Source organism: Tenrec ecaudatus, chromosome 5, assembly GCF_050624435.1.
Source record: "Tenrec ecaudatus isolate mTenEca1 chromosome 5, mTenEca1.hap1, whole genome shotgun sequence".
Classification (NCBI taxonomy): domain Eukaryota; kingdom Metazoa; phylum Chordata; class Mammalia; order Afrosoricida; family Tenrecidae; genus Tenrec; species Tenrec ecaudatus.
Window position 1 is genome coordinate 45,105,572 of NC_134534.1, and position 72,089 is coordinate 45,177,660.

Below are 72,089 nucleotides of genomic sequence, written 5' to 3' on the forward strand. Positions count from 1 at the left end.
AAGCACTAAAGGACAAGTATACCTTGAGTCTGCTGAGGTAAGTTTATACACACACACACACACACACACATATGTAAATGCACAAGGGGAATAGGGAAAAAGCTACTGTATATAAACACACACACATATGTGAGAACAGAAAGGTAAATGCAAAATGGAAACAGGGAAAAAGCTACTCTATACAAACACTCCAGGGGTGAGGTCCAGGTAGTATGGCAGGGGCCAAACCAAATCCAGGGGTACATATGGTAGCCAAATAAAATGAGAGTGGAGGGAGGAAAGGGGAAAAAAAAGATGTGTGATGAAGGAATAAGTCACTGACCCACCCAAAGGGAAGGTATAGTTTGTGTCTCCACAGGGAAATAGGGACCAGATATAAAGCCAGTGTCAGATGAATGCAGTGTGCTGGCAAGGAGTGGGGAGCCAGTGGAGGGGCCTGAGGGCTCGGCTACTGTACCTGCTACATGGACAACTGCCCTTCACCCAAGAAGAATTTACTTGAGAGGACAGCACTGAAGCTACAGCTAGGGGACAGGGGCATGTTTGATCAGAGCAAATGGGAGCAAATGAAGAGGGAGGAAGAGAGAGTGGAGCACAATCTGGCCCATCAGGCCTGGAGGACAATATCCCCGCTCTGAACAGCCAATGGACAGAGCGGACAATATGGCTGATCCCTCTAGGAGACATACCATCCCTTGGTGGCCCAGGTCCTAAGGGGGACAACAGTGAAGTCTCAGGGTCGGGACTGGCCCAGACTGATCCTCTGACTCTGAGGCAAACCACTAAAAGCATGTGGCAGAGCAACCATGTAAGCATAGCAGGGAGCCTCCCAGGGAGTATAAAGGACAGACTCTGGGGCCAAAGCATGGCACCCCATTGGACCTGACTGAAGGACATGCCTAGAGATCAAAAATCAGACCTTGATCTATTTACAGGATTTTCTTTCTTTTAAATTTTTTTCTTTTAATTAATTTATTCTTCTATGGGTAATTGGTTTCCTTTTTTATTGTCATTGCTGTGTTTTCATTCATTGCCTATCTTGCTATGACTTGATTTTTGGTGCATATTATTATCTCTAGAGATCTATCTAGATAAGACAGACTGGAGAATAGTATGGAAGAGAAAACAACAGGACCAATGGTTCCAGGAGGACACGGGAGAAGGGGAGACTGGGGTAAGGAGGTGGTGCTGACCCACCCAGGGACAGGGGAGCAACAAGTGATCCAAAATCAGTAGCAAGGAGGGTGTAAGAGGCCTGGTAGGGATTCAACAAGGGCAAGATAACCGAGAGAAATTACTGAAACCAAAATGAAAGTTGAGTATGGTAGTGGGACAAGAGGGAAGTAAAAGGAAATAAAGGAGAGAACTAGGTGACAAAGGGTATTTATAGAGGTCTAAAGACTGGAATGCACGTATGTAAATATATTTATATAAGAGTGTGGGGAAACAGATCTATGTACATATATTTATAGGTTTAGTATTAAGGCAGCAGATGGACATTGGGCCGCCACTCAAGCATTTCCTCAGTGCAAGAACACGTTGTCCTATTGAATTGGCACCCCATGATGCACACCTTCCCTACACGATTGCTGAAGAAAAATGTGTGCATAAGCAAATGTAGTGAAGAAAGCTGACGGTGCCCAGCTATCAAAAGATATAGCATCTGGGTTATTAAAGGCTTGAAGATAAACAAGTGGCCATCTAGCTCAGAAGCATCAAAGCCCACATGGAAGAAGCACACCAGCCCGTCTGACCATAAGGTGCGGAAGGGACCAGTTATCAGACATGAAAGAACTGAAAATCATATCAATGGGTCCCCACCTCCCTGATACGATCAATGAAGAAAACATGTGCATAAGCAAATGTGGTGAAGAAAGGTGATGGTGCCCAGTTATCAAAAGATATAGCGTCTGGGGTCTTAAAAGCTTGAAGATAAACAAGTGGCCATCTAGTTCAGAAGCAACAAAGCCCACATGGAAGAAACACACCAGCCTGAGTGACCACGAGCTGTTGAAGGGATCAGGTATCAAGCATCAAGGAACAAAAAAAATCATATCATGGTAAATGTGGGTGACTGCAGAGTGGAGACTTAAAGCCCATCTGTAAGTAACTGGACACCCCTTTACTGAAGAGTTGTGGGGAGGAGATGTGCCAGTCAGGGTGCAGGGTAGCAACGATGAAACATATAACTTTCCTCTAGTTCTTAAATGCTTCCCCTCCCCCCCCCACTATCATGATCTCAATTCTAACAATCTGGCTAGACCAAAGGATGTACATAGGTACAGATAGCAACTGGAAACACAGGGAATCCAGGATAGGTGACTCCTTCTGGACCAGTCGTGAGAGTGGGATGCCTGCAGGGTGGAGAGAATGCGGAGGGGGGGCGGGGTGCGGCTAGAAAGGGGGAACTGATTACAAGAATCTACGTATAGCCTCCTCTCTGGGGTATGGACAGCAGAGAATAATTCGTGGAGAGACCTCAGACAGTGTAACATATGACAAAATAATAATAATTTATGAATGATGAAGGGTTCATGGAAGGAGATTGGGGGGATGGGGAAAATGAGCAGCAGATATTAAGGGCTCAAGGAGGAATAAAGCAGATGTTTTGAGAATGATGATGGCAACAAATGTACATGTGCTCTTGACACAATGGATGTATGTATGGATTGTGATATGAATTGTACAGAGTGCCAATAAAATGATTTTTAAAAGCCCAAAATTATAGAACAAATCACTGGTATCACATGCAAGTAAAACTTTGCTGAAGGTCATCCAACAATGGCTGTTGTAATACATTGACAGGGGCATGCCAGAGGTTTAGAATGGATTCAAAACAGAACATGGAACAAGGTTTATCATTGCTGATTTCAGATGTAACTTTGCTCAAAGTAGAGAATACCAGAAAGGTGTTTCCTTGTATTTTATTGACCTTGAAGTTATTCAACTCTGTGAGTCATAACACACTCTGGAATAAGAATGGGAATTCCAGAACATTTCTTTGTGCTCATGAGGAATTTGTGCATGGATCAAGAAGCTGACATACTTTGTATAAGCAGAGTCCAATCCCTGGAGAAGGACATCATGCTTGGTAACGTGGAGAAACAGCAAAAAGAGTATGATCCTTGACAAGATGTCTTGCTAGTGTAGCTGCAACAATGGCTCAAACATAAGAGCATTCGTGAGGATGGCACAGGACCAGCAGGGTTTAGTTCTATTGTACACATGGTTGCTGTGTGTTGGAATGGATTTGATGGCACCTAACAACAACAAAATATGAATCAGGATTGACTCAATGGAAGTGGGTTTTCATCTTTATGGAACAGATCCACTAGCCTTTCTCCCTTGAAGTCCATAGGTGTGTTGGAACATACTAACATTTTAGTTAGCAGTCAAGTGCTGAACCACTGGGCCACTGGGGCTCTTTATCAAGGCTGACCGTATGAGTCTTGGAGAATTTTAACATGGAAATGAAATGATAACATTACCCTACTAGAAAGATCCTATTATCTGCCCTGTAGAAAATTGACAGAGAATGGGAAAACTTAGTCAAAGTCACTTACTACAGGATACACATCCATCATTTGGGGTCTGAACTAAGAAGTAACTGTTGAAGTTGTCCGTTTTATAAATTCCTACTACCCACTTTAATGCCAGGAAACGAAGTAGAAAAAAATTAAAGATATCTTGCAGATAGAGGAGAAATATCTGTTTATATTTCATTGAGTCACTCTTATTGCCCCCTCCCGCCCCCCCAGCCGCTCGCTTTCTCTCTCTCACTCTCTCACTCTGTCTCTTTTCTTCTGTCTTTGGCACCTTTTTTACTTTCATTCCTCCCCACTCCACTCCTCACTCTTTGAGCAAATCTTTGGGTTTATTATGGGTGTTTTCACTATATCTTTTACTTGCTCTATACTTCCGGTTATACCTTGACTGACATTTGATTCATGAGTCTTCTTATCCTCCTTCATTTCTTTCCATTATTATCACTCTTTCTTGCTCTGGTATCTCCTGTCTCATTTACTCAACAGCTTCAGTGAAATGTATGACCTTCGTCAATTCCATCTAGTCACTTTTAGGCAGGCATTATGCTTAAATATTTAACCTCCATTTGTTTTCACTTGCACGTCACAGTTTAGTTAAGGTGGAGTTCCTTTATAGCTTTAAATTTTCCATTTCTTTTCTCTTTCTGGGCTTCTATGCATATAGATACCTGAGAAATTTCCCTAGAGTGACTTTCTAAGCTCTGCCATATTTTCTCTCTCTTAGGCTGTAGGCTTTCTGTGTCCCTACTTCATAATTTTTCATCTCCTTCTACCTAAATTAACTCTCATGCTTCTCTTTCTCTTTCACTAATTCTTGAATCTGGCTGCCGATCCTTTCAATAGTCTTCTGAATTAAGGAACCTGATGAAATAGTGCACATAGATTACCCCCCTCCCTGCTTCTCTGATACATTGTGGTGGGATTGAAGATAAAGGTGAAATCTCGTGAAGTAAATAGTAAATGAAGAGCCTATGATAAGTTAGTGAAACTAACTGGAACAAAGCAAATGTTATTCTTAGATGCCGAACTTTGGGCTGGAGATGATTAAGGAGTAATGATACATGCTGGTATCTCTGGATTTTTGGAAGGTAGGGTGCAAAAGTTTCTTGAAACTCAAAGTGTGGCCTATGGACTAGAGGCATAGTCAACATTTCGCTATTTGTTAAAAAATATGGAATATTTGGTCCTACCTTAAACCCCACTTTCTGAATCTGCATCTTAATGCAATGCACACACACACACACACACACACACACGTAAGTTTACAAGGTCTGGGGTAGAGAAGAGCATCCTCAGAACTCAGACCAAGATCAGTTTTAGCACTCCTTGGGGAAGCTTTGAGCAAGTTACTAAAACGTTTTCAAATCTCTGTTTGCTCCTCATGAAATAGGAAAGGTGATTCCTAAGCTTTACCTTATACTAGAGAAGGATTTTAAAAAATGCGCATTAATGGATTTGCTCTGGTTGTGCATTTTTAAAAAGAATAGAGAAGCGAGGAGATTTTGGTTCACGTGGCTTCATCTTAAATCTGGGGTCATGATTATTGCTAGGGGAGTCCAGATAGTGCAGATTTTAGGTACTTGGCTGCTCATGGAAAGGTTGATGGTTTGAACCTGCATGGCAATTGGTTCTTCTAAGGTTTACAGCCTTGAAAACCCATGGAACTGTTCTCCTCGGTCTTATGTGGCTGCTAGTAGTCAGTACTGACTTAGCGACAGTTTTTTTTTTGAGATTATTGTGACTTAATTCTCAGAAAAACTGAAGCATAGAGAGCTAAGATACTTGCTCAAGGGTATTCATCCAGCAAGTGGCAGACACAAGATACAACACACCCATGTCTTTAATTAGTATATAAATCCTTGGGTGCTGTTAACATTTCATGGGTTTGATTGCTCTCTGAAAGGCTGGAGGTTCGAGTTTACCTCAAGATACCTCTGGGAGGAAAAAAAAGTCCGTGATGTACTTCCAAAATTTTAACCACTGAAAACCCTACTGTGCATAGTTTTACTCTGACACACCATCATGAAGGCAACTTGCCATAACTGGAAGGGAAGCGGTTTGGGGTTTAACACATAGAAGATGCTACCGAGCCCCAATTCACCACCATCGAGTCAATTTAAATCTATAGCAATCCTATATGGCTCTATGCAGCATAGAGTTCCTTAGGCTTTAGGAAACTGCAAATCTTTAAGGGAGCCTACCGCTTCCTCTTTATCTTGAACTCTTTGGTAAGTGTGTATAAAAATTAGCTAGTGGGATCATGCAGAAAGGCAGAACCAAGATGTAGGTGATTGGATTGAAGACTCCCCTGTCTGTGGGGCTCCTTGTTTTGCATCTTTCATGAGAAATACCTTCTTTTTACTCCGTGCTGTTTCCCTTGTACAGATGCCTCCCAGCTGGAGCTGGGACTGACGTGTCACCTGTCGAAGGTGGAGCCTCACTGTTCTGCCATCCCAGAAGAGAAAAACAAAACACTACTGTGGTTGAATGTCACTCGCCTGTTAACTCTCCTGCAGCCATTTGGTCTCGGCAATTTCTCTTTTTGCGAACGAATTTATTTTTATGAGTTATTTCCCCTTTAAATTTTAAGGACATGGATGTTCACAAAAAGAACAAAGGAAGAAAAAGAACTTGTAAATTATCACATGAAAAACCCCTGCTAAAAGCAGTAAGTTTGCTGACAGATGGCAGAATCAGTTGAAAATCAAGTACCATATTTACTGAGTCTAACCCATTTGGTAAGCCAAAAAAAGTGTTATCTAATTCTATCCCCTGTGTAAGTGTGTGTTTTGGAATAAACAGACGCCTAATGAGGACGGTGTCTAGTGCAGCTCGGGAGGAACCGGGACAAACCTAGGTTCTGATTCCGGGTACGGTTTTGGTAAATTTCAAAGTACACAAAGTTGAGGCTCTGGTAAATAATATTGTCAGAGTAAAAAGAGCATTAAAATGCTGTCAAAGCAGCAACATTACTTTTAAAAAACACTCTAGCATTATTGTGCCACATAAATTTGCTTTTCAGAATCTATTATTTATAAACTTACATAACCAGAACAAAGTGCTGAACAGGAGGCCCCATGCCCTGCCATCCTGAGCAAACTTGGAAATTTGCCCTGCCAGTTCACACACTGGGGTATTATTCATCTTGCTGTGAACCAATATGAGATGAAATAGAAAGAGCTCCTTAGGATATATATCTCTTTATACTGTGTAGATACAACCTGCCCATTTTCATTGCCTTCCTCCAAAGTCCCAGTTTTCTAGGGGGGAAAAAATCAATCTTAATCCTACTGCTGTCTGACTTTGAAGACTGAATTTTGAGACTCTATTCAGATCAAGATGTATCATGGAGATTTAAGCCATGGAGACTAAATAAAATCTGGGATATTGTATACACAAAAGGAATTTAAGGATAGACTTAAATTCTAAGCATGTACATGTACCAGAGTTTCTCGACAGTAGATTTGTTTGATTATTACTTAATGACTTTGAGTTCCTTCAAGTAAAGCATTGGCACCAGTGATATATGTGGGGTCAGCATGGGCAGAAAAGTTCTTTGCCAGTGCACAGCGAGAAAAGAGCCCTGCTTTCCCTTTGTGCGTTCTTTCCCTTTATTTCTAAAATAAAAAGCAAAGTGCATGGCTTGTCTGCTCTCCCAGACCAGACAGGAATGAGACCTGTGTCTGCAGATGCGGGCCATGGGCATGGCCAGAACTAACAGTTCAGCTTACCCGAGAAAAGAGGAAGCTGGCTTGAGTGCCCACTCACTTGCATTCCTATATCTTTGGGGATACATTATAGTAACACAGGGCATCATTGTTAAAACGTTTGCTACTTGTTATTGAAACAATGATGCACTACAGTAGAGGGACAGAAATGCCCTTGATTTAATGTTCTAGCACCTTCTTCCATGCAAAGTTTCCACCAGGGTTGGATTACTTTCCTAAAGCAGGCAGAGTGAGTTCCTATAAAGGAGTTACTTGCATACATTTTCCTAGGCACTAGGTAGTGATTTCTCCTCTCCTTTGTCCTGAAAATACAAAGTGCAGCAAGTTCTAGTTCATGTAAAGAATCCAGAATGACTTCTGAGTAGGTTCAACCAGGAGTCAATACACAACTTCCTCTTTTTTTTTCTTTCTTTCCAGTAATGTGCTGAGCTGAGCTGTGCTGTGCTGCTTGGCAAGCTACTTAACCTTTCTGAACCTGAATTTAGAAAACTCCAAAATACTTGACACATTCCTCCCAAGGCGCCAGTGGAATTAGCAAATGATTCCGCAAATGTGTTTTATGATTCCTGGAAAAGTAAGCTCATATTTTTTTATAAGCACTGGGCAATGTAAAATAAGTCTTATCAAACACTTTGCCCATCTGTCCTAATGCACTGTTTTAAATGAGCACTTCAGGTTTTTTCTTTGTTATTCATGTGCTGGCTTTATCAGGCCTTGCTTCTTTCTAGAAAGCCAACCAGCATAACCTTCATTTGATGGAACAAAGGCTTGAAAAGCTAAGCCTTGAGCAATGTGCATTAGGTCTTTCTGTATTAGTTCTATTTTTGTATTTATCTGACTGCAAAGTTAAGATTAAATTAAAAACTTTCCACTATGACACAAATATATGACTTAGACAGGAGTTTAGCAAACATTATTTAAATAAAAGCCCAGATAGGAAATACTGTCAAACTTGCAGACCATATATGGTCTCTCTTGCAGCCACAAGGCTTGACTTTGCTGTTGTAGCACAAAAATAACCATGGACAATGAATGGTTGTGCCCCTGTTTCAATAAAGCTTTATTTGCTAAAATAGGCATCAGGATGGATTTAATGCGTGGGCTGTAGTTTGCCAAGTTATGATTTAGATGATGAAAACGACCTATTTTACCTCGTCTCATGCACATGCGCATGCATGCACGTCGTCACACACGGAGACTTAAGAAAGGTAATGGAAAATTAAAAGATAAACATCAAAATATATAAACATTATTTCTCAACAACAGCTCTACTAAGGTCAAGACACTTTTGTAAGAGATCAGAGAAGCTGTTTAGTCCATCCCTAAGTAACTGAGGGTCCTGAGTGTTAATAAGGTGTTTTTTTCTCACATTTTAATTGAATAAAGATGAGTGCCCTTCTGAGAGCTGCTAAATTAAGAAACAAACAAAAAGGTCACAAGGAGTGAAATTGGGATTGTTACGTGGATACCTAAGGATTCCCCACCAAAGCGAACACAGCACCCTTGTCTGATGAGCAGAACGACCTGCCACTGTTGTGGTAGAAAAGGGAAGCTTTCTGGTGGAGCTTTCCCCGGTATGTTTGTGTTAAAGTGTCAGCGAACTATCTCAAAATGAGCAGATGCAGATGTTATCTTTCTGTGATTCCAGAAAGCCAACACAAAATGCCCTGAGCATCTCCAAACACTGTTTCTTTGGTCTTTGCTCTTGACCAGCCTAGTTTTGCTTTGACTGGACCAGCCGCCCTCCCTACCACCACCTCATGGTAGTCATGTCTTTGATTGTACTTTGTTTTGAGGACCATACTGGTGAAGCCTCATTTAATTTCCTATTGTAATTCCTGATTAGAGTGCTTCTAGATCTTGAATTCATTTGTTTAAAATTTCCATCGAAAGCACTGCTCTTATCTGCAGCTGATTGATTCCATGATTTTGGTATCCATCTAACAGAAAGTTTGTTCAACTTTAATTTTTCAGTCAGAATTGTGTAAGTGGAACCAACTGAGACGTCTATTGTGTTGGCTATTGTTTCTGATCCATCATGCAAAACTTCAAACTTCTTTGTAATTTTTATCAAGTACTTTCTGTGATTTTATAGCAAAAAGGATAAAGGTGTTATGTTTTCAAGTGATTTAATTATTTCTTCTGTGTATTTATGCTGTAAATTTCATTACAAATTATGTTCACTTGTTTTTGGTTTTATTCAATTTTAAGAGTAAGTTTCTTTAAACCTGTGACTTGATTCTTTTAGTTCCAAAAATATTTGCAGGTTTCAAAATAAAAATAATACTGAAAGCATACTCAGAGACATCTTCTTCCTGTAACTGCTCCCTGCACCCCACCTGAACTACTTTTATGGGTTATTAGTGCTATCTAGTTTTGGTTCTTTACTTTGCAAAATTAGCAACAGTCACTCCCAATATACATCTTCATTTCACAAAAAGTGGTATCCTATGTCTACTCATGTCTGTAATTATGAGACTGATAGAGGACTGGACAATATTTTTTCCTGTGTGCCTGGAGTCAGGGACCAACTCAAACATGACAACAATTTTTGTCTAGATTTTTTTCTTCCTTTCTTAGAAAAGAACATAGCTGTGTTAGCAAGGGTAAAAAGGAACCAGTGCGATGGAATACATGAGTGGTCAAGTCCTGAAGAGAGGGACTGGATTCTTGAAACTGAAGGAGGAGAAGTTGCAAGATTGAATAGTTGGTGTAGTCTTGTGCCCAGTTCTCACATAATGTCCTGCAAGATGTACTTAATCGTGCAAGAGAGACTAATGGGGATTTGGGAAAGGAACTGTGAGCACCCAGTTTCTGGTAATTGAGTTGGGCTTTAAAAGAGTGGATTCTGGGAGAAGAGATTCACCCATTTTACAAAATACCACATAGGTTTGGGAAAGGTTCATCTCATTGATGCTTTGTTGTTGTTACAAAAATATATATAACACAACCTTTGTCAAGTCAATATTTGTTAATTTACAATGTAAAGGCATTGATTTTGTTCTGCAACTATCTTCCAGAATTATTGCCTTGATAGAAGCAAAGGCAGAGCTGATTACCAAAGTTGCACCACTTTTTTCTTTTGTCCACAGAAATATTATGTAAATGTAGGAAAGAAGAGAAAAACTTAAAATATTGCTGAGGTTGAACTTTTCAGATGGGAGAGATAGGAAAATAAGATTTTTGCCCCAACTTTTCTGAAATAAATTCCCTCTTTGCTTCACAAAATGATATATTATGCATACATGTATATGCAGAGATTTTAAAGCATCCATGAAAATGATGCAATCTTTTCATTCCAGTTTAAGTCCCCTCTTACTTATTTACTGAAATGCTATGGTGTTCTGAATATTTACTAAATGATAGAGTAGTCTCCTTTATTAATCACCTTTTCCCCCTAACAGAATTTATTGAACAGCTTCTGGTTACTTTAACATGTGCATACTACTGGACTATCTGGGCGTATGCTGCTTTGTTCTTATAAGGTGCTGTCAGAATGAATAATTACTAAGATATCTACAGAGTACTATCTAGAGCTTTATAGATGCATAAAATCCACAGCCAATTATCCTGCTGTAGGAAAGTTTTAGCTCTAAGAAAGTTTGCATTCATGTTTTTAATAAGGGGAATAATTGCAGTGTTTTTCATATTTCCCAACATTGACAGATGGTAAGTGAACAGCCTGGGAGGAGGAGAAGTGACCTAACTTGCTTCAGCAGCATTAGGAAAGCTACCAAAGGGAAAGACAGACACTCCCAGCGCCAAAGACTTTGTTCTCTTTATCGCTCATCCCATTCAAACCACTCACAAATCCTCACTGCAGTCTATTCTGCCACTCCAGAATAAAAAAAAACTTTTTTTTAACCTTCCCATTGAAGAAGTGTTTTAGGCTATGATAAGACAATTTTCTCTGTTCACCTGAGATTGAGAGCAATAGGTAATGCAGATTGTTCAGAAATCTGTCGTCATCACAATAGCAATACATAGAACATAGAGCATATCAACTTACCACTCATTATGAAAAGACCAAAGGAAACTTTCCAGTGACTGTTGTCCCGTGTACTGCAGAAAAAACACACAAGCAGGATTTAGCACCATCTCTCCGTGATTTCACACAAAATGCATACTAGAATTACAGTACATTGTGCAGTCTCTGACTGGATTTACCAGTTTATAGAACGCAAATATTGAGAATATTATGGCAAATGACAAATTTTTGTCCATTTTCTTTCTTCTTCAGCATATTGAAAACCATTTCTTAGAATTTCCAAAATGAAAATTCCAGATCCAGTTTGCAAATACTCTTTAAAATAATGAGATTTGTTTTTCTCAAGCAGAGTTGAATTACATCTAAATTTTGTATTGTTTATGAGGTTGTGGGTGCCCATGGAGTAAGATGTGTGGTAAATTGTTTATGTCCTTAATTTCTCCCCTCAATTACCCCAGATATAAAAAATTAGAATGGACAATAAGCAGAGCTTTTTTCTAAAGGTACCACAAGAAATAAAAGAAAAGGCAGAACATTTGAATCTGAGTTCCAGAGTTCGGGTCGCTGACTGGGTTGGGAATTGGGCTGCCCACAGCAAGCTCGGCAGTTTGAACTCCAGTTGTTGAGAGCGAGCAAGATGACGCTAGCTGTCTGTGAGATTACAGACTCCCAGACTCTGAGTGAGAGTCCACGTGATGGCAATGAGTTTTGTCTTGTTTCTGTTAGCTATGTCATTGTGTGCAAGCCACTTTGACTACTACTATCTGACACAAAAAAAGAATCATTGGATTATATGATCGAGGTTCCAAGAAGTCGTCTGCTGCAGTAACCTTTTCTTTTCTTTCCTTCTTTTTAACTCAAAGTCAAACCCCATAAAGCAGCTGTCCCCAGTAGTTCCCTTTACAAATCCTTTTAAAATCTACTCTTTCCCACTCCAATCACTATTCCAACAGGGGAGTTGGCATGAACTACAATGGACTTAGCGCCACTGGGGCCTATGCCATCCTACTTTAGCCTCTGAGTTGACTTGTTCCCATCCCCCTTTCCAGTGTCATGTCTTGCCGTACTCCTCTCACTGTCTGTCTTCAGACACGCCAGCTCACACTTCCTCCAAGGTAGTACACCATGAGAGCAGAAGGGGCATTCTTTCCTATGCCTGAATTGCTCTTGCTTCCCTCTAGCAAAACCACTTTCTAACATCACGCCCCAGTGGTCATTTCCTCAGCAAATATTACAGTTCCTGCCTGATGTCATCATGTCCACGGTGTGGTGGTTCGATCTGTTATGAACAGCGTGTCTGTGAGTCGCAACTGACTTGAGCCTACCTAACAACAACATCACCATTTTGCAGTCATGATATCAAGCACCTCTTTGGCAGAGTGCTTAGAACTTTCCCCGGTTTCCATTATTGATGCGATGGCTTTCGCATGTTTACCTCCTCCACTAGACTACAGAAGCACCAGCAGGCGACATCTTCAGAACTCAATAGCAACAATAACACATGTCGAGACAGCTATTGAGTAAATAGCTACTGTTATAACCACAGAGTTCACACGAAAGAACAAAGCATATATGTACATTATACTCTGGTAAAGAAGACCTTTATAGATGTGATTTTTTTAATAGAGCGTCTTTTGTTTTCACCTTGTAAAGTTGTTGAATTTCAGATCAGTGAGATGCTTACTTACATCTCCTATGCAACCATTTAATTTTCTCTTCCTTTTAGAAAAAGAAACGGAGGAAAGTGGACGCTGTGGTCTGCATTCAATGAGGGACTACCATGGGAATTAAGGATTCATGCATGGCTCAATGACCGTATTCCACATTCATGAAGTCAATAGTCCATAGCGTATCCAATATTGTAATTTCAGACACATTCACAATCAATATTGATCATTACAGTCTAGTCAATTGTTCAGTGAACCACACTGGTTATGATGACAGCTGACATTAATTGATTGTGTATGTCCTACATGGGCACAGTTGCCTTTGGAAAAGCACTTTTTAGGAAGAAAGATTAGGGTGAGGCCAATTTGTAAGAAAAGCAATTTAAAATAAAACATAAAAACCGACTCTGTCAATTGCCATGTAAAACCCTAGTTGGTCCTATGCCCTCAGAGGATTCCTTCAGTTCCTACACGTTTTGAAGATGCTCCCGTCTCTCCCCAAATCTGCTTTCAGAAATTTAGCTATTATATACAGTTTAATACAATCCTCATTCTAGTTCTAGAAGCATAAGAATTCTAAGCAGCTGCTCTTCATATGCTGAAGGAATATTGTGGGATTTGGTATAGGAATTATAAACCTAAGCACCTTCCAAAATAAAACCTATTAAGAGCCACAAATAAAGAAAAAGAGGGGAAAAAGGCATGAGATTCACTCTGCAGGAAGGGATAATGTACATTAGTAATTCCACATTCATGTTCACAACATCCCAAACAGACCCAAAGCAATTCTCATTGTGTTGATTCTGACTATAGAGACCCTCTAGACCAGAACAACTCCCTGTGGTTTCGGTGATGGCAACACTTTACAGGAACACACAGCCTCAGTTTCCCCTGAAGAGCAGCAGGTGGGTTTGAGCAGCTGACTATGGCCAGTAGCCTAACGTCGAACCTGCAGCACCACCAAAACGCCTTCTAACTGGTACAGAGTCGGCTTTTCATAAGTTCGTGATTGAAATTCCTAGATTATTCCTCTTTACGACTGAGTCATATCCAAACCATGTTGTCAAACTTGGTATAGACCATTTGACAAAGTAAAAGAGGGAAGAAAGGGAGAGAGAAGTCCAGATGAATTCTCAGTCACGCCCCCCACCCCCACATGCACAGTTCATGACTTCTGCTCATGTGCGCACACACAAGCAGACCCAGCATAGGGACACACACTGTCATCTCCCGTTGTGTCAGCCATCATCTCAGGTCTCGACTCACAAATGAGGACAATTCATCAGAGATTGATAGGAGAGAGACTACGGCTGTTTATGAAAAGCTATCATAGCAAATAGACACTGTCAAGAATGTCTAGAAATGGAAATTTTAATTGAGAAAATATAATTTCAATGTAATTTCCTCTATATTTTATAAATTTTATCATATTCTTAGATGACCATGAGATAGTCCCTCACATTTAAATTCATTACCTTTCATCATTTATGTGTAGGAAAGACTATAATAAATGACACAGAATCCCTGTAAAGTTAAAATATTTGTTATAAAGAAAAGGAGAAAATATGCTTGACTTCACGAAAGTTAGCAGTGACTAGAATTCAATACAAAGAAAAGTTCAAAGGTCCAATAAGACCATAATTGAGATGAGGAAGAATACCTGAGAAAGACATAGATAGAAATTTAAAACAGATAGACACAACTATGGAGAGAGAACAAGGGGGAGAGAGAGAAGAAGACAGAAGGAGTAAGAGAGAGATCAAAATTTGTTAATGATCAACAATTCACCAGAACGAAACCATACCCAAGGTTAATGGGGTGGGGGTGGGGGATGGAATGGAGACCCAATGCCCATCTGTAGACAATTGGAAATCCCTCACAGAGGGGTCACAGGGAAGAGCTGAGCCAGTTAGGGTGCAGTATAGCACCAATGAGACACACAGCTTTCCTCTAGTTCTTTGGTGCTTCCTTCCCCCCACTATCATGACCTCAATTCTACCTTACAAATCAGAATAGACCAGAGCATGCACACTGCTACAGATAAGAGCCCAGAACACAGGGAATCCAGGATAGAGAAACCCCTCAGGGCCAACAAGGAAAGCAGAAATTCCAGGAGCATTAGGGAAGGGTGAGGAGGAAAAGGGGGTATAAATCACAAGGATCAATCTATATATAACCCCCTCCCAGGGGGACAAATAATGGAAAAGTGGGTGAGAGGTGACAGAGAATGATGTAAGACATGGAAAAAATAATCTATAACTTATCAAGTGTTAGTGATGGAGGTCTGGCGGGGGACAGAGGGGAAAGAAGTGGGGAGCTGATATCAAGGGCTCAAGTGGGAAGAGAAGGCTTTGAAAATGAGGATGGTGGCATATGTGCAAGCATGTTTGACATACTGGATGAATGTATGGATTGTGATAAAAGATGTAAGAGTCCCAAATAAAAGTATCTTAAAAATGATCAAAAATTCAATTTACTAACATTAACACATAGGGAGAATAGAGAGCAAAAACAAAGTAATTAAAATTATTACAGGACAAATAAAGTTACAATGAAAAATAGAATTTATAAACTAAATTATAACTTACACGATCAGATTGAGTAAAAGGTGGGAAAGGTAAGAAAAGGGAATTTTCCTAAGATGGAGCGATATCTTGAATCTGCACAGTGGAAACTCCTTCACAGCTTAGGAAATGCTCAAGGGAAAATCATATAGACCCGCGTCCTGCGACTGAAATGAGCTTTAAAATCTGCAGACATTGACACATAAAAATGTACTAAGGGCAAGGGTGTGAGGACCGATGCTGGGAGAGTGGAGGGCGAGTGGATTGGAAAGGGGGAACTGATTACAAGGATCCACATGTGACCTCCTCCCTGGGAGAGGGACGGCAGAGAAGGGGGGGAAGGGCAAGATATGACAAAATAACGATGTATAAATTACCAAGGGCACATGAGGGAGGGGGGAGCGGGGAGGAAGTGGAAAAAAAAGAGGACCTGATGTAAAGGGCTTAAGTGGAGAGCAAATGCTTTGAGAATGATTGGGGCAGGGAATGTATGGATGTGCTTTATACAATTGATGTATGTATATGTATGGATTGTGATAAGAGATGTATAAGTCCCTAATAAAATGTAAAAAAAGAAAAGAGGAGAAAAAAAATGATCAGGGCAAAGAATGTACAGATGTGCTTTATACAATTGATGTATGTATAAGTATGAACTGTGATAAGAGTTGTATGAGCCCCTAATAAATTGTTTTAAAAAATGTACTAAGGGGAAAAAATAAGGGTGACCTTAAAATGATACGAACCAAGTCAACGTTACAATGCGATGTTATCTGTCCTTATTCATCGAAATCCTATGAATGACAGAATGAAGCGCTACTGTGTCCAGTGCCATCCTTAAAGTTGGTGCCACATATAAGCCAATCCTGCAGTCACTCTGCCAATCTGTCTTGTTGAGGGTCTTCCCGTCTTCAGTGGGTGTCCTTCTACAGGGATGGGTCTCCTGAGAGTAGGCCCAGAGTAGATGAGATGACGTCTCACCATGCTGACTTCTCAACAGCATTCTGGCTGTACTTCTTCCAAGACAGATTTATTCATTCTCCAGCAGTTGCAAGCATATATTTTTGCCAGCATCATAATTCAAAGGCATCAGTTCTCCTTTGGCCTTACTTATTCATTATCCAGCTTTCCCACGCATATAAAGAGACTGAAAAACACCATGGCTTGGGCTAGTTATCATGTGAAAGAACAGCATTCTTACACTTCTAGGAAAAGAAAAAGGGACCCAGGACAATGATCTGAAATGTCCGTTAGATATACAGGGCATGTAGGTATCTGCATACATACATGGCCAATGCAAAAGGAAAACGAGAAATGGGTTTTTGAATAAAATGAAAAAGAAGAAAGAAAAAGTATGATAACATAATCAAGCAACCCAAGAGAAAGCTTTCAAAAAAGTAAATCTGAAATGGTAAACCTGATGAAATAATTGAAAATGTTTAAAACATTAGAGAATAAAAGATAACTTATAAAGGTCAACAATACAAATCAATACTATAATTATTCAAAATTAAGACACGTAAAGGGACAGACGGGAGAGGCAGGCTAACTAGGATGGTTAGTTTCCACATCTCAGAGCGACACTCCAGTTGTCGAAAGGTGCCACCGAGTTGGTCCAATGCGTCTGGACTCTGAGCAACACAATGAAATACGGGCCGGCTCTGCTCCCTCCTCACGTGGTCGTCAAGCTTGGGCCCATCGTTGCAGACACTGGGTCAATCCATGATCAAAAGGGCCTTCTTCTTTGCTGCCCTTCCACTTTACCAAGCATGGTGTCCTTTATCAGGGACTGCCCAGCTCTGACTGTCTAAATATAAGACACACGTTAGAAGATAAAATGATCCCCAAACTTTGGGTGCATTTCATAATCTCTCTCTGTAGATCTCTTTCCCTCCCCCTCTCTCTCATATACATGTAAAAGGTCTTTTAGAAAATACTTTTCCTTGTGATGAAGAGCCCTGGTAGTGCGGCAGATTAAGCACTGGGCTGCCAACTGCACGGTGGGCTGGCACTACCAGGGAGCCGTCTGGAAGACACAGCCTCATAAACCCTACCAAGGAGTTGTGCTCTGTCTGTCTTATGAGTGGGAATCAATTCAAGGACAATGGTTCCCCTTTGACTAAGAAATATGCATCTAACTTTCAATATTGATTTAAGATTTATTTTCTGTCATTTTGAAGTATAATTGATTTTAATAGTTTAAAACTTAAAAGTAGCATCTATAATTTCATGTCATAAAGTTGTTGGCCTCAAACTGCCATTGCCCTTTCTCCACTTGAAACCACATAATCATTAGTTCTGGATGGTGTTATTTTGCTTAACTCTACCCATATTTTAGCTCCTTGGTTGTGATTTATAACATTATTTGAATTTTGAAACAGTAAACCTAGATCATTTAAAAATAGATGATTAAATCATTCATCTAAAACCAACAAAAAAGAAGCAAAATAGTTCTGTAATTTATTACTTGGTGTGAGTATGTAGTGTGTCAGGAAAACTCTGCCTTTCAATATTTTTTTATTCCTTCAGTTTACTCTGCCAAGGATAAAGAGGATACATATTCAAGGCTAAGGAAGTCCATTGGATTCTTCTTTGTCAAAGATTAGGTTGATAGGTTAGTAATTCTTCATATTCATGGGTGGATTCCTGACTGCAAGGTTGGCAGTTCAAAGCCTTTTGGACCTTTTACAGGGTCCCTGTGAATTAGAATCGACTTGATGTCAGGGGGTTTTCTTTGGGAACCTATTTCATACTTACATAGAGTTCATTCATTTATAATTCCCATTTATTGTTATATCGGCACAAAATTGTTTTTTAACCATAAAGTAGAAAAAAGTATATGTACTTCATATACTTTATTTAAAGAATAAAACTAATGTTCAAGTGACCATAACCTAGTCTATTCTATAGAATGCTATCAGTGTTTGTAAAGTCTCCTGCCCAGTCCCCCAAATTTCTTTCTTACTACAGTATGCATTTTTCTCTACTTCTCTTGCACACAGAAGAGAGAAAGAAAATTTCAAAATTATGATGTTGCTTTTTTGATGTAATTTCTACATCTGCATGTACATTTGTAACCTAAAGAAGGTGATTCTTCATTTTATGTGTTTTGACTTTTAAGTCAATTAAATAATTATATATATTCATTCTTAGGTTTTTTTTTTCTTAAACAATTTATTAGGGGCTCATACAACTCTTATCACAGTCCATACATATACATACATCAATTGTATGAAGCACATCCATACATTCCCTGCCCCAATCATTCTCAAAGCATTTGCTCTCCACTTAAGCCCTTTGCATCAGGTCCTCTTTTTTTTTTCCCCTCCCTCCCCGCTCCCCCCTTCCTCATGTGCCCTTGGTAATTTATACATCGTTATTTTGTCACATCTTGCCCTATCCGGAGTCTCCCTTCACCCCCTTCTCTGCCGTCCCTCTCCCAGGGAGGAGGTCACATGTGGATCCTTGTAATCAGTTCCCCCTTTCCAACCCACTCACCCTCCACTCTCCCAGCATCCCCCTCACACCCTTGGTCCTGAAGATATCATCCACCCTGGATTTCCTGTGCCGCCAGCCCTCATATGTACCAGTGTACAGCCTCTGCCCTATCCAGCCCTGCAAGGTAGAATTTGGATCATGGTAGTTGGGGGAGGAAGCATCCAGGATCTGGGGGAAAGCTGTGTTCTTCATCGGTACTACCTCGCACCCTAATTAACCCATCTCCTCTCCTAAACCCCTCTATGAGGGGATCTCCATTGGCCGACACTTGGGCCTTGGGTCTCCACTCTGCACTCATTCTTTGGTTTTTGAGATGTTCAGATTGTGTATTTATTTATAGTTCATACTTTTTAATATTATATAGTGTGTTATTTTAAGAAGAGCATAAATTAATAAATCATAATTGTAATTGAACAATTAAGTTGACTAAATTTGGGGTAATGAATGAATAGCATAGATATGAACATTCTTGCACGTGTCTCAATGTACACTTAAGACGTTCTATGGGTGTTTATTCAATAGGTACTCTCTCACCAACTGTGTTTAAGAGACACTACTGATGAGTTGCTATGAGGTGGAATCCGCTGGATGGCAGTGGAATGAATCTGCATAAGGAGGCCCAGTGGCAATGTGACTTTGACATTGGGCTGCTAATCTCAAGGCCTATAGTTAAAATCTATCATCCATTCTGCGGGAGAAAGATGAGGCTATCTAGTCTCATGAGGCTTTACAGTGGTGGAAACCCTACCCTGAGTCAGTAGGAGTGGAATTGACTGGATGGGATGAGTTTTGTTTGGTGGATTGATCTGCTCTGCTGTTAACAGATGGCTTTCTGACCTTACCAATCTGATTGTGTGAAATAGAATCTCATTGTGATTGTGATTTGTATTCTCATGATAGGTACTCTGAGAATCTTTTGAAATATCAATTTACTTTTCTCCTACAAAAGAGCTGTTCATCTTTTTCACTTTTTTAGAGTTTCTTTTTATTTGTAATTGATTCCAAGCAGCTATTCATGTTGTCTGCTTACTAATCCTTTGTAGGTTAAAAGCACTGCAAATATTCGCTTTTCACTCATTGGCTTTTTCAATGTTAACCACACGGTAAGCAGTTAGAAACTGCTGGCTGCTCCAAGGGAGAAAAAGGGGACTTTGTAAGGGTTTACAGGCTCAGAAACACCCTTGTGCAGGTCTCCCCTGCCTCCTAGGGTTGATGAGAGTCCGTTATGATTCAATAGCAGTGAGGTATCCGCCCCCCCCCGACCTCATAAAATGCGAAACATATTTTTCTATATTGATGTAAAAGTGTTTATAATTTGGTATTGTGTCTTTGCATTCCTGATCTACCTGCAGTTGTGTTTTGCTTATGATATTACTTTGAAACTTGATTTTATATTTTACATATCACTTTTTAAAATAATCTTTCTTTCTCACTGATTTGCCATCTGAGCACTATATTTATGATTCTTATATTGAACTGGCTCTATGTCTGAGCTTATTATGCTATTTAATGGGTTTACTTCTTTTTCTGAGTAAATACCACACAGTCTTTAATAGATGAATCCTGATAGGATGTGAGAAAAATGTAGACGAGAACTCAAATTAAAAAATTTCTAGACTTGCTGGAGGGGGAGAGGCCATAGGACTCCTCAAGACTTTCACTCTGAGATAAACTGAACAGCAACAAAAAAATTAATGCCTACAAGTCACCATTTAGGCAATTGGCATATATGATAATGATTATTACCTAGGAACAAAGAGTTCCATGAACAGATCATCTATATGAGACAAGTTAGGTTAAAAAAAAAAAGCAGACATAAGAAGATAAGCAAGTAGGGAAAGTAGAGTGGTGCAATGGTCCAACCAGAATCGACTGCATGAGCATGATGTCCCATTTTAGAAAATGTGACCAACATCACTGAATGATTTGTGTAGAAATGATGACATGAGAACACAATTTGCTGTGTAAACCTTCCCCATAAACACTATGAAGTTCTTAAATAATAATAAAGTATTTTATTACAAATGCAAGAAACAAATAGGATAAATATAAAAATGATATGTGGAGACAAACTTTGGTCTATACCTACCCAAGTGCCGTGCTTCTCCTGCCTCTTTCCTCCTTTGCTCAATGCCAAGGTCTGTATCGGCAAGACTTCAGCGACCTTATTATGTGATTAGTTCATTTTAATTTTAACTCATCCATTTATCCAAAGTATTGTCAATAGACTTCCTAACAGGATTCCCAACAAATTTCATGCTGTTGATAACACCAGACACTGAATATAGCACAGATACTCATTGATAGTGGATTTGACATATCAATAATAATGCACTCATGCAATGAGTCTATACACCAAATAGAATAAAGTATTGGTAATTATGACAACTTTGATGAGTCTTCCAAGCAAAAGATTGACTAAGAGAAGCCAGGCACAAATACTCATGTAGGTTTAGAAGTGAGAACAGTGGTTACTCTTTGGGATACTCAGTGACAGGAGATGAGATTTGCCCCCGGAGGACTAGTCATGTCTCCAAGTTTACACAGATGTGTTCACTTTGTGAAAATGCATTGACTTGTGTACCTCGCATGTATTTGCCTTTCTGTATGTGAAGAAAAGGCCTGGGCATCACATCAGATCCCCCCTGGTTTCACGAATGAGAAGGAGAATCCAATACCACATTCGCTCAAGGCCCACCTCAGCTCAAGTCAGCCGTGTCTCCACCCATTCTCCATCCTTCTTTTACCCTGTACTGACACCAACCAGTTCACCCGCGGCACACCACTTCTCTGCTGGGTTCAGTAACGTTGTACCAGCACACAGAACTCACAGACACGACACATGATTGTGGCATTTAGTAGGGAAAATAACAGGTCATCACAAGCTAGGATGAGAAAATAATAGGTTACAGTCATTGAGTAGCACCTCTTCTCAACCAGCTGCCCAGTGTCCTCAGAGACAGTCACATGGTCCTTTGTTGTCTCCCTGTCTTGGGCCAGAAAGCCTGCCTGAAGCTCTGCCTCACTGCTCCAAGGTCTCATTAGCATGGCGCCTCACCCGGTGCCTCTGGTCTCTGGGTGGCTTGACCTTTGCTGCGTCTGCCCCTTCATGTAGCGATTTAAACATGCACTTCCAATGGCTTTTCTTCCTTGGTGGTCCTTGGAATGCTCTCTCTTCCTGATTTTGAGATAGCCCTCTTATATTTAGAGGAATGGTAAAACTGACCCATCTCAAAGTTGGAATCCTCCATGTATTATTTACATGGTCCCATCCAATCTTTTGGTGAGAGTGACAGAGAAATGAACAGAAGAGCCATATTTTATAAAATGTATGCTTTATTACATTAAATATATTTTCAAAATGAAACATTTTGCTTCAAAATCATTCACTGCATAGTTCCTTCTTTGCCCAACTAATATGCATTACCATCTCAGAGAGAGAAAGAAAGAGAGAGAAACAGAGAGGAAGAGGCGACCCTCATGACTGCAGAGAACAGCTGAGGGGACAGTTATTCTGAAGGCCACCTTCGTGAGGGAAATGAGGAGCCCTTTGCCATACTGTGCTATCAGTATTTGGGACATAGATTCATATTTCTTCTTTCAGTGAAATAACTGTGGGACCTATCTCTTTCATAACACATGTAAGCACCGGAGTGAGAGTGCTCACATTTGAATCCAGATTTTGACACCTGTTAGCTAACGTAGAAGATCCCTAGGAGGTGCAGATAATTTGCTCTCAACTGCTAACAAAAGTTGGCACTTCAAATCCACCCCACGGCATCCCAGGAGAAAGTCCTAGTGATCCCTTCTCTAAATATTTCACACAAGCAAACCTTAATGAGCAGTTCTACTCTGTAGCCCATGGGGTCTCCAGGAGTCAGAATTGATTCACTGACAATGACTTTGAGGGTTTTTTTTCTCTTTTGTTTCATTTCTCTGTTTAACCAGTTTATGCTAGAGACTAGCCTTCTTTAAACCTTGACTTTCTCATCACTCATTTGGAAATAATAACAGCATCAATGAATGGATTCTGTGAAGATTTAATCAGACAACGTGCCTTAGTACTATGCCCAGAACATGGCGAACTGTAAATAAAGGTTAGTATTCTTATTACAATCATTAACCTTCCATGTTCTTTTATTGCTTCTTCATTCTTTCCCCCGCTTATAACCATGGAGTGTCCTCGCTTTCGATTCTGGTCCATCCAATTTGCTTTCACCCCCCTTCCCACCATGCTGCAGACCGAAGCAGCGGGTGGCAGGATGCCCGGAGACGCTTATGGCCTCCAAGAGTGCTCCCGAAAGCTATCACACAGATCGAACGGAGGCAAGCGCTTCATCAAAATGAGAGCAAATGCCTGTGTTCTCACATATTAGAGCTAATGCTTCAAAACCCCTGCGGCACCTGGCACAGCATTCTGTATTTAGACCTGGTGTCTAATAAAAACACTTTTTATAAGGATGGTGAGAAGTGCTCATCCACTTGGCAGGGCAGGGCTAGGCTACTCTGTGGACACAAATAACTCCACCAAGGGGCCTGGAGAGGTGCTTCTGTGCGGTCAGTGGCTGTGCTGTGAAGCTGATCGCAGGTGCCATTTGAGCGCTGGTCTCTGTTCACTATGCCCTTTAGTTCTGAAGCTCCTTGGATAAATAAAAGTGTTTTTTTTTAATATGGCGGGAATACTAATAATAAGGTGAGTGTCTACACCATGCTGAGGGAAAGTGAGCCCGATGTAAAAGGGCAAATATCACATGGCCCTATCAACAGCTCTTGTGAGATCAGAGTTTATTAGTGGTTATCAGGGGTGGCTGCAGGAGAGAGGAGGAGGAAGCAATGCTGAAGGGACACTGAGCATATGCTAACGAAATGGTTGCGGGTTTGGGATAAGAAGCAACAAGGTGAGCCTAATTAATGTCACTGAACTGGCAAAGGTTTTGTTACTTATATAGTCACCACAGTGCTTTTTAAGTGGCTTTCTCTTTGTAAGATCACAGCACATTGCTTTATTTACTTGCCTAGAATTTCACCTGCACAATGGATCTTGTAATGTATATGGCTTTGGGTTCTGTAAAGATGCTTTAAAGCTTTTTTATTATGAATGATTAATTAAGAATTTACAGGGCAAATTGATTTTCCATGCAACAATATATCCCCCATTTTTTTCTGTGACACTGATGGCCTTTCCATAATATAACAGAACTCTTCCCAGTTCCTGCCCGTCTTTCTGCTTCCACGCCTCCTTCCCTGCCTCCTGAGCTTTCCCCCTGGCTTAATGCTACCCTTTTAGTCTTCTGGCTTGTTTTAAGGAGCTTGTACCTCCCTGGAATGATCCTTCAACTTAAACTGCCACACGCACTACCACTGAGTTGTTCCCTGACTCATAGCAACCCTGTAGGACAGAGTAGAACTGCCCTCTTCTGGGATTATGAGACTTTAAATCTTTTTTTTTAATTAGGGGCTCATACAACTCTTATCACAATCCATACATATACATACATCAATTGTATAAAGCACATCTGTACATTCTTTGCCCTCATCATTTTCAAAGCAATTGCTCTCCACTTAAACCCTTTGCATCAGGTCCTCTTTTTCCCCTCCCTCACTACTCCCTCCTCCCTTATGAGCCCTTGATAATTTATAAATTACTTTTTTGTCATATCTTACCCTATCCGGCGTCTCCCTTCACCCCCTTTTCTGTTGTCCATCCCCCAGGGAGGAGGTCACATGTACATCCTTGTAATCGGTTCCCCCTTTCCAACCCACTCACACTCTACTCTCCCAGTATTGCCCCTCACACCCATGGTCCTGAAGGTATCATCTACCCTGGATTCCCTGTGCCTCCAGCTCCTATATGCACCCGTGTACAACCTCTGCTCTATCCAGACTTGCAAGGTAGAATTTGGATCATGGAAGTGGGGGGTGGGGGGTAGGAAGCATTTAGGAACTGGAGGAAAGCTGTATTCTTCATCGGTGCTATGTCGCACCCTGACTAACTCATCTCCTCCCCTAGACCCCTCTACAAGGGAATCTCCATTGGCCAACAAATGGGCTTTGGGTCTCCACTCTACACTTCCCCCTTCATTCACTATGTTAAGGATTTTTTTAATTTTGTATAATGCCTTATACCTGATACCTTTGATACCTCATGATCGCAGAGGCTAGTGTGCTTCTTCCAAGTGGTCTTTGTTGCTTCTGAGCTAGATGGCTGCTTGTTCACCTTGAAGCCTTTAAGACCCCAGACACTATCTCTTTTGATAGCCAGGCACCATCAGCTTTCTTCGTCACATTTGCTGATGTACCCATTTGTCCTCAGCGATCATATCATGAAGGTGTGCAGCCAATGATTTAAATTTTTGTTCTTTGATGCCTGATAACTGATCCCTTCGGGACCACGTGATCACACAGGCTGGTGTGTTCTTCCATGTGGGCTTTGTTGCTTCTGAGCTAGATGGCTCCTTTTTTATCTTCAAACCTTTAAGACCCCAGACACTATATCTTTTGATAGCCGGGCACCATCAGCTTTCTTCACCACATTTACTTGTTCACCCGCTTTGGCTTCAGCAGTTGTGTCGGGAGGGTGAGCATCATAGAATGCCAATTTAATAGAAGAAAGTATTCATGCATTGAGGGAGTGCTTGAATAGAGGTCCAAGGTCCTTCCGCCACCTTAATACTAAACCTATAAATATAGACACATAGATCTATTTCCCCATCATATATATTTTTGCATGTACATGTCTTTGTCTAGACCTCTATAAAGACCCTTTGCCTCCTAGCTCTTTCCTCTATTTCCCTTGACTTTCCTCCTGCCCCACTATCATGCTCCATCCCCACCTGGGTTATAGCTATACCTCTTCTTTATGTTACCTTACCCTTGATCATTCCCCACCAGGCCTGCCACTCCCCCCTCACCACCAATTTGGATCCCATGTTGTTCCCTTGTCCCTGGGTTTGTTAATACCACTTCCTTGCCCCTCACCTACCCCTATCCCAAGTACCCCTGGAACTGTCGGTCCCGTTGTTTTTCCTCCAGATAGTTCATCCAGCATATCTTATTTAGACAGACCTGTGGAGAGAATAACATGCACAAAAACAAGACAGAGGAAAACAAAGCAACAGTATACAACAAAACAACAACAACAAACCACTGACCAAGAACAAATCAAAACACATCAAGAAAGAAAAGCTTGTAATTAGTACAAGGATAGTTTGTTGGTGGCCCCAAAGTCCACTTTCAGCATTCCCTGGGGACCTTGACGCTCCATTCGATTGCTGTTCTCAGTACTCTCCCAGTGCTTTGCCTCAGTGTGGTGGGATCAGGTCAGGCCTAATTCCTACACTGTGTCTCCGGTGCTGTCCCCTGTAGCACCATGGGTCAGTGAGGGGCATCAAGTCTCATAGTGGGACCAGCCATGTTGTCCTCTCTGTGGACTGGCTGCTCTAATCAGGAACATCATCCTCACAACCTGGTGGGCCAGGCTGTGCTCCACTCTCTTCTCCTCCCACTTCTTCTGCTCCTGTGTGCTCTGATCAGATGTGTCCCTCTCCCAGAGCTGCAGAATCAATGTCGTCCTTTGAAACAAATTCTTCTGGGAGGAGGGGCAGGAATCCATTTAATTTTTGGTGCTGGGGCCAGCCTCCCAGACCTCTCCACTGGTTCCCTGCTCCACGCCGGAATGTTGCATTCACACCTTACAGCACTGGGTTGGAGTCCGGTGCCTCTTTCCCTATGGAGATATAAACAATACCCTCCCCTTGGGTGGGTTAGTGCCCCTGCTCCCCTTTTCTTCCTTATATTCATCCTTTTATTTTCCTTTCCCCACCTCCTCCCCCGTTGTCTACCATGTGCATCCCTGGATTTGATCTGGTCTCTGCCATACTACACGGTCCTCACCCCAAAAATGTTTGTGTACAGTAAATAGCTTTTTCCCTAGGCCCCTTTTGCATTTTTTAAAATACTTACCTCAGTGGGCTCATATTGTACTTGTCTTTTTGTGCCTGACTTACTTGGCTTAGCATGATTTCCTCCAGTTCTTCCCATGCTGCTATGTGCCTCATACGTTCATCACTGGTTTTTAGTGATGCGTAGTGCTCCATTGTCTGTATATACCAGAGTTTTTTAGTTCAATCGACAGTTGATGGAAATTTGGGTTGCTTCCAGTTCCTTGCAATTGTGAACTGTGCCACAATGAACATTGTAGCACAGATGTCTGGCCTTGGTTTGTTTCTTGCCTCTTCTGGGTATATGCCCAGTAGGGGGATTGCTGGGTCATATGGTAACTCTATTTCCATCTGTTTTAGGTATCGCCAGATTGATTTCCATAGTGGCTGTACATACTTATAGGCCCACCAGCAGTGGATGAGAGTTCCTGTCTCCCCACAGCCCCTCCAACACTTGTTGCTTTCTGATTTCTTGAATTGGGCTACCTTTGAGGGTGTCAGGTGGTACCTCGCTGTTGTTTTAATTTGCGTTTCTCTTATGGCTAAAGATCAGGAACATTTTCTCATATGTTTGTTGGCCATTCGGATTTCTGCCCCTGTGAAACTACTGTTCAAATCCTTTGCCCACCTCTCAAGTGGGCTATTAGTTTTTTTTTCTTTTTGGAAGCTAATGGAGTATTGTAGATTTTAGTAATAAGGCCTTTGTCTGATGTGTCATTGCTGAAGATGTTTTACCAGTCTGTGGACTCTCTTATGACTCTCTTGGAGAATTCTTTCGATGTACACAAGTGTTTTATCTTCAGTATATCCCATTTGTCAATTTGTGCCTCCTCTGTGTGTGTGTGTCCTTCCCTATTTTTGATACCCTGTGTATTCCCTGTGCCAAAGTTCTCAAGTAGGTCCCAATTCCCTCATTGATGGCCCTAATAGTTTGGGGTTTAACTTCAAGGTCTGTGATCCACCTTGAGTTTATTCTTGTGCATGGAGTCAGATAAGGGTCTTGCTTCATTTTCCTGTATGTCAATATCCATTTTTTCCAGCACCACTTGTTAAAGAGGGCATCTGCTTCCCATTTGATATGTTTGGGGCCTTTATCAAAGATCAGCTGTCTGTATGCTGATGACTTTATTTCTGGGTTTTCAGTTTCCATTGGTCTGAGCATCGGTCATTGTACCAATACCATGTGGTTTTGACCACTGTGGCTGTATAGTATGTGCCAAACTCAGGTAAAGCAAGCCCTCCCATGGTGTCCTTCTTCTTGAGGAGTTCTCTGCTAATTCTGGGCTTCTTCCCTCTCCATATGAAGTTGGCAATCAGTTTTTCCATTTCTTTGAAGAAAGATGAGGGTAATTGTATTGGGATGGCATTAAACTTATATAGTGCTTTTGGCAGAACTGACATCTTAACTATATTGAGTCTTCTAATCCAAGAGCATGGGATAATCTTCCATTTGTTGAGGTCGCTCTTGGTTTCTTGTAATAGTGTTCTATATTTTTCCCAGTATAGATCTTTTGTTTTTTTTTCAGTCAGCTATATCCCTAGATATTTCAATTTGTATTTGGCTATTTTGAAGGGTACCACCTTTTTGATTTCTTCTTCTGTGGTCTTATCAGATGTGTATAACAGTTCTATGGACTTCTGTTTGTTGATCTTGTATCCTGCCACTCTGCCAAACTCCTCTATTGCTTCCAGTAACCCCCTTGTGGAACTTTTGGGATTTTCCCTATATAAAATCATATCATCTGCAAATAACGATAGTTGCACCTCTTCCTTCCCCAAACGAATACCTTTGATGTCTCCTCTTTGCCTTATGTAAAACCTCCAGCACGATATTAAATAGGGTTGGGGACAAGGGGCATCCTTGTCTGGTCCCTTTTTTCAGTGGGATTGTGTTAGTCTTTTCTCCATTGACTACCACATTGGCTGTTGGTTTTTCATATATAGCTGAGACTTTAAATCTTTACAGGAGTAGAAAGCATCATTTTTTACACCCAAGGCCACTGGTGGGTTCAAAGCACCAACTTCGTGGTTAGCAGCTCAATCATTAACCCACTCAGCCACCAGAGCGCCTTTGTTCAACTTATAGGAGCTGGAAATGGAGTCTTGGGTGAGTACCAGCCTAAGAGTGAGCCAGTGCGTTTGTGAGGTTCTAGCCCCTGGACAGGAAGGGGTGGGACACCTATGTGGGCGTTACACCTGATTGGCCCATCCCAGTCAGGCAAATTCAATTCAGCCAATGGGGTTGACCAAGCTTATCAACCACGCCTCCTAAAGAGGAATTGGAAAGGCCCGAGGTTGTGTTCAGGCTCTCTCTCTGTTTCCCTGCAGCCTGACATGATGTAGCACAGCTGGCTCTAGACTCTTGCTTGTGTTCCATTTGATGTTGAACCTGAAACTGCTTCTAAGTGTTATAAAACTCACTTGGATCACAAACCAGGCTTTGGAGTGAATACTTTCTGGCACGAAGCAAAGGACCACGGTCTACATCTCCCACAAGAGAGTTCACACTATCACTTCTGAGGTTCCATTGGTCTCCATCTGCCTTTTGAGCTTCATTTAACACTTTTAAAAACTCTCTTCACTGTATCTAAGACAGTGTACTGCGAACCATTTCAGGGTGGCCAGCAGGGGTGATTGGGAGATAGCTAGCCCTTCTTGTTTCAGGGTGATGATGGCTGAGGCTTGCATAGTCCACCCAATCGTTTTATTATAAAAGACAACTTTATGTAACTCACTCCCTGCCATTGAGTCAAAGGTGACTCTGTGAATGTGGAGGTCAGATGGAATTGCTCCTGCGAATTTCTGAGGCTGTAAGTCTTTATGGAAGAAGAAAGCTTTCCCCCATGGAGCCGCTAATGGTTTCAAACTGCCGACCTTGCAGATTACAGCCCAACGTATAATCACTACACTACCAGGGCTCCTAAATTTATGTACAGTGCTTTGCTAAAAAGCAAAAAAAAAAAAAATAGTGAATTTTCTCTTCCCTGATTAGGAAATTCTATGTCCTACCCTTTCCCAGGTGGAGAACAGCCTTGATCCTTTGTGCTTCTATGCTGGGCTGTGGACCTAGGGTACATTTCCAAGCCACACACTGGTAATTAATGCGATGCTAGTGACACTTCTGTAAGTGGATTACAGATTGTTGCTCTGGTGTGTACACAGCTTATTGGATAAATGTCTTTAGCAAAGGTGAAATCATTAGTCTTTTACTGATCAATAGTATAATAAATTGTGTTTTGTTTCTCTACCTGGATTTAATGTTTACCTTTTGAATAAATGTTAGCTTGTTCAGTACTTCTGTGGGCATGGGGTGTGTAGTGTGTTGAAATACTTAAGTCTTTCCATAGTCAGAAAATCCCATCTTCTCTGGTAGGGCTATGGTTACCTAAGTGGAGAGAACAGAAACCTAAAGCAATAAAGAGAAAGGATAAGAGGGCAAGTAGAGAGCAGACCTTTGATCACTGACTCAACAAGCAGCATGTGCACCCCAAATAGAACACATTCTCCAAGTGACCACCACCCTCTCTCATCCATCAACAACGCACCACAACATTCTGCCACCCCCAAGCTTTCTAAATAATTTATGCAATACCAGGTTTCTGACTACTCAATACTTCGATATAAATGATGTCTCAGTAGCAACTTAACTATCTTCTACTCCATGTAGAGGTCTCCTTACAGGATCAGGGTTTCAGGTTCCCTGAGAGACAACATAGAAACAGTCATTACCCCAATGGAGATGCAGAGTGAGAGGAGAGCTTTGCCATTGTTGTTTCCATCTCCCTTCCCCCCCCCTGTATCAGAGGTGCTCCTTGTTGGGCAAATGGCTTTGTCTCACCTAAAAGACACCAATTAACCCATAAGGAATGGGAGTAGAGAAAAGTCTTCAAAGGCTCTCAGAGTTTCTTTCCTTAATTTTCCCTTTTAGTGACCTATTCACTAAAGCAAAAACCAACCCAACCTATTTCTCTTTCTAAATCAACATGAATAATATGCAGAAACAGGTGTTTGATTTCTTACACACACACACACACACACACACACACACACACACACACACACCCTTACTTCTATGCCATAGGTTATAGGTTTTGTGCAGCAGTGGCTATCCTTGCAGGAAATCTGCAACAGATTCATTGTGATTCAAATGAACTACTTTCAAAAGCAAACCAAACTCATGGCCATTGAGTCAATTCCAACTCATAGCCATGATATAGGACAAGGTTGTAATACCGTTATGGCGTTCCAAGACCGTGACTCTTTGTAGGAATACCAAGCCCTGTCTGTGCAGGCCAGCTGGTAAGTACTAGGCACCCAGACCCAAGGTGCTCTTGCTGTGTGTCAAGCACTGCGGCCCTATCTTGAAACAGAAGGTGGCCAGATGGAGGAAGGAGTCATCAAAAAGCAGTGAGGAAGCTGAATGGTTTCAATTTTCCTCACACATGCTATAAAGAGGATGTCCTGTAGAAATTGATGATTGGTTCTGTTATGGATATGCTCAACACTAACATAAAATAAATTAATTTTTTAAAAGAAAGAAAAATATTCCAGGAAAGGATTTGAAAACATTTAAACTTATGGACAAGAAAAACAATGCTTGATAAATAATTATCGGTACTGCATGATAGAGCCCATTTCTGGCAGGCAATAACGTGCTGCTAAAGTTGATACACTTTCCCACAACCCTCCACCCCAAGGGAAGGAATGTGTCTCTTTTCCATCACCTCCCACTCCATTGGGGGTTTTGATGCCTGTGTGTAGACAAAATGTGAATGGCTCGCTCTGGGTCACATTTATATGCCTTGTTATTCCTACATAAATATGCCCAGCCTAGCTTTTGTTAATTGCTATTTAGAGGGTTGATGATTAAAGCAAATATGGGAGTACAAATAGAAATGCTTATAATAATGGTGCAATCATTACTAATTCATTTTATATTTATTGTGGTATTAATTCTAATGAACTTTCTTGATATCAATGTGGGTGTTACAAACACTCATATTGAATTTTTTGTTCTGAGTCAGTATTAATTAAATGAATGGTTATTATTACCTATGTAATGGGCCTAAAAGGGATATTATTACAGGTGTTTGTAAAAATCAATAATAATGCTTCAGAAGTAAAAGCTTGTTTATAGTCTTTCAAGTTGATTATTGGGGCTGCGTAATTAGTGCTTGTGTATTGTGCAATAATATAGTCAAGGGCACTCCAGGTTTGTGATCCTAAAGTCCTCTAAGATCTCCTTTCCCTTCCAAAGAAAGCGGAAGTCCTATGAAAGTAACCTGGAGTTGGAATAAACATTTTTTAAATATCCTATGATTACATAGAAATCCTATATTTATATAGAATGCTCTTATTAATAAGTTTTTTTGAACAATCAGCATAATTTCTTGACAGTACGTTAAATGAGGTAGTGATGCGAAAAGCTTAAAAGGATAAATTCTTGTTCTCAAATAGCCTCTATAAGTATAATAATTTGTAGTATTTGAAGACCTTTCACAGCTATTTTCTTGCTCTAATTGTTATTATCACAGTCGACATTGTTAGTAATACGAAGTAATATATTTACTTTATTTCAGAAAACCTTTCAGCAAAATAGAAAAAAAAAATGTGTTTCTGTTGTTGAATTCTAGCTTCTCTGCTTACTAACCATCTGCCTTTAGGTCATCCTAAGGTTTAGTGTTATTATTTTGAAAGCAGAAGTAGTAAACCTACTAATCTTGAACTGATCCCAAGTCATGGTGACCTGACGTCTAAGTGAAAGGCTGCCTCATCCTGGTCCATGGTCATTATCTTTATTGTGTTTTGAGCCCATAGTTTTGGCCATTCCATCAGTCCATCTTGTTGAGGGCTTTCCTCATTTCCAGAGACCTTTTTGTTTGCCAAATATGATGTTCTTTTCTGTGATCGCTGGAGAAAGGAAACAAGCTGGAGTAGGTTATGTGATTATCTCAGTTAAAGAAGAGGGATTTTGACACCATTTTTTTTGTTGGTCTCTCCTGACAATATGTCCAAAGTATGTAAGACAAAATCTCACCATTCTTGCCTCTAAGGAGCACACTGGCCTAATTTCTTCCAGTACAGATCGGTTTGTTCTTTTAGCAGTCCAAGGCACTTTCAATATTCTTCTCCAGGACTACAATTCAAATGCACCAATTTTTCTGCTGTCTTCCTTCTTTGGCAGCATCCCTTTTTCAATGTCCAACTTCCTTATTCAATTTCCATAAAGATTACAGCCCTGGAAGCCCTCAAGGAAGTTCTACTCTGTCTTAGGGGGTCATTAGGAATCAGAATTGACTCAAAGGCAAGCATTTGGTTTGGTTTTGGTTTTCAGGAAGGAAGGAAGGGATAAAGTTGGCTGCTGAAAGAATTCACATATGAATTAAGGAACAACTTGCAAGGGAGCAGATCTCTACACAGAATTTTAAGAACAGATAAGAAGGAAGGAACAATAATCAGCTGATGGGTTCAGAAATAAATGTAGGGCACTAGGAAACTTGACTATACAATCTACAATTTATAAAGAAGAAATATAAATAAGTCAAAGTTTCCAAAATGTATGCTACAATTGGAAATTTTCTGCCCCCCACAAATGGAACTGACTGTTATCAGATTTTATACATTTGATTTAACTGACAATTTGGTTTGGTTCTCAAGATAACAAGAAATACTGGAAGCAAAAAATGCTTTTAGCTAATGGTGCTTAAAATCATATCAATGGTTGCCCACCTCCCTGATACGATCAATGAAGACATATGTGTGCATAAGCAAATGTGGTGAAGAAAGCTGATGGTGCCCAGCTATCAAAAGATATAGCATCTGGGGTCTTAAAGGCTCAATGATAAACAAGTGGCCATCTAGCTCAGAAGCAACATAGCCCACATGGAAGAAACACACCAGCCTGTGTGACCACAAGCTGTCGAAGGGATCAGATATCCAGCTTCAAGGAACAAAAAAGCCTATCATTGAAAATGTGGGTGAGTGCAGAGTGGAGACTCAAAGCCCTTTGGTAGCCAACCGGACCCCCCTTACTGAAGGGTTGTGGGGAAGAGATGAGCCAGTCAGGGTGCAGGGTAGCAACAATGAAACATAACTTTCCTCTAGTTCTTAAAAGCTTCCTCCCCGCCCCCCCGCACCCCAATATCATAATCCCAATTCTACCTTACAAATCTGGCTAGACCAGAGGATGTACATGGGTACAGATAGCAACTGGAAACACAGGGAATCCAGGACAGATGACTCCTTCAGGACCAGTGGTGAGAGTGGTGATGCCTGGAGGGTGGAGAGAATGTGGGGTAGAAAGGGGGAACTGATTACAAGAATCTACGTATAGCCTCCTCCCTAGGGGAGGGACAGCAGAGAAGAGGGCGGGGGGAGACATCAGACAGTGTAATATATGACAAAATAATAATAATAATTTATGAATGATGAAGGATTCATGAGGTAGGGGGAGTGGGGAAAGAGGGGAAAAATGAGCAGCAGATATTAAGGGCTCAAGTAGAAGGCAAATGTTTTGAGAATGATGATGGCAACAAATGTACATGTGTTCTTGACACAATGGATGTATGTGTGGATTGTGATAAGAATTGTATGAGCCCCCAATAAAATCATTAAATAAAAAGGCTTTCAATTGTTTTTCTCCAATTTTAATTATCTTTGAATAAAATTAAGATAGTTAGCACAATGAATAAAATAAATAAAATTTAATGACTTGATAGAAATTAAGAATGGTCATATATTAATCTCATATACTTATGAACTAAATATATACCAAAGGAAATACACATGTAAAATAGTGGAGCTAAGTTATTATTTAATGTGAAATGTGCAGGAGGTTTTATGATTAGAAATTGGCTCACTCTCTTAGTCTCTCTCTCTCTCTATATATATATATGTGTGTGTGTGTGTGTGTGTATACATATATTTATTTATTTTTTGCTAAAACAGTAAACAGAATTTAATAGTTAATTAAATAACATGCAAAACGGTGCTTTTAGTCTCTTTTAATTGTAATATAATTTCTTTTGCATTAACGCATAAATTAAAATTTTTCCATATTTTGAAAATTGTACTTTAATGCATTTAGTGTTGCTAAATACTAATACATATGTTAAATAACTACCCTGTTAATGTGTGTTCCTGTTAGGTTTGATACATAGTAGTTTATAGTGTAATTTAACTCTCAGTATAAATTGAATTACTCTTCATCACTAAGCACAAAGCATCAAAGTGGGGCATTTCAAGTAGAGAGAAAATTTGTGAAAATATACATCAACTACAACATAGTATGTGCTTGGCATTGGAAACCTGAGGCATGCACAGAGTCTGCGATACTCTAGCATATATTTATTTATTACCATTATTGTACTGATATTTTATTAAGTTTTAGGTAAAGATTTAGTTTCCTATTCAATAATTCCTACACGTGTTTAATGACATTGGTTGCCTCCTTCAAAGTGCAAGAACAGCCTCCTTATTTCTATTCTGATTGATTCCATTTCCATCAATCTGCTTTCCCTGTCCTCTTACTACCTAATTTTTGCTTTAAAATAATTACTGCTCAGTAAGTGATCAGTGCTGATGTTCTTAGTTTTGTGAACCAATCTGTTATTTAACTAAATATTTGTTTTTATTGGCGGAAATTTTATAAAGTAGTTCCCAAATAATATGTCGTTTTATTCTTCACATTTCTGCATGTATTTCTTATGGAGATGGGCATTTGCTTATAGAACGACAATGTCAGAGATTCACCCATCAAAACGAGCAGTTCCTTAGTGGTTAAGTCCCCTCCAACTGGTTTTGACTCAAAGGACACTCATGTGACCAAGCAGAACAGCGCGTAGGGTTTCTCAGCGGTGGCCTTTGGGGAAGCAGATGGCCAGGTCTGCCCTGTGGAGCTACTGGGGAGATTCAACAGCCCTGCCAACTTCAGGACAGCAGCAGAGTGCTTAGCCATTGTGCCACCAGATCAAAGGCAAATCACCACCATGGAGCTCATTCTGATGAATAAGGATCCCATGGACAGAACAGAACTGCTCCTTAGTGTTCCTGAAACAGTCTCTACGGAGAACACACCCTTGTCGTTGTCACGCCTAGTGGCTCGTGGAATTGAAATGACACCTTTCTGCTAGCAGTCTGATGCTTAGCCCATGGTGCTACCAGGTAACACCTATTGATCAGTATGCATCAAGTTTCTTCAATGTCTCAGTTGACAATATTGTCTGTGTGAAGCAGCACCCAAATAGCATGGACTCCTTGCACTGGTTTGGCATAGTTTCCAAGTTTCCTTGAATCTAGAGTAGCACTAACTCCCCATAGTTTACTTCCCCTCTCCCTTCTTCCCGCTCTCCAGCCATCCTTGAAGAACAGACCCAAGGGGAAAAATGATTAGGCATTCACAAATTGAAGCAAAGAAACAAACAAAACAAATGAAAATCACAAATGTAGTTTATTTTGTTTTTTATTGCTTTTGTTTTTTAGTGGAGGCTATAAGATATGCAACTTACCTAATATTTAAACTAAAAATTAATATTCAAGTATTTCCTGAATAAAACCAGTTTTTCAAACATAGATACATTCTAGCTAATGACTGATTGGCTATTTTTATTATTTGTTAACATCAAAAGGTGAACAGTAGAAGAATAGGAGGAGAGGAAGGACAGAAATATAGCAGGTTCATCGAGCAAAGCAGTGAACAGTGAGTACTGAGTAATAAGGAGAAGCACGGAGCAGATAGGTATGTGATGTAAACAGAGAAGAGCCATTCAATGTATCATATGGGCAAATACTGACAGGAATTCACAGAATGGGTTCCAGAAATTAACAATCTCTTTCAGAGTTTTGTAACAAATTTTGATATGTAATCTAATCTGTATATAGTTTTTCCAACCAACTTTCCATCATGAACTGCTGATTGGAATAGTGCAAGAAATTATTTACTAAGTTTGTCGATCACAGATCATGTTGTTCAAGCTCATTATACAGATGGAAAATGTGACACAGTGAAGCTTTCTTAACAGTAGAAATCACATAGTGTCTGAAACACAGTCCAGAGTTTGATACTATTTTCAGACTATAAAACCTTTCCTCTTCTCAAAATAAAAATAGAAAACAAAATACAGGGTCTCTCTTTAAGTTTTTAAAGCAATCTTGGTGGCATCTTGAATGCCTCCCAGGTAAACCCAAGGTGCCAAAGTGTTTCTGGTTTTCCTTTATGTCCTGCGCTGTTAAAACCTCTCCGAAACAGTCATGAAACCGATGCTACATTTTCCTTTTGACCCTACCATCTCCCTTTTGAAGCCAAACCTGGCCAAGAGAGAACCCAAATGTCCATGTAATCAAGACGGCTATGGCTAGTTAAAAATAATTGCTTCCCAGGGATAACTGACGCAGTCATTATCTGCATTACATTTTGGATCAGATTCTCGTTTATTGGATATTGTGGGTGTTTGATATTTAAGAAGCATGGATATTGCTATTGATAAACTGAATGAGGCCTGATAGGATTACACAGGAGAACACGCAGTGAGGCGCAGACATCACACAGGAACGCTGTATTGCTCGCTCAGCAGCAGCCACCATGCTGCCTTGTGACAACCTCTCTGGCAGTGAGTTTAGAAGTTTCTAAGCTATAAGGTTTCCCTCTGTAAAATGGGCATAACATTACAACATCACACCTATAGGTTTTGGGGTTTTTTTTGAGTTGTTATTTTAGTGACTTTAAAAAAATTACTTGGTGGTATTTGGGGTAAATATCATCCATTCCTCAGGGGAAAGAGGAGGCTGTCTGCCCCTTTAAAGGGTTAAAAAGCCTCAAAAAGAAACAAAACCTGCAAAAACCCAAACTCACTGCCATTGAGTGAGTTCTGACTCAGAGTAACCCAACAGGGCAGGGTAGCATTGCCCCGGTGGGTGTCGGATACTGAAAAACTGTTTACAGGAGTGGCTGGTGGTTTCAAACTGCTGATCTTGAGGTGAGCAATCCCACACCTTGTAATCGCTGGGCCACCAAGTTTCCTTACAACGCCTCAGACCCCTTTGAGTCTTAACCCAATCATTTAATGATGGCGGGGCTGGCTTAGGGTTGAAAGAAGTTAATACATTGGATCTTGGTCAGTGTCTGAAACATGGTTGATAGATACACCCAGCAAGCATGACTGTGCCTCTGTTTGCATTACTCATATGCTTTTGCAGCATGTTATAGATTAGAGGTGTCAGGCAATCACTGCTTCCATTCCAAGAAAATGTGATGTGCACAAGTTCCTCTATTGACTAGGTGAAGCTGGTATTGGCAATCATCCTTGATTTATGGAGTCATAAGTTGCTGTGTTTCCATGCAGTGCTTCATTAATGTTTCCAGTCTCATTCACTACAATGGTTTACCTTGAGTCCCTTTTGTTGTTAGCAAGGGCGCCTCTCTATTTCATGAAATACGAAGTCTCTGATGACTCTTCTTAAACAGTCCCTCGGTTTTCAAAGACTCCTCACTATGCAACTTCTGGTGCATTTGTTTCTCTTTGCAATGGACCAGCTTAGGTTAGATGCCTCCATGAAGAATTAGTCATTGCTGTGTCCTTGTAGATTTTATGACACTTATTTTTAAATAAGTTATGCTAATCATTTGACACTTTACTTACTTTATTTTGTGAATTATCCTTTCTCTCTCCTCACCAACGGTGTGCCAAAGTGGAGAGAATATTTCACACATAAGGCAAGTTAAGCATTTCATACACAGGCTGAATTCATTGGCCATTGTTTTCTGAATTCTCTTAAAAATAGAATGATAGAGATAACGAATTTTATGAAGAGGAGGGGATTAGGCATAACCCTAAACTAACAGTTCAACTAACGATCGACTTTCCCTACCACCACCCCCACCCAGTCTTTACGTGTTGTCCTGTCAGCATTGTATCATCCCTGAAGCAAGAATCCTGGCATTGAGCCCCGCATCTGATCACTCCCCAAGAATTGACTCTAATGATATCAGGTATAAAATAATTCCAGACAATTGTATCCAACTCCTTTATTAAAAGGAGCCTCCCATAGCTCTTAATTTAAACATCCACAATGGCACAAAATAAGTTGAAATCTCCTAACACTAAAAACTGAAGTACACCACCAGCAATTTGTTGGAGTCTAGTAGGAATTTTCTTTAGTCACAAAATTAATACATTTCTCTCTCACTTTTAAAATAATCAGTCAGTAGTCTATGGTCACACTTGTCTCTGAAATAGAGCCATGTCATTGAACAGGTAGTGTGATAGAAGTATTCCCCTCACTGTCTGACCCTGTCTTGGAGGCAAAGGGTAAATGTAAATTAAAACAAATCCTTCTTGCTCAGGTGTAGTCTAGATGTGGCCAGATTTAGCACTTTTTTTCTGAAACCATTCAAGACGACATGCTCAACAGATAGTACACTGAATACCCTGCCGAAGGAGTAGAATCTGGAGAAAAACAAAAACTGGAGACATTTGTCCTGCTGCTCTACAGGTGTCTCTCTGGCTTGAAATGTTCTTCCTTTTATATAGCCAGAAAGCTAACCTCACAACCATCAAGTCAATTCAGACTCAGATGGTTCTAATTATTTGTAGAACAGTTATGGATTTGGCTTGCCTAGAATCCATTTCTCCTTCCAGTAATCATTCTCCATTTTCTCTTAGGAAAGCCATCTTTCAGTCAGCCATGCACAAGGAGACAAAATGAGATCCAGATTGGTCATTCGGAATACTCCATCCTTCAGTGCAGTGAAGGCTTCTTTCTTCAACATCATTCAGTATCATTGACCATATACTGCCTCTAAAATGGTCAAATGTTGACGAAATCCCTTTGGGACTAGCTTTCTGTGCATTCTTTCCATCTTCATTCACTATCAATATTTTGCGCATAGAATACTTCAGTGTTGCATTTTGACACTCGGATTTCTTTCCCTTCAGTTATTTTAGCTCAGGAACTGCGGGGAGCACCCATTCCTCTGGTTTTCTAATTATCCCTTGTCGGTCAACTTGTCATAGTGTGGGGCTCACATGTTACCGACTTAAAAGCAATGTCACTGGTATTTCAAGTAAGAGCATGATCACCTGGGATCCGCAGGTGTCAGTGGAGCTTCCAGGTGAAGACAATAAGAAGGAGAAGACCATTTCTGAAAAATTAGCCACTGATAGACCATATGAATTTCACTAGAGTATTATCTGATAGAGTATGATATGATAACCCCTTCAGATTGGAAGTAACTCAAAATACAAGGGAAAAATTGCCTTCTCAAAGTAGAGTTGGTTTTAATGATGTAGATGCAGCAAAACTTTAGGGACTTTCATTTACTGATGAGGTGTGACTCAAAATGAGAAGAAACAGCTGCAAGCATCCATTAATAATTGGAATGTGCAAAGTATGAAGTTGGAAAGTTGGACATAGTCAGAAATGAAATGGAGCACATAAAGATCACTTCCTAGGCATTAGAGAGCCGAAATAGACTCAGATTATACACTTTGTCTATGCCAGGTATGATAAATTTCAGAGGCATCGCTTCACATCATCATCAAAAAGAATACTTCAAGATCTATCCTGAAACACAGCAATGTCACTGATAGGGCAATATGCACGCGCCTAACAGGAAGATCCTCAGAAGGATGAGGCTTTCTACTCTTCCATAAAGAGTTACAGCCTCAGACATGGACAAGGGCAGTTCCACTCTGTCCTACAGGGTCGCTATGAGTCGGAATTGGCAAAAATGGCTGTGAGTCAGTTATAAAAGCAGGATCAGTTCATTAAACTATCACTCAAATTTCCACATCAATCAATCAATCCCAAAATGAAATTCTTGCAACTTCTTCAGTCTACACATGAGCAAACATGAACCAAGATGCAATGATAACTGGTAATTGAAATGTGAAAATTAGAAACAAACAGGTTGGATAAATAGTTGGAAACTATGGCCTTAATTACAGACATGATGCTGTTGATGAAAAATCTCTTCCCTTACTAAAACACATGGAACTAGCATTTTTAAAATTCAAAATAATTTAATTTTAAAGGAGTCAAAAGTGAGAAAATTAAAATGTGCTCCCTTCCCACCCACTGCAAAGTTGTATCAGTTTGGAAAAAAAAAAGTGGAGAAATTCATGTGGACGAAAAAGCCCCCAGCGAGTCCCCTCTGAACCTAGATCAGAGCTCTGAACCGCCATGCTATCATACAGAGTGCCTTGCAAAGTGGATCATGACAGATATAGCTAGGTCTAAACCAAACACCTTATCATTTGATCTCCCTTTTGCTCCAATCTAAAGTTGTTGTAGTTTTTAATACTTCATATTTTCTTTTCAACTGGGGTTTTTCTTCTATTTCATTTTATTATTTTTGTTAGCCTTTTCAACTCTTTGTTTTATCTTTCTGTATCTTTTTTGAATATGAAATCGAGGATGAGTGAATCTATAGAGAGTAACTAGAATAATAATTCATTGGGCATATGTCCAGGGAGGTTAGCGGGAGATGGTCAGCTAATAAAAAGCACAAGAAAGAAAAGAATGTTATAATATTGACTGTGGAAATGATAGTACCACTCTTCTTGAGATGAGTGAACTGTTGAATTGCATGATATTTGGATTATACCCCAATAAAATTTTTTTTAAGAAAAGGTTTACAGTCTTAGCAACCCAGGTAACTCTGTGAAGTTCTATAGAATTGATGATTCACATTCAACTTGAGGGCAATGGGTTGGGTTTGTCTTTGATCACTGTTTAGGAAGCCCTGGGTTTCTATTAATGGCGATGGAAAATTTGGCCATGAATACTTTCAATGGTTGTACAGCAGGATCAATGTAAACCATGCTACCCCATTGTACAATCGAAAACTAATGAATTTGAAAATGCCATGTTATGTATAGTTCTATAACAACAAACAAACATGAGATAATTGGTACCTTAAAATAATATGTTTGCCTATTATTAAAATGATAATAAGTTATTTAAAATAAATATAGAAGATTTAAAAACAGGAAAATTTGTCTGGAAGACTAAAAGGATCAACCTAAAAATATCATAATTGTTTACAGTAGAAATCAGAGAAAATAAATAACAATTAAACTCATCATGAAACTAAGCCTACATGGCAGAAGAGATGAAAATCTATTGATCAAAATGTGTCTTAATGTTTCAGGATAATTCATTTTAAAATTAACTCACTGAGAGGTGTTTTTCCTAATTAAAAGTAATATGTGTATATTCATATATATGAAAATACTATATATAAAAGCATATATGAAAAAGTTTTATTTAACTATAAAAGAATGTGAGGGGCTAGCCCCCCCCCCCAATACATGGGAATTGTGCTGGGTGGAATGGAGCTTTTGTAGTATGCATTCTTCCTGCTAAGTGGGCATCAAACAACTGGCTCTGAGTTAGTGCAACCGGTGTCATTTCCTGGGAAGGTTCTCTCTGGTCACAGTACACTTTTTTGTAAAAGCAGTTTTGCTCAAACCATGTTTTTTCTGATGGTAAGAGAACAGCATAGGGCTGTGAAATTTTGTTTCCTGCCTAGAAAAAATGCCACAGAAACAGCTGTGATGTTGAACACAGCTTTTACAAGGACAGCACTATAGGAAAATCTCAAGTTTAGGAGTAGTTTTCTCATTTCAAAAGAGATGAAAGGTTATTGATGGCAAACCTTCTTCTGGATGTCTGTCAACTTCCCCAATGGATGAAAATGTCGACAAAAATCATGCACTTGTGCTAGAAGACTGATGACAGACAATTGAAGAGATGGGGGAAGTTATCTGGACTATCTTGGAGCTCCGTTCAGTGAATTTTAATGGAAGATTTGGAAATGCGAAAGGTTTCTGCAAACTTTGTGCCTTGGGTTCTGCCTGACCAAGAAAAAGAGCATTGAATAGAAAAGTGCTGTGCTTTGAAAGAACTGCTCCAAAGAAACCCAGACTTTTTACCCAAGGTCATTACTGGCCGTGAGACATGATGCTCTTCTTATGACCCTGAAAGCTGACATCTATCAAGCCAGTGGAAGACAGGATTGTCACTTTGCCCACTTTGCCCCCTAAAACTCATCAAGTGAAATCAAAGATCAAGGTAATGCTCATTTGTCTTCTTGATGTTAGGCGGATAGTGCAATAGGAATTTGTTCCACTAGGAACTGTTAATCAAACTTTCTATTTGGAAGTTCTAAAAAGATTACATAACAGTTTGTGACTTAAAAGGCCTGATTTGTGGCAGACAGGGGACTGGTTTTGCCACCATGACAATGCACTACTCATGCACTCATCTCAGTGCGCCAGTTTTCGGCAAAAAGCAGCATGCCTCTCTTGTCCCATGCATCTTACTCACCTAACCTTGCTCTGTGCCACTTCTTTTTGTTTCCATGAATTAAGAGGGACATGAAAGGACAGTGATTTGAGGATGTAGAAGAGGTGGAAAAAAAATGATGGAAGTGCTGTCAACCATGCAAACAGATGAGTTTGAAAAATGTTTCCAAGAATTGAATCACAGATTTGACAAATATATTAATTGTAATGGAGAGTACTTTGAAGGTGATAAGGTTGTTTTGTAAAAAACAAAGCAAAAAACATAGCTTTGAAAAAAATTCCATTTGGGGGACTATCCCCTCATATATAATTCTGTATAGGTGGTATATAGATACAAAGAGGGTGTGGTAGTTACATAATCTTCTGTCAAGTTAATCGGAGAGGTGTAGTCTAGACTGCCAGTCAGTTCATGGCCAATGAGGCCTCTGTGTGGGCATGGCCTTCTCCTGAGCATTCTGTGAACTTCTGTCTTCCTCCCTGGAGGCTGGAACACACTCTGCTACACATTCCTGTTGACAAGCCACCTGGAGACACACTGATTGCCAGCCAGACCTCTAGAGCTAGAGAAGACATGTGGAAAGCCCTGCTAGTGCTGAGATGCTTCCACAAGACTTTTCATCCACTGCCCTTTGATTTTCCTGCTTTTGGCATCAATGCATGTGATGTGTGAGTCTATAGAAGAATTTATGAACTAGTATCAGACATATGGGCTAATATCAAACTTATAGACTTGATCTGGGCTGGGATGTTTTTTTAATATACAATTACTCTTGGATATAAAACTCTATTACATACATATGAGTGGCTCTAGTCAACCCAGATTAACACAGAGGACAAAATAGTAGTTAAGAAATATGTACTTGGTTATGTTAGAATTTTGCAAGACCAACAACTTGTTAATAGCAAAAACCTTGTTCAACAACATAAAAGGTGACTATATACATCGACTACTCCAGATGGAATACACAGAAATCAAAATGAAAACCTCTGTGGGAAGAGATACTGGAGAAGTTCAATATTAGCAGCTACTAAAAGCTCAGGGGTTGACTATGGAACAGAACACCAATTGCTCATATGTGAGTTCAAGTTGAAGCAGAAGAAAATTAAAACAAGTGCATGAGAGCCAAAAATCTGACTTTGAGTATATCCCACATGAATTTTGAGAACTTCCTCAGAACAGATCGGATGCATGGAGCACTAATGACAGAAGATCCGACGAGCTCTGAAGATCATCAGACACTAAGGCCATCAGTTAGGAATAAAGCAAATGGTCATTGACAGTGCAGGAAAGAAAGTAAAAATCAAATTGAATGTCAGAATAGACTCCGAAACTCACTCTTTATCAAAGAGCAGCTAAGGCACGTGGAAGGTGTATGATGACGTGAAAGAGCTGAAGAAAACATACCAAAGGGCAGCTTGAGAAGGCAAACTAAGCTCTTATAATGAAATGGGAAAGACCTAGAGTTAGAAACCCAAAAGGAAGACCACCCTCAGTATATCTGAAAGAGAAAGAACTCAAGAAAAAAATTCAAGCCTTGAGTTTCAAAATTAAGAGATCATATGGGTAATTATAAAGATTATACGGGAAAATAGTGAATAATGCAGGCAGCATCAGAAGATGGAGAGAAGACACGAAGTCATTGTACTAAAAAGAACTAGCTAACATTCCATCATTTCAGGAGATAGCATGCGAGCAAGAACCAATGCCACTACAGGAAGAAGTCCAACCTGCACTGAAAGCATTAGCCAAAAACAAGGCTGCTGGAATGGACTGAATATCAACCAAAGTGCATCAGCAAGCTGATGAAGCACTGGAAGCATTCATTTGTCTCTGCTGGGAAATTCGAAAGACAACTCTTTGGCCACCTCACTGGAAGAGAGTCACTTGCTGAAGACCATGTATGGCTGCAGTAGTACACCAACAGGGAGCGGCCAGAGGTTCCGGTTGGATTCAGAAGAACAAAGGATATCATTGCTGATGTCAGATGGATCTTGGTTCAAAGTAGCGAATACCAGAAAGATGCTTACTGTGTTTTATTGGCTATGCCAAGGCACTCAACTTGGAGGATCACAACAAACCTTGGCTAGCCTTGAGAAGAAGGGGAATTCCAGAACACTTCTTTGTGGTCATGTAGAAGCTGGATATGAATCAAGAGGCCGTTGTGCAAAAATAACAAGGAATGGTTTAAAATTAGGAAAGGTGTGCATCTGGTTGCATCTTCTGTGTACATGTAAACCACCATATTTGCTAGATCTGTGTGCTGACAAAATAATCATCGAAGCTAGATTCCTGAAGAAGCATGTGGCAGAATTTGGAGGAATGCTTATGAACCACCTCTGATTGGCAGATGACACAACCTTCCTTGCTGAAAGTGAGGAGGACTTGAAGCACTTTCTGATGAAGTTCGAGAACTGCAGTCTGCAGTATGTCTTACAATCCAATGTAAAAGAAGACCAATGCCCCGGGCCAGTAGGTAATGTCATGATAAATGGAGAAAAGATTCATGTTTCCAAGAATTTTGGCTTGCTTGGATTCACAATCAATGCTCATGGAAGCATCAGTTCAGATATCAAAAGGCAAGTTGCATTAGGCAAATCTACTGCATAAGACCTCTTCAGAGTGTTGAAAAGCAAGAATGTTACTTTGAAAACTAAGGTGTGCCTAACAAAAGTCGTAGTGTTTTCAATGGCCTCTTGTAGATGTGAAATGTGGAAATTGACTAAGGAAGACCAATGAAGAACTGGTACATTGAATTCTGGTCCTGGCAAAGAATACTAAAAGTACCGTAGACTGTCCAAAGGCCAGATCGATTTGTCATGGAAGACGTATGGTCAGAGTGCTCCTTAGAAGCAAGGATGGCAAGATTTTGTCTTACATATTTTGGACACATTGTCAGAAGAGACCAGTCCCTTGAGAATGACATCATACTTGGCAAAGTGGAGGGGCAGCGAAAAAGAGCAAGCACTCCATGAGATGGGGGTGACACGGTGGCTGCAAAAATGGGCGCAGGCAGAGGAACAATTGTGAAGAGGATTCAGGACCGTGTAGCGTTTTGTTCTGTTGTACAGAGGGTCCCTATGGCTTGGAGCAGACTTGATGACACTTAACAGCAATATATAAAACTCTACATGAACCAAATTAGAACAAACCGAAAGCCTGAAAAACATTAAACATTAAGCTGGCATTCTATTCTTTAGAAACAAATTCCAGAGCAATAGATCCATATTAATAGGGCTCAGGTTGAAATTCAAAGCCAAATGAAATTTTTGTGCATGAAGACTGTAGAGAGTTAGATTGTAGGCTTAAGGGAGCCACACTCAAATGCATTGGACTGCCAACTTCTCTGTCTTAGAGAATGGTGAGGTTTTCTTCTCCCTTAAAGAGTTACAGTCTGGACAACCCTGTCCTACAGGGTCGCTATGGGTCTGAATTGACTCAATGCAGTGAGTTCTTTTTAAGTTTATATAATTCATTACCAAAGGAAAAAAACTAATGCAGAACTTATAATGAATACTAAGTGAAGAAATAAATTGAAAATTTTAAAAAGGAGATGAGGGGTGGAATGGAGCCCAGGATAATAGAAACCTTTAATAGGTTTTAATGAAGCAATTATGAAACATACAACTTTCTTCTAGTTCCTAAATGTTTCCTTTTCCCCCCACCCCCCAATCCCACTATCATGATCCCAATTTCTACGACCAGAAGATGTACACTGGCATAGATAGGAACTGGAAACACAGGGAATCCAGGACAGATGATCCCTTTAGGACTAATGCCGAGAGTGGCGATACCAGGAGGGTGGAAGGAGGGTAGGATGGAAAGGGGGGACCGATTCCAAGGATCTACATATAACATCCTCCCTGGGGGATGGACAACAGAAAAGTGGTGAAGGGAGACACTGGACAGTGTAAGATAAGACAAAATAATAATTTATAAATTATCAAGAGTTCTTGAGGAAGTCGGGAGTGAAGAGGGAGGGGGGAATGAGGAACTCATACCCAGGGCTTAAGTGGCGAGCAAATGTTTTGAGAATGATGATGTGTAAATGTGCTTTACACAATCGATGTAGGTGTGAATTATGATAAGAGTTGTATGAGCCCCCAATAAAATGATTTAAAAAGTGAATAAAAGTATAAAAGCTAGAAATCTGATTATACATCTAATTTTAAGTAAATAACACTTCTGAACATTTCTATTCCAGATGCAGTTTCTAGAGCGGGGTTCCCTCTTCCCTGACAGTGGATGACCACAGGTACCACTTAATTGGAGGTGAGGAGGAAAGCCTCACCCCTTGGTTCTGCAATAGGTCTCTCTGTTAACATCAAGGCCTGAAATATGGCAGGCATCAAACTACCAGGTTTTTTTCCTCATTTAGTACTCAGATGTGAGCTTTCGGGGTGCACCCATGGGGTCCCCCTCACCACCCCATTCCCTAATAGTGGGTGATACATGCTTTGGTTGGCCTTTGATACCCATCATTCTTTAACCTCTTCCTCTGTGTGTTAGGCTGAGTTGTCTAGAGAAGCCAATCGATTGATACTCATTTATGGTTAAGACAAAGCTTGACATACAGAAGTAAAATTATAGCAAAAAGGCAACCAGCCCAGTCTAATTCAAGGCCATAAGTCTGATGCTAGCTGGGGCCCTCTTCTCAAAGCTGGAGACAGTTGAAGCACGATGCAGGAGGATCACAGGCTGGTGAGTCCAGAGTTGTAGGGGTCCAAAGTCAATGGAAACATGGCATGACAATGCCAGCTTTTAGGCCGCAGGCCACATGGAGCTGCCCCTGGAGGTAGGCAGATTCCCAGAAGGCAAGGGTGCACAGAAGGAGAGAGCAGTGCACCATGACTCTCACTCTTACACAAAAAGGCTTATACCAAGGAGGTGTCGTCAGGCTGTGACCTGATTGATAGGTTGGGCCCTGCCCTTTCCCTTACCCAAGAGTGTCTAACTGACATAACCCCTAACCATCACACTCTGCTGTCTGGTATCCCAAGAGGCCAACCTGTGGACACAGTACAATAGAGAAACTTTAGCCAGTATGACGCATATGTTCCATCATGCCAAGGGGTGCAGATCCAAGGAGCACTCCTTTATAACCCTGGCTTTCTGGGCACCTTCAGTCCATCTCGGGCTTTGTGAACACACCGGAAGAATACAAGCACCAGTCTGTATATTCTAGGTCTCTATGTATTGGATCTAATTGATGGCACCTAACATCAGCAAGACATTGCTCACATTACTTATTTCTTGGTTCATGATGGCAACGTGAAGGCCCATCCTTAACGATGAATCAGTTTTCAGTTCTGAACTTTTCAGTCTCAAAGCAGTTTTCTTAACCACTTGCTTTACCACTGTTATTTGAACTCAATGGCTCCCTTCAATGGAACCCATTTGAATAGGATTATTGTTTTCCAGTTTCACTTCCAGGTGCCAGATCATCGCAGTTTTTAATTCCGCTGAGAATTTGGATTTCCACTCCAGATATACTGAATCAGAAGGAACCCTGGTGGCACTGTGCCATAAGATCCGTGGTTCTATCCCACCAGCTGCTTCGATAGAGACAGGTGAGGCTGCTTGATCCCATATAGATTTATAGACTCAGAAGCCTATAGTCACGGTGAACTGGAATGGACTCAATAGCAGTGGATTTGGTCTGAGTTTAACGTGAATGGCATCTGGTAAAAATGTAAAGTCTGATTCACTAGAAGTATATCGGGTCTACATGCAAATTCTCAGGGGGTGAGGGCTGAAGTGGAATGAACTGATCTGAAGCTCTGATTCAAACTCATGGCAACCCCTCTGTGCATCAGAGCATGGCTGTGGGTGCTCCTTAGACTTCAATGGCTTGTTTTCTTGGTTTTATTTTTTAATACTAATAGATCACCAAGCCTTTCTTCTGAGACACCTCTGGGGGTAATCAAACTGTCAACCTTTTGGTTGTCAACAGAGCACATGAGCTGTTTGCACCTCCTGGAATGTTTGTTACACATTCTGCTTTTAGTCAAGCCAGCTTGGGGCTGCCTAGTCCTGCTGTTCTGAATGTGAGAACACTTTTGCTTAATTTCTTCAGCTCTGGGAGCCTTAGCTAAAATTCCATGACATTAAGACAAATTCTCCTTGTACATCTTTTATAAAGACTTGAAGACCCTTCCAGCTCCCTGAGAGAAATCTCCACCGTGGGGGAGTTTAATAGAGTGAGCCTCTGAGCTACTTGAATTTTTAGGAAGTTGTTTCTGCTTTCTCCGTTCCCTGGTGTCAGTGAAATTTTGAGAGACTTTTCATTTAAAAGTCCCAGGGCCTTTCTGCCCCCTAAAGTGAGTGAATGCAGCAATGCCAAATAATTCACTTCTCTACAATCACATTAACATGCACAGCACAATTCTTTAATTACCATCTCAATCTAATTCTCTAAGAAGTTTGCCCTCATTGCATTGTTGCTATGCATGGATGCAAATAAGATGTTGGTTGTTAGCTTTGTAGCAAACTACTGCTTCTATTACTAACACAGGCGTATATGAAAGACTGGTCTGGTTGGGAACCACTGAAATTGGTCCCTTTGTCACAAACGATGGCAGCTAAGCTTTGAAATCAGAAGACACCAAACACACGCGCGTGTGCGCAGCAAAGCCCTGCCCACAAATAAGGTAGTAATGAAAATTCCTTGTAGACTAGCAGAACAGAAGCATGAATTGGACATTTGTAGACTGGCACTAGCCAGAAGGTATATGAAGCGAACACTCCCCGCCCCCCTCATGATTTACTTTGGTGAAAAGATCTTAAGGCTGCTTCACAAGCAGGTGTGAGAAGGAAGAGAGGGGGGCAGAGGAGATGGCAAAGGGGAGGGTGAAGACTGGCAACCAAGAAGGGTGTTTACTCCTTAAGGAAAGATGGATCTTTGATGTCCATTCTCCTTTGCTGCTCTCACCCCATCCATCCCAGCGAGGGGTCCTTGAGCTAAGATGGGTGTAGGTGGGTGTCTGCCTTGTGGAGGGAAAAGGTTTGAAGACTGGTTAAATTGCTTTTGAAACAGCTAAATGGAAAAATTTTAAACTCACCCAAATTACCTTTCCCTGGGATTATGCTTATATTCCTAGTAGAGATAAAAAGAATTATGTCTCTACATGAATTTACATGCATGTGTGTACATATGAACATCTACTTATTTCTCTCTTTGTTTTCTTCCCTTGGGATGTTTATGTCCCTCTACAAAATGCTTGTGTTTTGGAACACTGCATAAGTGTTGTCACAAAACTCGTGAGCCTTGCCTTTTTCAGTCCTGATGTGGACCCAGAATCTGATTTTTTAAATTGAGCCTTTCCATACCTTCAGTGAAACATCTTTTGTTAGATCAGGGATCCAATACGGATTCAAGAGTTCAGAATGGTCAGCCTCTCTTCTCATTTAGCCCAAGGGAACGCCAAGTGGTTGTGATTCTTGGTACTTCAGTGAATTATTTCTTTAGTTACATGGCTGAGAATTGATTCACTTACTTTCATTAAAGTCTCCTGGAGCACTTAAGGGGGAGAAGATCTTTATTTTAATATGCAGTGAAGAAAAACTAACTTTGTAGGTTAACATTTTTTGTAGCTCAATGATATAATGAGTGTGATTAGAATTGGTGGGGATAATATAATTTTCTGTATAGACCCTTTGTGAAGACTGGGAACTTACACATGATAGCAACTTATAAATATACAAAGCAGCCCCTGCATTTGAGGAACGAATAGTAATATATTAACATCAATGCAATTCTGATATCATAATACAGAACCATAAATCTCTGGTTTAAGTGGACCATCCACTACATTCATCTGAAACTGTCGACAGTTGAATTGAATCATCGTGAGGTGCTGTCCGGTTGGTTCTGACTCATATACTTGCATTAGCAAGAAAAATTAAAAAAAATAAATTTTATATTAAAGTAGATTTCTTCCAATCGTGAATATTTTATTTATTCTATACAGATAAACAGTCCACATCTAACCAGTTCTTCTGTATCCTGGATTTTATCAAAACTGTTCTTTAGCATCTTATGCGCTCTGACCTCTCTTGTAGAGGAAGATTCAGAGAGCGCTAACTAGAGACTCCGGGGACTTTACTACCAACATCCAGCCGTGCCCCTGCGGTACTCTGAATAGTAATGACACTTCCAGAGAGCAACCCAGAATCCCTGAGTTAAACAGGGCACAACACCATGTCCCCAGATCATGGAATTGACACTCTTTGGATTAGTTCAAATCTTTGATTCATTTTCAGAGCTCTGAAAGAGTTGATGCTGACAATTGTCAGTGTTCTTTCTCATTGTTCTAGGTAGAAGTAGATTTCTGGGTCATTTAACTCACAATTCCTGCAGATGTTCCTCTCATGTACCCCGTTCCTGGGGCCTTCTTCTCCCCTGCTCCCACCCCCCAAAACTTCCTGCCTTAGGATCTTTCACCTAAAGCTGAACATCAATCTTCTCTGAGTTATCTCAGTAAAATAAAGGACAGGTGACCACTTTGTTGGCGTGACTCTGCTAGAGAGACCGCCATCGCTCTTCCTTGGGAGTTTCCATCTCTCTTGCACACTTTCTTTACTTCGTTAACACCAAACTCCAAATGCTCAGTCTACTCCAGGCAGGTTTTCTTTCTCAGTGACCCTTATGTCTACTTTGTTCAAATTCATAGTCATCAAGCCACAGCCCTCCTTACCCCCTCTGACTCCAGAATCTCTGATGTGAACATGTGTGTGCCTCACCAAGTCTTGGTTTAGATAACTATGTTTCTCAAGACTCCTCTGCTAGAGCATTTCAGTCCCATGGCACATCTCTCAGAGTTCGTTTCTTCCCCCGCGTCAGCTGCCACACCATACAAATGATTTATAAATCTCTTCTAAGCCTTCTCCGATCTAAACGCAAACCATATATCTCTAAATGTCTATAAGACATTTCCCCTTTGATATATTAGCCCAAACATAACAGCCTCAATGTAACTCCTGTGAAAGTATGTCACAGTCAGCCAAGGAAACATAATCCTGACATCCAAAAGGAATTCTAATAGCACAGTCACTGCATAAAGGCCCAGGGAGGATTTCCTCTATAACGAACAGCAAACATTACTATTTATTAAAAATTATCCTCATCAATGAAACTTCCGAAGTTTTTGTTATCCCTTGCTCCCTCAAAACTCCGCAAACTCTCTGGTAAACACTGAGTATACTAGACCCTGGTTATTTCACACCCTTGCTTCGATCTCAGCGGCTTATCTATAAATACCTCTCTGTCCTTTCCAATATGAATCAATCAGATGAGCCGAGCTCTTCTTCATTCTCTCTCTCATTCATCATCTTAAGTCTACACAATAACACCTTAGAAATTACTTAGGCAAAGATGGAATAGTTGGTGCCTAAGGGAGCCAAACTATAGGGTGAAAAATCACAAATCAGTGTTATTATTTTTATTACATCAAAGTATTCCAAACTAGATGGTCTCTTTCTTATTTCCTGCTTCAAATGACGATCTGGCACCAGTCTTCCTGCTTTTTATCATAATGTCATCTTTGAGTTAGAAGTATGCATGCACTCGAAGCAAGCCTGAAGAGGAAGTATCGCTAAAAGTTTTAATGATTTTTTAAATACAACTAAAGAGATTATTATAATGTAAATGAGTGTCCTAAGTCACCAGCCACAGTTAAAATATATATACATGTTCATCACTACAATGAGACCAAGGCCAGAGGATGCTCACTTGTTTTCAGATTGTCCAAATAAATTATAGAAATACTTTCCATGCATCCAAATGCAGGCAAGAGTCATCACATGAATTGGAAAGACTCATAAAGACTGTTGCGTGAGATGGGCTTTGAAGTGGTTTTTAGAAATGGACACTTCATAGGCAGAGCAGAGTTCACTGATCTAAGTTAAAAACTCCCTGCCATCGAGTGGATGGTGTCTCACAGTGACTCTGTAAGACGGGGTAGAACTTCCCCGGGAGCTTCCAAGAGTGTAATTGTGAATGGGAGTAGAACCCTTCCCCTTTCTCCTGTGGTGTGGCTGGGGTTGCTAACAACCATCATTGTGGCTCTCAGCCCAGTCCGTAACACGGCCACCACTCGGGGAGGCAGCCTTGACGCTGGATCGCCTTTTAGGAGCCACAGGAACTTTAGAGAAGTCAAAATGAGATTGAGGCCACTGAGCTCCCTCCCTGGGGCCCCCTGGATGTATCGGGGAGGTCCAATACCTGCCAGAAGAAGCTGCATGGGTGACACATGTCCAGGAATAGGACATGGACCTGGTGCTTGGCTACCAAATAACAACTGCAAACAAACAAAAAACCCATTCATTGCCTTTGCGTTGATTCGGATTCATGGGAACCCAGTGGGTTATGTAGTGCAACTGAGCGCCTTAGAGCCTTCTTGGCTACACTCTTTGGGGATGCAGATTATTAGGCCTTTCTTGCACCGTGCCGCTGGTTGGGTTCGATCTGCTCACCTTTAGCTTAATAGCCATCTAGGGACCTCTGCTGACTATAAGCTCAGACAAATGTTAGGAGGACAGTATTTTGCATTTATTTAATTATCAGGAGGCATTTAATCTTTTTTTTTTAATTAAGTGTGGGGACAGAACGAAACACATAGGGTAAGGCCACATGGCTGATCGTTCTGGGAAGATTGAACATTCTGAATGACATGATGTGACAGTAGAGGTTCCCTCTCAGAAAATGTTTCTTACTGATATTTTCATAATGAAGTAATTTAGAAAGGTAGTGAGGTATAGTGAGGACTGAAGCCCTCCTCTCTCTTCAGTGTTGCTTACATATTTAACTTCTTTTAAAGTAAAATATTAGCCATATTAAAACAGATTTCACATACAATCAATGTATCACTGTAATGCAAATCTTAAACGCATCAGTTAATAAACTGTGCACAAGATAATCACCGCCATTAGTGACCACTTTGAGTCGTTCAATATGGGTCCTTTTCTCACTGCTTTGGTATTCCTTCTCCCTATTCATTCATAAGTCCTGAATGTCTTCAGCTGGGTATCTTTTGGTCGGTTTCCATTGTGCACGTAGTCGTAAAATTCAGCAGCAGCTTTTAAAAAATCCTAGAACGCATATAGCAATGAAAACAGGAGTTAAGAACAAAAACAAAAAAGAAGTTCATTTCAGTGAATCTAGAATCCCTGGGGGTGTAGTGATCATGAGTTTCACTGTGATCGGGAAGGCCAGTAAAACCACCCTCTGCTCCTTGGGAAAAAGCGGGCTTTTTACTTGAGTTATCAGTTGCGGTCCCAGAAACTCAGAGGGGGCAATTCTACCTTTGACACTTGCTATGGATTGGCATCCACTCAATGCAGTCAGTTTGGTTTTTTGTTTGTTTGTTTAGAAGCAGATCTAATTCTCGGATTAAAAAAAAAATCACTGCTTTTTAGTCAATTCAAACTCATCACAACCCTAGGATGGAGGAGAGCTGCCTCCAGGGTTCCCAAGACTGTCAGTCTTTATGGCACTTCTTTATACAGCAGAGTTCAACCTACCACCGTTGGGTTATCAGCTGAGTACTCTAACCACAGTGGTTACTCCTCAAGTCCTCAGACAGCAATCTGCCTATAAGAGTTGACAAATTTGTAAGGCGGGAAGAAAATCCATGTTGGCGTGGGCAGTCGTGAAGAGAAGAGCGTACAAAGCCCAGAGCAGGCTCAGTGAGTCTGAGATCACTTAAGCATACCTCTGAAAAGTGTGATCTCTATTTATCTCCAAATTTAAAAATTGCAATTTTTATTTGTAAGAGTGAATGCAGAGCTAGGATAATCAAGGTTGCCCCTTTCACCCCAAATACGTAATTTGTATCTCTGTCTCAAAGCTCTGTCTGATTTCTTTCTTTCAGTTTATCTGAAGCATACTTAACTTCTCAAGAGGCAGTTTTATTCTGCGTACTCTTGGAAGCCTTACCTGGAATGCTTACTCAAATTATGTGCTATGCCTTGGGCTGCTAACTACAAGGTCAGCAATTCAAGACCATCAGGCTGCTCCTCGTAGAAAGACTAGGTTTTCTACTCCCCCAAAGAACCACAGACTTGGAAACCCCACAGGGACAGTTCTGCCTTGTCCTATAGCGTCACTATGAGTCAGAATGGACTTGATGGCAGTGAGTTTGGGTTTTGGTTACTTCGGTATGAGTTATACTTCCACATAAAGAAAACTACAATTCTCACAACTGGACTAATAAACAAAATTATTATGAATAAAAACTTGACATTGTCCAGGATTTCATTTTATTTGGATCTACACCAACAGCCATGGAACGTGAACCCCCCTCCCCCCCAGACCCACTGCTATCAAGTGAATTCCAACTCATAGAAATGCATGGAAACATCAGTCCAGAAATCAAATGAGGTAGTACACTGGGAAAATCTGCTGCCAAAAACTTTTTTTTTTAAGTGTCAAAAAGCAAAGAGGTTACCCTAAAGAGCAAGGTGTCTAATTGAAGTCAGAGAATTTTCAAATGCATGTTACATCTAGACAATGAACAAGGTAGACAGACGCAGTGATGCCTTGGCACGATGGTGCTGATGGAGAATATTAAATAGACTATTAGAATCAAGAACAAATGTGTCCTTGAAGAAGCACAACCAGAATTCCCCTTAGAAGAGAGCAGAGCGAGGCTTTGTCACCATGCTTTGAACCTGCTGCCAGGAGGGACAGGTTCTTTGAGAAGGACTTCATGTTTGGAAAAGCAGACGGTCAGCAAAAAAGAAGACCCTCCCCAGGAAGTAGTTACACAGCGGTTGCAACAACGGGCTCAGAAATAAAACGGACGACGAGGGTGGCATAGAACGGAGTGTGTTCCTGCTGTCGTCCGAGGGTTGGTATGGACGGGAGCCGAGTTAGAGACACCTAGCAACATCGTCTACACATTGTAATATGTCATTTTCCACTCTAGTTGCAGTATTTAAGTTCTGAAGAAAAAGCGCATCTCTTTTTAGTTGTGCATCTCTACTTAGTGGACTGTTTCTTGGTCACCTTAGAATATAGATAGGAAGGATAAAGAAACACCTTATATATTGACTTTAAAATGTATTTAACTTACATCTGCCTAGAGAGACAACCAATTTTCTTCTTAAAACATCTTGACGGACTGACTCCCTTGTGCGATGTTTAAAGGGAAATTCCCATAAACGAGAAATAAACTAGAGCTATGTGACTGGTTATTGAGAGATGAGACTGAATACAGTCCAATGCTCAGAACAGTATACTAGAGTTTCTATGAAAGTCCTCTATGCTTGATGTGTGACCAGTTAGCTGGTATTTGCAAGCAAGCTAGCCAAGGAGACAGTGGGTGTGATATTTTTTAAATGTAGACTTTATAGACTCAAAGATCTGTGCAAGACAGGGTAGGAGCAATTGGGTTAGTTTTTCACTGTGCTGGTACTAGGGCTTTGAACTAGTACAGTCTGGCTGGACTACATGCTGAGAATTTGCTTGCTTACTCCAGACATACTGAGTTGAAATCTATGTTTTAATAAGATTCACCAGGTGATTCTTCGCACCCCTAACAGTTTTGTTGACATATAATTCACATATCATAAAATTCAATAGTTCAATTCTTCGAGTTGTAGAATAATCACCATAATCAGTTGTAGAAAAATTTCTTCATTCTTGTATGCATTGCTATTAGCTCTCCATTTCTCCATAACCTCCTCTTCTACACCCCAAGGAACAATGAACCCTGTCTCTATAGATTTACTTATCCTAGATTTCATATACAGAAACACATTAAAAAAACAAATAAACAAAAATACCCTAACAAGAATAACAAAGTAAAAAAAACTAAACACCTCAATGGAAAGAAAAGTAGAAAATCTTAAAAACTAGAACAAATTTAAGTGGATTATAAGAGATAAAAATGACAGGGCACTAAAGTTTAACTTCACTGCCTCTACAATAATCCAAATTCCAATGCATTCTGCATGAGAGCAAGGATATTCACAGCCCTGATCCATGGTCAGAGGGAATTCACCAGGGTTGAGTACATGTGTATTTCCATTTAACTTAAAAAAAAGCAAACAGGAAGGAACATAAAATTTTTTAAAAGGGAGACCCAGTGAAAAGATACTACATTTTGACCCAAGTAAGTCTGCCATGCTCTCTGTCTGGTAATAGGGCTATTCATACCCCTCAACTAGAGTCAGAGAGGGTTCACTGGGAGGATTAATCCAGGTGTAGACACTACAAATGGATTTGGACCTTCTATTGTCATCCAAAGCCTTATGCAAAACAGGTGTTCACAATTTAAACTCTGATACCATTTCCCTCCTTTGATTTGAATTATGTCATTTACAATCGTTGGATCACACAGTCTGTGTGCTTCTTCCATATGGACTCAGTTGACATATCACTTACATGACGGCTTGCAAAAAGCAAGTTTTATGACCCCAGACACTATTTTTTCTGATAACTGGGCACCATCTAGTTTCTTCACCACACTTTTTATAGCACCCGTATCGTCAGTGATCTAGAAGGTGAGCATGAAGCAGGACCATGTTATAAAAATGGATTATTCTTAGATTGGGGCTAAAATTAAATGCATATTATGCATCTATGGTTTATATATGTATCTGGTTCCCCTTAGAAACATCATTGTCATTTTATGCTAGAGAACATTATCCCCGGGGCATCAGTCCCCTGCTTTCAAGTCGATGCTGACTCATAGTGACCCTATAGAGCAGGGTAGAACTGCTCGACAGATGATTCTCTTTTTTTATCGTTTTATTAGGGGCTCATACAAGTCTTATCACAATCCATACATACATCAATTGTGTAAAGCACATTTGTCCGCTCTCCACCCAAGCCTCTGGCATCAGCTCCTCATTTCCTTCTCCCTCCCTGCTCCCCGCTCCCACATGAACCCTTGATAATTTACAAATTATTATTTTGTCATATCTTGCACTGTCCGACATCTCCCTTCATGACAGATGATTCTTATGGATCTGATGAGATTCACCCAGGGGTCTTGAACTCTAGATTGACCTTCAGTATCTGTGGGGTGGAAATGCAAATTCTCAGTAGGGGATCAAACCCAAATGAACTGGTTCGAAGCTCCAATTGGTACTTTGCTGTCTGACCTGCCTTTGTTGTTGGCTTCTTGATTGATTTGACACTTGTTCTAGTTTGATTCAATTTTGCTTGCAGCTCTGATGCCTGAACTGAATACACAGGTGGTTCTCTAAGAGTCTATATTTTTCATCCACTTTAAAGTATAGACTGCTGTGGATACGAACTCCTCTTTCCACACCTGAACTTATAAGGAGAATTATGAGGTAGGTTTATGGAAGCGCTAACGCACTCAACCTCTTTCACCTGGCTGTATTTGATAGGCTGCCATCACACCCTGGACTACATTGTACATTGTGTTCAGATCAAACATGACCCCCTAGCCTCCCCACCAAAAGGACGCCATAATGCATGTCAATCACATAAGCAGATCCCTAAAAATTCAATCTTAAAGGAAGCGTTCCACTATGAATTACATGTTTGATTTCATTTTTAAGAGAGCAAGAAAATTAAGTGGGCAATTTGAGGGTAATATGAAATTCAGATAGAGTAATTCTATTTTTTAACCTCCAATTTATAGATTTAGTATCATATCACACTCATATTCTTTAACCTCATTATTCCTTTACTTGATAATACACAGCTTATAAAATAGTACAGAGAGAGATCATCCTAAGGATTATGAGATTGAAGAAGATTATCCACCAATTTTTTTTGGGGGGGGGGGCTGAGTCGAGATACATAGCTGGCATCATGAACTCAAGTTACCAAGGGAGAGAATGAGATGGCTGCTGGGTGTTTGGGTCCAGATGAGTCTGTTATGCATTCGGTGTTTGGGGACAGTGGTGGGTATTTAGGGTCATTTAAGGACTTGGCATAAATCCCCTTCTAGAGTTTTCTCACACTTATCACACTGAATTCAGAGTATCCCAGAAAACTTCCTTGTCTGCAGCTGAGAAAGCTCTTGAATTGGGGTAATTTTAGGCACATTCGCTACCATATAACACATGAAAGAGAAATATAAAATTCTACTTTAGTCTACCTTCTTAGATTCAGCCCTCACACTTGCTAAAATGTCTCATCAACTTCCCTAACAATGGTGCATCTATTACCTTCGACTACATTCGTCACCAGCGATGATGTGTGAAAAAGATCTTTTGGTTTCATTACTTTTAGCTTTAAAAAAATAAGAATGGAATTTGCATATGATAGATTGAAAATTCACATAGCAACAGGAGTGTAGAACAGCAAGCAGGTGTTAATAAATTTCCAAGAAACATTAATCTGTTTCTGCAAATACATCCTGCTGTTCATTTAAACAGAATGACACTCTATAAATTTACCACTTCAGTCACTTTCTGGGCTATCAAAGTGTAATGTATTTGGGCTTTGATGATCAAAGTGAAAGTAAGTTTAGAAATCCAATTTGTATTTTTCACCATTTAAGCTTTTTATTTAACTTTTGTATTCTAGCCTTCATTTTAATCAAGCTTCAGTTTCTTTAGTCACATTCCACGCTGTAATGCAATTCTAAGGGTGCTTAAAAAGATTGTCATAGACTCTTGCAAGTGCCAAAAATAAAGGTTCTATTTCTAAATCATATATATATAATTTAACTGGGGGAAAAAGTGGTATTCATTTGTCAGATTTAAAAACTTGGAATCACTTATTTTTGTTTTATTTGGAATTGATACCTAAGGATTGAGCTAGAGGTAACTCTTGGAAGAACTGGAAATAGGAAGAAATTGTGGTTGGAAAAAGTGGACTCCCTTCATTACTTCAATCAATGGTGAGTAGAGCCATCCTGAGGTTCAAAATAAAGAAATGGCGGTTAGAATTCACCATTTAAAGAGATTGGCAGAAACATCAAAGACACCCCCCCCCCAACTGCCCCTCTTGGTTAGACTAGTTGTCCACTGGAGAGTTAAGGAGTTGTCTCTAGGGAGATGGACGAGGTTTGAGGAAGCCTGAATTGGGGAGCCAGTATTTTTCATGATGAGCTCCTCCACCCTGTTTGCCTTTTCACCACATGCCTGGAGTCCTTAAAAGCAACAGCAACAACAATTAAAAATAATCTATAGTTTTAAAGGACTTGATATTCACTTAAAGAAAAACATTAATTTGTTTGTTTGTTTTTGGTTTATTTTTAGTGAGCACGTAATGACTTTTAACATTCACAGTCTTTGTCATCTCCTATGGTCCATGTGAAAGGACGCCCCAGCAGAGCTGTTTGGTAAGAGTGGGACTGCTAACTGTCCAAGTGGTGACTCACACCTACAGACACTCAGACAGCTGTGCAGATTGACAAACCCTCTCTCAGGCTGCTGTGAGTTGGCATCTACCCTCTAGCTGTGGATTATGGTCTATGCCCCCTGATGACAATCTGTATAAATATGTTAATTCTGTTCTTTAAAAAAAATCTTTGAAGTCTCTTATAACACTAGGTCGACCTGGCTAAGTAGAAATGCAGTAAGATGAGATTGATTTTACCAGGAGGTTGTTTTCAGGGATAAGATTAAAAACAGAACCAAAAAGCCACCCCAAACCAAACTCACTGCTGTCCAGTCAATTCTGACTCATGGCAACCCCACAGGCAGAGTAGCACTGCCCCTGTGGGTTTCAGGGACTGTGTGTTAGACAGGGTTCTCTAGAAAGACAAAACCAGATTGCTAACAATTTTACATATATATATTTATACAGATAGATACATATATAACCCAAGAAATGAACAGTTAAATTATATACATATAGATAGATATATAATACAAGAAATGACCACTTAAATTATAAATCAGTACAAATGGCTCAGTGCAACTCACTCCCCTGAGAGTGTTGTGAGACACTGGCAGTCCTTCAAGTTTTAAGGGCCGCCCAGTAGTCAGTCCTCTGTTGAGAGTCAGACTATCCAGGCACAGGCAGCAAAGAGCAAGGCAGGTCACCAACCATGAGCCCCCAGCTCCAGAGATGAATATTCCAATTGTGTGGTCTTAAAGGGACCTCAACTTACAGCGACACAGTCCACAGGCTAGGCGTCCGACAGGTAGAGTACCTTTTAAATTGAGGCACAGAACAAGCAAGGCAGCCGCACACTGTTCCGATGATCAAAGAGCGAGAGACAAGAAAGGCAAGGCTCGCCGAGCCATTTATCTCTCAGCCCTTCAATTAATCCCACATATGTTTATCAGCCAGGCTGGCACAATAAACTAACTATCTCCGATTGTGACGACCGTATTTACAGGAATAGAATCGTGGAGCCACTGGTGGTTTCTAATGGCCGCCCTTACGATTAGCAGCCCAGAGCATGACCCACTACAGGACTCACTCCTAAGACCGAAAGAACTAAGACAAAAGTTAACCCATGTTGTCAGTAGAACTCTGAACAGTTCTATTTCCAAGAGTTAGGCTTCTAACTGAAGGTCTGCGCTGGAAAAGGAAGAGGCTGTCTGCCCTCCTAAAAGGGTCCAGTCTTAGAAACCATATGCAAGTTCTCTACGAACCAGGATCAACTTGTTTGCTTGGGTCCTAAAATGCAGGCACCCTGTGAAGCAATAGTGCAAGCCTTGCTAGCTACGCAGAAGGAGGCAGTTTGCGAGCAGCCTTCTCTGAATGAGTGGCAGCGTGCTTCGGCAAGCCATGCGCAGCCCTTGCACAGGCAGGGCTTCGGGGTCTCTGAGACCTCACATCTACTCATTGGTGGTGGGTATGGTTGCGGGGACTTGGGTGGGGGCGGTTAAAATGGCCAGGGTTCATTCTTCCCCTCCCTTCTCTCACTCTCCTTGTAAACGCTTGCTTTCTTAACACCAAAATCCTGGTGCCTACCTTACCCCGAGAACAGATTTGGTGAAGGCACACTATTTAGTAATTAGGGCAATAGGAAGCCACCATATTTTTTGCAGAACGAAGTTTTCAATCTATGTTTTAAGGATAAATTTTATTTTACTTTCTAAGATTAATCAAAACAAACAAAACTGTGAAGGATCAGAATACCCCATGGCAATTAATTTCGACTTTGCTTTAGATCGAGTGGGCTTTGTGACTTACTGCTTACAAATCCCTCCCATTGGAAAAATTCAAAGCAAACAAATGAAAACCGATTTCCGCTGTCTCTATGAGCTCCGCCTTTCTTCTTCCTGTCAGTCACGGCTTCCACCCGCACAATCGCCACCATCCTCGTTTTCCAGCTTTCAGCCCCCGACAAACCAGCCTCTGGAGTCACTTCCCCTCTCAGAGTCCTTGGCCCCCGAAGGTGACTCCATCTTATGTCGCTCTTCAGAGAAATGTGACACTCGTTAAGGAAAAATTCTTCACTCTGCTGGTTCCACCATATCTTTTTCTCATATAGACCCCAATTCTATTTCCCCGCAACCTCTGCTCAAGTGCCCGTCCCAACCTCGCTTTATGCTGACTGCTGAAGCTCTCTAACGGTTTTCTTATGGTCATCCTGGCGGCTTGGGATCAGTTAGAACAATCTCCAAAAAGGACAAGGCAGGGCTCAAGCAGAAGGCAAATGTTTTGAGAATGATGACGGCAACAGATGTACAGATGTGCTTGACACGATGGATGGACGGATGGATGGATGGATGAGTTGTACAAGCCCCCAATTAAATGATTGAAAAAAGAAAGAGAGAAAAGGAAAAGGCAATGAGAATGCTGCTTAAAACACAACAAAAAAGCTATTTGTTTCTGTACTCCGATGGGATAAAGTTCACACCTGGCTGCTGTGGCTTATTCGGCCCTTCATGTTCTAGTCTGAATCCCCCCAACTTCCTCTCAGATCACGCCTTCCCTTCCACTGTACCTCCCTGCCACTGAGAACTGCTGGCAGCTCACAGCAGACATTAGGCCTGTTAGGAGATGTGAAAGAGATGGATTCGATGCGAGGATTGTGTTGCTGTAACAAGTCAGGAAAAAGAAAGGGTGGAGCAACGGAGGTATCATCATCATCCTTGGGCAGCAAGGTGGGGCTCCTTACGTAGTTGGAGATCTATTTGTTCTGCTAGCTCTGAGAAGGAATAGTGTGTATTCAGAGGTATTTTTATTTATAGTTACAGGGTCCTTCAGCGGTGGTTCTGTAGTTCAAAAATGATTGGGTCTAGAGAACGCCAAATTATCTGGATATTCTCAAAAAGTTCTGTTGTGCTGGTCTTCATGCGAGAATCCATGAGGTAAGGTGACCAGGCCTCGGAGACAGTGGCTTGCCATGATTCACATTCAACTCTGGCTAACTGTAGAATCTGGTAAACTGCCTCCCTGGCAGTCCAATTATGTCAGTAATTTTGTACCCAAAGTGGTACATTGTTTTGCATAAAATTTGTTGTTTTATATTGTAGGCCTATAATTCCTAAGAAATTACTCATTTTAATCTCTGTAGTAGACATTCTAGGTATGATAAACTGTACCCTGAGCCACACTCAGAATTACTACCAGGGAGGCTAAGAATTGGGGGTTTGGGGCAGGGATTCCTGCTTCTCATAGGACATCCCATTCCAAATATATCCCTCCTGTTATCTCAGGGAGGATTTAGGTCTTTCTTAGTCTTGATAAGAAAAACCCAAATCTCTGAGTTGGAATTGACTAGATGGCAGAGTTTATTATTATTATTATTAGTTTTGATAGGTCTGATTGGGCTTAGATAGGCCTGATTGGGTGTAGGATGTACTCATTGGCTCTCTGATAACAATGGGATCTGTACACTCGGTCTCCATCAACATTGCCACAAAGAAGACCTAGCCAAGTGTTTGTATTAATGACTTCTCCATTACCAATAGCTTCAGTGAGATGGTGCATGCAGAATCAATTGACAAGTGATTGGTTCTATGTGGGTGATACAGCCTCATAAAAATCCCTTTCTTGGTTAAGAAAGTCTTTTCGTTCTTTGAAAGGACAGAAAGAATTCAATTCAGGAAAGCACACCAGAGTATAAATACCATGGAAAGAGTTACAATCTCTAGTCTCAGAAACCCACAGGGATAGTTCTACCCTGTCCTGTAGGGTCACTAGGAGTCAGAATGGACTTAAAGGCAGTCAGAGATAGAAAGAAAGATAATCCATCTACACACAAGAGCTGTAGTCTCTCTCAAAGTGATATAGATGAGATTTAAAATAGGTGACCTGCCAGGGGTTCCGGATATGCCTGCTTTAGGAGGATAATCTTATCTAGAATATCCATCTTTGGTCACAGTAACTGACACTATTATTCCTTGCAATTTGATTGACTCACGTTTGGAGTCAAATTAAACCCTATACAGAATACAACGGAGGGGCTAGTTAAAGGGGCTAGTTCCCCACCTCATTCTGAAAAGTTGTTCAACATTGGTTTGCATTCAATTTGTCCCAGATGGGGTCAACTAGATCCTCTTTAAATAGGTACCAAATTCCCAGAGCGGAAAACGAAGGAGCTTATAAATGATCAGCATGCGCTTCCCCTTGGCATGTGATGGAAATATTATGGAAAATCATCCTTTTCTCATTTTGCTTTAGAAATGCCTCCACGAGGTCCTGAGAAAACTTCAAACTCACTCAGAAACATGCCTTCCCTTTAAAGACTATCCACGTTCTTTTAAGTCGATTATTACGTGATTGGCTTTTGCTAGCACTGCAGTGGTGGGCGGCTGACTGGAGAAACTAATGCAGACACTCATCTACGTGTCAGGAAGAACTTTATATCAAGAAGTAATTGTATATGGAGTAAACATCCCGATCCAATCCAACTCAAGTCCATGAACTCATTACTAGTCCATAAGTCCCTCTTCAGACCCACATGCAAGGATGCAGAATACAGGAAGATCATAGGCAAACAAGGTAGATTCAATATTGGTGGTACTGGCAGCAATCAGGATTAGCCATCAGGAAGGTGAAGGCAGAGAGAAGCAGGCAGGTTTCCAGAACCCTTCTTCTGAGGGGCCATGCCCACACGGAGGCACTAACGGATTTTGACCCGATGGACAGGTTGAATGCCACTCTTGCACTTTTGTATATCTTCAAGTTGACATGAACTTTCGTAACTACCACAACTGCACTCTGTGTCTGCAATAGGCAGCAGACACATTGCTGCGCAGGGGCCCGGCGCTCCTGGAGTTGGATAAGACATAGTGTTCCACACTACATGTAGCGGTTTCATAAACTATTCTTGGTTCTCAATTATATATGCCCAAATCTCTTGACAGACACAAAGGTGCATGGAAACCTAGGAATTTTCATCAACCAGCTTGGGGTTTTAATGCGTTTCCTGCACCCGAAGAAAGAGCCTCCTGTGGTGAGTTATGGTGAAATCGATCTCAGGTGCTCAGACCCACATTCTTCCTAATCTACTCTGTACCCCTTTCCAAAAGGAGAGTTCTTGCTCATTCTAAAGGAGACCAGGAAAAGTGGAGTATATCGCAGAAGAAATGCCAAAGCTGCTTCCACGGCTCTGGCCTTAAGAAACTGAAATTAGGGTCATACTAAATCCAAAATGAGGATTTAAGTACAGATACTAAGCTCAACCAAGAAATATACCTGGGGTCCCTGAGTGATGATCAGTTTCACAGGGAAATGCGGAAGTAGTAAGGATTTAACTAGAAGATAGCAAAAGTTACCATCCCCCAAAGTCGCTATTAGAAAACAGGTATTGGATGAAGTGTCAGGAAAACGGAACCTCTGATGAATCAAGAAATCTTTCAGGTATGTGACATCTTTTCTGGGGTGTCTTTATTGTCCTATATTTCAAAAGCATTTTCAGGTATCTGATGTTGTCTGGTTTGTTGTTGTTGATCTTTCATCTCCTTTTTTTTTTTTTTACCATCTTGACTCTTGTCAGAGTCACTGGCCGCATGACTGTCCACTCTTTGTTATGTGTGGGGGGACCTAATGCAAGGGCATCTGTGCACTCCTGTCCCCAGGCATGTTCACTTCCCTGATTCTCTTTGCAAATGGAGCCATTGTTCGCAGGGGACAGAAGAGAATGGCAATCTTGGGATGTTCCAAGGTCTCAGAGACTCCTAATCCGGTTCTAAGGCTCAGTGTGAGACACAGTTTGCAAGGAGGGCTGCGACACAAGGGCATTAATCTGCCTGGTGACAACTTGGGGTTTTAATGCATTTTCTGCATCTGAAGAAAGAGCCTCCTGTGGAGCTAGTGAAAAGAGTTATGGTGAAATCAATATCTTCATTTGGCTGGGACACTGACAATTTGTAGCAATGATAAGAAGGATCACTGCACAGGGAGAGCTTGTTGCATAGAATCGAATGTACAGGACATACCCCTTAAATGATGCCCACGAAGACTGGCTTCCAGAGTTAAAAAGAAAATGGATGGGAAGTGAGCCATTCGCTGAGACAGTTTCTGTCTAGAATATGCAGATGTAACCTGTCATAAGACTAAGGCATAGTTTTGGAGCACTTGGGGGTTTATTATAGCTTTTCTTTTTTTACTGAGAGTTTGCTGGGAAGAAAGAATGATGAAGTGTATTAAAGCGTCAATGGATAATACTTTGACTGTATATTGAGATACCCACATAGAAATATGTCTGCTCTGCCAGTTTAGGTACAGTCCCACCTAGAAAATCATAGAATAAAATATGCAAGGATTAGCTCATTCAGCCTTATCAGTGAGGTTAGCAAAGGAGGAAAGTGGGGTTAGCTTCAGAGGTTATAGGTCAGAGTACTGACTACACAAGACTCTTCAGTCTGGTATTTTCACAACTGTGTAGTCAACTCTTAGATTAGATTTTAATACAGTGCTGTTTGAAAATCAGATTTATTCAACAAACCAATGACTTTGTTTTTTTTCCTCACAAGTACAAGTTCAGTTGACCCTGATTTCTGTTATTTTCCAATGCTCCATGCCTACTGCTATCATTATTTGTCCTTATGTATCTTTCTGCTATAAGTGAATAAGAAATAAGAAAATAGATGCACATTTCAAAGGCAATTATTCATTACTTATCTTTAAAGTTGCCACAAAGTTTTAATGCACATGTGGAAAAGCTGCTGACATAGATGTTTAAACTTGTTATCTCCGGAGATGTTAGTCTTCTTATGTTAGTTAGTCTTCCATGTGCACATGGAAACAAAGTGAGAATGGTCCATTTTTCTATGCCTTCTGTGAATTTTATTGTTTCTTCTTTTTTATTTTTCCTTTCCTTCTTTTGTTCCTGATACTTAGTGTCAAGGAATAAAAATAAATAAATAAATGAAGTTCTTCAGATTCAAGTGATTTAAAATCCTCTGTTCTGAGTTATAAAAAAAAAGAATAATTTTATTGTGTCTCTCAGATATGGTGGTTATTTCTGAAGTAGAAGAGAGATGGGATGCATATGATATGCAGATATTTAAGAACGTACAGTCTGTTGCAAAATTTCCCAAACTCGTATTCTGCAGAAAAACTAGTCTCAAAAGAGTTCCGTCATCAAATAAGTTTGGAAGAGGCTGCTCTTAGCTCCCTTCTTGGCGATTTACAGCACACTGCAGAATATTTTAAGCTCTGGTAAATTCTGCAGAAAAGAGGCTAGTTTAACAAAGCCCGGCATGACTTAAACAATGAAATTCTTCTTTAAAACTTCATGACATAACTATTAACATCTTGCCTAATGGCGAGTAGAGGGGTATATCATTTGCATAAAGGTCTCTGGCCCACGGGCAGGGTACTTGCACATTCACTCTTGAACTTTAACCTAGTCATTCCCAGGTCATACCTTTGGCTGACTAGGGTAGCAGCCACAAGAAGAGGATGTAAGCCTTTATCCCGTCACCTGCTTTAATGACTTCATGCCTTTCTATTATCATCTCCATTATTTTATAAAGTTGCTGTGAAAAATAACCAGCTAAATGGTCATTGGGCTTGTCAAATTAAGTGTTATATGAATGTAATGATAATAGCTACCATTAATTGAGCACTCATCGTCTGTCAAGCAACATAAACTTTCCCTGGTCCACACAACAGCCCAGCAAAGGAAGCATTGCCATTCTCACATTATATGTGAAGAACCCGTCTTAGAGAGGTCATACATCTTGCCCAAATTCATTTGCTACTACAGGATAAAACCAGCATTGCATAATGATTTTTCTTTGTCTCTTAAGCCCTTGCCCTCTTCACTATATCATACTGTCTCTCTAAATAATGTGAATTCAGCTAGTCCCAGTGAGATAATAAAATATGAAGTGATAAGAATAACGATGCCACCAATGGTAATTAATAACAATCAGAACGGTATTAAAACTCTACCTATTGTCATTGTGTAAAATTTATGGTGGTGAAATGTTTTAATAGTATAGAACACACTCTCTTTTTTCCTACCCCCACCTCCAATTAATCACTAACTCTGGTTGATTCTTTTTTAGTATCTCTAGAATCTGTCTACTGCCACTAGCTGTCTTTAAGTCCCCATCTTATCTGCTCTCAATTTTTAGTGCAACCAGTGCCTAGCTGGTCTGCTTGCCCTCCTCCCACTTATGCCTCACACTGTAGCCAGGTCAGCCCAATGCGGTCCTTAAGGTTTTCAGTGGCTAGTTCCTCTGAAGTGATCATCCCATTCCTTCGTTGAAGCCAGGATGATCCTTTAAAAATGAAGACTGGGTTACTCATGGTTCCATTTAAAACTTCTAAGATTTCCACTGGTAATAGGTTAAAGGCTTAACTTCCAAACTCCCAGCCAAAAGGCCACTGATTTTTTATTTCACTAATGGCCACCCCATAGAGCAGAGTAGAATTGTCCCTGTGAGAGTCTGAATCTGTAAGACTTTAGGGGGGCGGGGGGAAAGCCTCCTCTTTCTCCCATGAGTGACTGTGGTTTCATACTGTGCACTTTGTGGTTAACACCCCAACAAGGGATACACTACGCCACCAGGACTGCTTTTAAAGGCAGAATGTTGGAACTTCTGATATCCTTGATTTTCTGTTCACCGTTACCTTCCCAGTTGCAGTCTTCAGATTCCCTTATCTCTACTGAATTGTGTTCCCCCAAAAGTTCTGCTGAGAGTCTACCTTGGTCCCTATAATTGCAACCCTATTTGGGAATAGTTTTTGTTAAGTCACCGACATGGTAGCAATAGTGAAATCAAATGCACTGCCCTGTGGGTATCCACGACTTTAAGGGGGCATGGGGCATCTCGAGTTGCTTCCAGCTCATAGAAACCCTGTGCACAACAGGGCGAAACACTGCCCCGTCTTGTACCATCTTCACAATTCTTCAAATGCCTGATCCCAATGTTCAAGCCACTGTGTCAATCCATCTCCTTGAAGACCTTTCCCCTTTTGGCTGCCCCTCTACTCTCCTATGCATGATGTACTTCTCCAGGGCCTTGTGTCTCCTGATAATATATCTGAAGTATTTCAGATGATGACTTATCATCCTTACCCCTCAGAAGCACTCTGACCATGCTTCTTCCAAGACAAATTTGTTGGTCCTTTTCACAATCCATGGTTTTTTCAGGATTCTTCTCCAGCACTGCAATTCAAATATATTGATTTTTCTTTGGCGATCCTTATTCAATGTCCAACTTTCAATGCTTATGAGGCAACTGAAAATATCATGGCTTGGATCAGGTGCACCTTAATCTTCAAATTAATATCCTTGTTTCTCAGTAGATTTACTTAATACAATGAATCTTTTGATCTCTTGACTGCTGCTTCCATGAGCACTGATTATGGATCCAAGCAAGACAAATCCTTGAAAACTTCAACCTTTACTTCATATATTGATGTTACCCCTTGGACTAGTTGTGAGGATTTTCGTCTTCTTTACATTGAGTTTTAACCTCAAAATCTGTGAGACAATAAATTCCTGTTCTTAAAGCCACACACTAGGAGTATTTACATAGCTTCTCTATGTAACTAAGACACTCTCCTATCTCATTCTAGGTCTTACCAATATATGTTATTAATTCCATTGATTCTAAGATTCACATACCAGCCCCAGTGTGGTACCGCCTTTGGAAGTAAAGAAGCCTTGGGGTGTGGCGGGTTATGAGTAGAGCTGCTAACTGCTAAGGTCAACAATTTGAAGCCACCGGCTGCTCCTCTGGAGAGAAAATGAAGCTTTCTACTCCTCTAAAGAGTTAGTCTCAGAAAGCCACAGCGGCAGTTCTCCCCAGTGCTGCAGGGTTGATGTGTATGGGGTTTGACTCAATGGCATTGAATGCATGAGTAGTGACTGGGTGTATTTTGAATCAATGGTGCATCAGATCTCAGTGGCAGCATTCTCCTTGTCGGGTGTAACAAAGGTAGAGGGGCATCTAACAATTAACAACTTCGTAGATTCGGTGTGAAGCATATTGCATTTCCCTGATTCTCTACGTGTTCTTATCTAAAGGGATATTTCCTTGGCTGCTCTGTCTGTCTGGGATGCTCTTTGAACTTCCTTTTATTTACCACTTCCTGTCTCAAGTTCCCCCTGGAAAGCTATCAGGGGAAAATTGGCTGGCCTAGCATTGTTTTGTCACTCTTGGGCACTTTAAATCCCTGACCACCATTCTTGGCTACTTCTCCCTTCCACATGGGGAGCCTCATTCGTTTCTCCTTGAAAGTGAACTAGGATTAGCGACTCCTTTCTAGAAGATAGAATGTGACAGAAGTGGAGGTGTGTCACTTCTAAGTCTAGGTCATACAGAGTTTTCCAACTTGTTCTCTCTCTTGGATCACTCACATTGATGAAACTGAAGACTCTGTAGTTCCACCAGGAAGAAGCTTCCTGGGAAGAAGTGAACGTCTCTAGGTAACCACCATATGTCACTTCCTAATTCTGGATCCACAGAAATTGTAAAAGAATTCATGTTTGCTGGTTTTTGCCACAAAGCTCTGGGTAACTTGAAATATCATAGTGTTGTTATTGTTAGTGTCACTGAGGCAGTTCCAAACCATTACAAGGCATGTTCAACAAAAGGAAACCATGCCCAGTTCTCTGCCATCCTTTTAATTGTTGTGATGCCTGAGCCCATGGTTACAGCCATGGTATCATTCAGTCTCATTAAGGGCCTTCCTCTTTCTCACTGAACTTTTACTCTACCAAGCACGATGTCCTTTTCCAGGGAAAGATCCTTCTTGATAACACGTCCAAAGTATGTGAGATGAAGTCTCACCCTTTTTGCTTCTAAGGAGCATTCTGGCTGTACTTCTTCCATGATAGATATGTCTATTCATCTGGAAACATATAACACTGCATTGAACTTGTCTGTTTCTTGGTCCATGCCTCCTGTTGTATTACAGACTTCTGGGGGATAGCGCCTGCACCTGTCCATGTTATCTCTCTAGTGCTGAGCATAGTACTTGGCATGCATCATAGGCTCAAAATATCATGTTAAGGGAAAGAATATAAAAGAATCTTATCTTCACCAGATACTTCCATTTAGGCAATAAACCCTTCTTCCCAAGCTAGTGTTTGCAAGACTTGATATACATGGAAGCACTTTTATTTATCTATTTATTTTCCATTCAAACATGAGAGGAGATGTACTTTTCAAGGTTTGTGTTTTCTTTTCCCTGAAGTGGCCAGAATTATCGTGAAAAATGATGCTTCTCTTTGCTCAAATCCTTCCATGCTCACAGAATAAAATGAATGTTTTCATGGACTACAAAACTCTCCATGACCTAGCCTCTGTCTGCCTCTCTGACCTTACCTGCTATCATTCCCCAGAGATTCTAGTCTGCCTGTGCTTCAAACACTTCAGACTATTTCCGCTTTAAAGCCTTTATCCTCTCTGCTCCCCATGGCTGAGATGTTCTGCCTCCAGATCTTTCCAAGGATAGAGCTGTGATAGCATTCAGGTTGCAGGGAAAATGTCAGTTCTTCAAAAGAACTTTCTCTTGCCGCCCATCTAAAGTTGACCTCCACCTCATCAGTAACTCTC